We start from the raw sequence: 67,628 nt of genomic DNA on the forward strand, positions 1-67,628 counted from the left end.
ACCTTTCAGGCTTGTATATCAACAAGACATTTGCTGAACTTGGTGATGCTTTTTCTGTTGTCTTATGGATAGTCTCACTCATTTGCACTTAGCCTCGTGAATCTCGAAGGAGATATAGCTGATTGATTTGGAACATCAAGAATTTTAGGTTCTTGATCTATCTGACAACTCACTCTCTGGCTCTCTTCCTTCATCTCTAGCAAAGCTTGCACAGCTGGAGTATATAAATCTTGCTAACAACCAGCTGAGTGGTGTTATATCTGAAGCACACTTTACTCAACTTGAGAAAATACAGACACTTGATGTGTCTAGTAATTCACTGATTTTCAGTGTGAGTTCCAACTGGGTTCCACCTTTCCTTCTCAAAGAATTGAGAATCAGCTCTTGTTCAATTGGTCCGGATTCCCAGCATGGCTTCAAACACAGCACACTGGTCACCTTTAGACACCATGCCTGACTGGTTATGGAATTTGACTTCTCGCAACCTTGTTTATTTAGACCTCTCCAATAACCAGATTCAGGGATTATCGAAATCCTTAAATTTCATGAACGTCGAGGTTTAACCTCTCTTCAAACCAGTTTTCTGGTTCTTTACCACCAATCCATGGCTCAAGGATCAGGTCTATAAATCTTTCCAATAACTCACTTTCAGGATCCATCGATCGCAACATCTTAGATGATTTACTTGAACTTGAAGTGCTCTTTCCATGAACAAATTAAACGGCACCGTTCCTGGCTCATTTTGTCGAATAATAAATCTCAAGATGCTGGATGTCTCTAAAACGATTTGTCCGGTGAGCTCCCAGATTGCTGGTTAAATTTATCTAGACTAACTGATATGAATTTAGCAGGCAACTATATATCTGGAAGTATACCAAATTCAATATGTTATATTCCTCATCTACAGACACTCAATTGAGCCACAATAAACTGTTTGGTGAGTTGCCTGTTTCACTCAAGAATTGCAGTAACTTGCATGTTCTTGATCTCAGCTATAACAATTTCAATGGAAGAATTCCAAACTGGGTTGGAGAAAACTTATCGAGTTTAAGTTTTCTCATCTTAAAATCAAACTCTTTACTCAGTCACGTTCCACAAGAAAGATCTCAACTCCGAAAATCTACAAATCTTGGATTTGTCGAAACAACAATCTCTTCGCGGGTCCATTCGAAAAGTCTGGGTAACTTCACCACCATGCAAATGACTCCAAAGAACACATTTCGGTTGCCAGTTTGGCCCGAAGGTGGACAAAGCATGTTATTGAACCTCTATCAAAGAGAAGACGAGTACAGTAGTACCACTCTTCTATATGTAAAATACATTGATCTCTCCATAAATAGCTTGTCAGGGAACATCACTGAAGAGCTGGCAAGTTTGTATGGTTTACAAAGTTTAAACCTCTCTGTAAATATTTTTAGAAGGTGAAACCCAGACAAATTGGGTAGAATGCAGGAACTGAATCACTAGACTTGTCAAGAAACAAACTATCAGGGAACATACCTGCAACTTTATCAAACTCTGACCTTTTTGAGTCTCTTTAATGTGTCTCTATAACAACTTGTCAGGGAGGATACCATCAGGTAACTAGTTCAACACATTCAGAGACCCTTCCATTTATATTGGAAATCATCTTTGTGGATTCTCTGAGTGGCAATTGCACTAAAGATGGTGGAACAAGCCAAAATGAGGCCAAATGATAATGGAGCTGAATTGGATAAAGATGATGATATTTTTGATGTTCATACATTGGATCATTTTCTCAGGATTTGCAGTTGGGTCCTCCATTGTTTGGATTGTCTTGGCATTGAAGAAGAGATGGAGACACGCCTGCTTCCACTAGTGCAGATGATACTTATGACCAAAAATCTTTTGTTTTTGTTGTTGTGCGGTTCAGAAGGATAAAGATGCTCATGCCTACCAACTAGGGCCTCAGCTATAATGAAAAACATAGTTTATACATTTTATTTATATATATTAAAAATAGATGTCACAATGCATGTAACAAATTCTACTATTTCTCTCTCCTCCGGGTTTGGTAGCCTTTATTTGGATTATTACCGTCTCCTCCGTTTCTGGTTTTGGGTCTATGTTGTTTGTTTGTGTTGTTTTGTGACACTTCACCCCTAGTGATCTCGTATTTTTCTTTCTTTCTTTGTGTTCTCCTCTATATCTTTCTTTTGTTACGATAAGTGTGATTTATCCACTTTTTTATAAAGTGCATATCATGTAAGAGTTCAATAGAAGAAACATAAACAAAGATTTTCAATAGTACTCAAGTGACACAACATAAGAAACATAACAAGGAAAAAGCAAAGATAGAAACCCTGAATATGGTTAGAGAAACAAATAATATACAAAGACCGAATAAAATTAAGTAGAGCATCCATAGATAAAGTACATATGAGGCATCCAACTATGACCATTCTGAATGAGGGTTTTTCCCGTGCCATCTCAATGAGTTGTCATTGGCTATGACAAAAAAAGAGGAGCCGAGGTAAACAAGGCTGTTTTACATGGTTGATGCTACATCCTATACTTTGATTTATTTTTTTTTTTCATCTTAGTTGTAAAATGTTTAATTTCAATGGCACCCCAACTAGCTATGTTTGTTACCAACGTGGTCTACAGCAAGGTGACCATCTCTCACCTCACCTATTCATTTTGGTGACAGATGCACTTAGTGCCATGTTTAATCATGCCCTAGCTTCAGGAGTTTTAGTGGGAGCCCCGCTTGGAATGCATGGGAGAATGTGCCATATGCAATACGCTGATGATTTGCTTCTCATTATGGCAGGAAGTATTGAAAGATCTAAAAGATTTTTAAACTCATCATCTACCTTTTTGAAGTAATCTACGGCTTTGGCCATTAACTTTCTTAATCAAGCACGCACCTCTTCCGAGATCCAACAGGAATGAGTTTGTTGAATTGTTCTACAACACAACTCCAAATAATTAGGCATTCTGATATATGGTTGTAGCCCTCGAAGCCAAGATTGGATGGCTCTCACACAGATGATCAAAAATCGACTTGCCTCCTGGAAGCTCCGATACATGTCTACTGGTGGAAGACTGACATTAATTAACTCAGTGTTCTTGGTTATACCCACTTACTAGATGATGGTTTTTCAATTGCCAATATGGGTCACTCAAGAAATTGATAAAACTTGAATGGACTTCCTATGGAATGGTAAAGAACTTTCTCACTCAAATTGTCGTCTTGTCTCCTGGTCGCGTATCTGAAAATCCATGGATCAGGGTGCTTGGGGTGTGCTTAATTTGCAAGACTTCAACCAAGCCCTTCTTGGTAAGTGGTGGCAGAAAATATGCTCTAGAAGAACTTGGATTTTGGTTACCGATGGTCTCCTTTAACTATGGCAGGTCCCAAAGGCCGGAACTGCTTCTTCACACCTTACCAATTAGGAAATCTTTCTTCAATAAAAGCATTCTAAGCTATCAGTCTGCTTTCCTTCAAGGAGAGGACTCAATGTTAAAGGATGGCAACACCACATTGTTTTGGTTGGATCGATGGTTTGAAGGGAAAAGCTCCCAGTGACATATGGCCATACCTTTTTTATGCAAAGTAGAAATCTTTCAATATAATTAATGACTTTCAGTTAATTCCATCGATCTATCTCAACAACATCCTTCTTGAACTCCAGGATAGAGTTAACACACCATTTTCTGAAGGTGCTGACTCCAGAGCTTGGAGATAGAGCTCTAACAATACCTTCTTTATTAAATCCTTTTACACTTTCCTGAATGATGGTAGCTTGAGATGTCCCATGAGTAACCCCTTGTGGAAACCTCCGGCCTCAAAATTAAAATTTTCAACTGGAGGGATAAAAGGATCATGACTATGGACAACCTGGCGAAGCGTGGCTATAATGGAATCTTACCATCTACCTGTTTAATTTGTCATGAGGCTGAGGAAATAGTGGACCACCTGTAAGTTTCCTGTCAGTTTGCCGTTAGGACTTGGTCGCATTTCGCTTGCATTCTTAATATCCAAAGCACTCCCCTTTCTCTGTAAGAGGCTTGGTTCTCTTGGGTAACCAGTAACACCTCAAATTTACTAGGTCTTAGGGGCCTTCTCATTAGGGCAATTTGTTTGTCTATTTGGTTGGAAAGAAATAATCGCATTTTCAATTACACAGCTCATTCTCATCTTTCTATCATTTGCAATATTGATTTTATGCTTATTGCTTAGGTGAATGCAGCTCCAGTTGCATAAAAGGTCAAGCTTGAGGAATCTCCCAGCTATCGAAAAAAGCCTCAGCATCACAGAGAACTCACTAGTGACCTAGGAAACCTAGACCAGACTGATGGATCCTAATAACAGAAGAAAGATCATCACTTGTTTGTCCTCTGTGTTGTTTTAATCCTTAGGTGTATTGCCTCTCGCTTTTTTAGTATTAATGTTTTGTTCTCCACTTCTTGTGGATTTGTTTCTATTGTTGAGAGTGTGCTTTTTTTCTCTTCTCTTTTCTTTGTGGGCCTTTGTAACTCGTTTATCATTAGTTTTTAATATGTGTGGTTTATTTACTTTTCTAAAAAAAAATATTATAATTGAAATAGTTGATAAGAGGTGTTCTTTAAATTTGCGGTTATTGCCAAGGTAGTAGGGAAGATGGGGTATTCTCAACCTGGAGGAATACAACTGTGCACTTCTAGGTAAATGGTGGTGGAAGATCTCCAAGGATGACTCTTGATGTGGCCATCTTCCCCTTAAGTTCAACTACTTTCATCATATACCCAATTGGAGACTTTACTGTAGAAAACAAAGGAGATGCTCATTCTTCTAGAAAGGCATTCTTCCATCCCTTGAGCCATTCCGTTGTTGTTCAAAATCGTACATTGTTGATGGAGCATCTACCTTGTTCTAGTTTGATAATTAGTACGTTGGTTTGGCTTTCAAACATGTCTGACTTGAAGTCTTTGTGCTTAGCTTCTCTCCCTAGTTGTCTGTTAAGGATGGCATTACGAGTTTCATGCTAACCATACCCGTGCCAGATTCTATCCGAGAAGATATTCGGGATCAGATAAATTCTGCGATGTCGTCCAGTTCTGACCACTGTGTTTGGAAGTTAGCATCGAATGGAATTTTCTCGGTCAAATCTTTTTATAAGTTCCTAATCGATCGAGGGAAACAATGTCGGATTACTCCAAACATATTCAAAAGCTTCTATCCATGGAAAATCAACACGTTCCTCTGGCTTATATGGGATAACAAAATCCTTACGTTAGATAATCTTTTCGCCAGGCTGTGAAATATGCTCCCCATGGCCACTTGCTATCTTGCCACAACGAGATTGAAACGGTGGATCACTTGCTTTTAGATGCAATGTTGCCATGTCCACTTGGCGTCACTTCATGCAGGTGGTAGGTTTTAGTAGAGCTCCGACCTCTAGGTCCAATCTCTGGGAGGGCTGGGTCAAAGGCCTGGGTTCCCAGCACCGTTTCTCTTGCACACTTTTAGCAAGAGCTATCATTTGGCAAATTTGGTTGGAAAGAACTGCATGCATTTTTCAGTGTGCTTCTTTGTCTGTTTCTTCTATTTTCCTGAAAATTTGCTTCATGTTTCTTTCTTGGGTCGATGCAGCTCCAATTGCCAAAAGACAGAAGTTGGAGGAGACTTCTTCAGCTATGTATTTAGTTCTCAGGGTCTTCCCCTCGCTCAGAGCGCAACTCTGATGATTATTTAGAGGACTTCACCAACTAGTCTGTGTTTCTTGCCCTGTTCATGGATCCACTAGTTGGCTTTCATCTTCTGGAGGATTTTTCTGTTTTCGTTCGCCGGCCCTCACCACTTCCCATGGTTCTGTTTGTTTTTTGGTGTGGTTTCATCATTATGTGCCACTTCTTATGGATCTTGTTTTGTTGTCTTTGTTGTTTTTTTCTTAGTTGTTGTTTTGTTTTTTGTGCCTCGCCTTTGTTTTATACACTCTCTTTTTAATATAATTATGGTTTATCCATTTTATCATTGAGGGTTATTTTTCTAGCTAAGAGTTAAAAAATATTGTTTCCATGAGCAATAATTTTTGTTATACATGAAAATATATTTTTATGTATATTCTAGCCATGTTATTTTTTTATATTATTGTGCTTGCACCATGAGTTTGTCAATTTTATATTTATTTTAATAAATTCTAGTTGATTTGTTTTTAAAAAGGATAATCCACATAGAACTCTAGTTGATTTGTCCACTAATTTTTTTTTAATTGAATACAATTTTTTTTAATAAAATGGATAAACTACTGATTTATTAGAAAGAAAAACAGCACAAGCACACAAAAAAACAAAAATGATAAAAAAACAAGAAGAGGCAAGCACAAACTACAAAACAGGTAAAAGAAGCAAATGCAATCACAAGGGTGATGCACCCACCTAAACAAAACAACCAAGAGATAAAGGAAAAGGGTAGCTTAGAAGGTAAAGTCGATCTATTCTGGTATTTGAGGCCTTCCTAAAAATGAAATATAAGTGCATCCTCCTCGAATGGATGATGTCGTCAGCCAATGTGGTCATCCTGTGCGGCACTCAAGAAATCGATGGAGCACCTAAGAGTCCGAGAAGAATCGCCTGAGAGTACTTGGGTCGGGTCCTGCCACGTAAATCTAATCAAGTGTCATGAATTATCTTGAAGATAACTGAATGCGAAGAATTAGCATGCACGTTGAAAATGCAGTTGTTTCTTTATAGCCAAAAAACTCCATAAAATGGCTCGTATGAGGAGGTTCTACAAAGGTTGAATTTGGGATTGCAAAGAGGAAATCTAGGTAGTTCAGATTTCAAAGATGGAGAGGGGATGAGAGAGTAGTCCCATGGTATGTTTGAAGAAATGCCGATAGATGAGTAAAAAAATCACATTTTAGCAAGAGATGATCCACCGATCGAGAAATGAATACAATTAAGTATACAACAATGAAGGTTGCTTTCTGTGGATCATCCGGATGGAAGAAACAAGGTTGGCTTAGGTGGAAGAAACTATGGTCCATCCGGACGGCCCCTAGAGTTAAACATTTCCTTTGGTTGCTTTTTAAAGGTTGTCTCTCGACTTATGAATTCTTGTACTCCATTAACCTGGGTCCTAGGAATCCTTGCCCACTCTATGGGATCCATCTTGAAAGTATCGAGCATCTCTTTCTGAATTGTTCTTTTGCTCAAGGTGTTTGGTCCCATATTGAGCTGCTTATTGGTCATTGCATTAATTTTTCTAATGGCTTCTCTGCGGGTTTTTGGTTTACACATATTGGGTGTAATGCTTTTGTTAAATCAGAATTGTCCTTTGTCGACTGAGCATATTTGGAAGGCTCGTTGTCACATGGTTTTTCGGAACACTCACTCTAATGTTGTGAGGCTTGCTCACAAAGCTTTCTGTTTCGCTAAAGAGTTCTTTCATTCTCATACCAAGTTTTCAGGTCAAAGGTTGCTTTTGAATAATTTCACAGCTGCAGAAGGATTATTTCTCTTCACAGCAACTTCACTTTGTTCCAGGTATATAATGCAGGATTTTTTTGTGTTACTGGTCTTTATAATGTGGTTTTTGCAGGAACTTGTCCAACTTCCTCTTCCAATTGCTTGGAAGCGGAGCTCATTGCTTTGTCACACGCTCTCCAATTTGCAACATCCAGAATGATCAATGTCCAATACATCTTTGTCTCCAACCTCGGATATTCATAAAAGCTCCTGACTCCATCGATCTCACTTGCTCTTGGCGGTTGTACAGCAGATTAATTCGTCACTTGCTCTTCTCTGTACGGCTGGCTCTCCTCAAATTATCAACGTTCCTCGATTTTGGTTGGGTCCAGCAATTCGTTTGGCCTCTCATGCAGCTAATCTTCACCTTATTACCCTCTTCCTGGTTGGGAGAGACCTTCCTAAATGGATCATGAAGTCTTTTTCCTTTAATGGCTTTCCTTTTTAGTTCCTTCTTCTTTGCTGTTTTCATTGACTTATTTTCTTGTCTTCTTATATTTTGTTCTTTCTCAGTTCTTCGTTTTTGTTCTGGTCTGTTTCTTTTTCAACTCTTGTAAATTTCTTTTTATTTAATATATTTAGCTCTGTGAGCTCTTTTAAAAAAAAAAAAACAATGAAGGAAAATAACAAAAGGAACTCAAATGTTGATCAAGCAGCAACATCCGATGGACACGCATCTCGATGCACATCTTCAAGATCCGACGGCCCAAATGCCATAGCCATCACCATTTTCCCTCCAACCGTCCTTCCCCTAAACCCTAAACCCTAAACCTCCGAAGCAGTCGTCCATGGCGTCCTCCGCCGCACTCCGAGAACGCCAGCGAATCCTGGTGAAACTCCTCTGTAATCTCTCCCATTCCCGAGCGATGGGCGGCGGCCCCCGCACTTTCCCTGGCGGGCTCAACAAGTGGCAGTACAAGCGCATGCATGAGAAGATGGCTCGCGAGAAGGAGCGCCACCTCCTCCATCAGGAGAAGCAGTTATACTTTGCCCGCCTCCGCTCAGAGATTCGCGCCAAGATTGGTGGAAAACAACCTCCGCCTTCCGACGATGCCTCCGGCACCGGCCCTATGTCATCCAAGGACCACATCAAAGCTCTTGCCGATCGATTCATGAAGGCTGGAGCGGAGGACCTATGGAACAAGGACGATGGGCCGCTTTTCTCCTCTTCTCAGCGCCCGCCCACTCGGCAGTCCGATCGGGACGGGCCCGCTCGATTTGAGGCAGATCGTTTCTGACGGTCGCCGGAGATCCGGGGCTTCGCTTCCATCCTTCCAACAGAAGCGGGAATATTCCGTGATGGCCGGACGGAGTCCCAGTCCGAATGGGAAATCGAAGTGGAGACGGAATCCATCTAGTGATGAGGGTTCTGACTCGGATTATGATCTGGAGATTTTTCCAAAAAGCAAAAGCGGATGGTAAAAAAGGGTTTTAGGTTTCCAAGGATTAGTACTGAAACTGGGGTGGAAATGGAGGAAGAGACTGATCAGGGTGATGCTAGGATAAGGAGGAAGAAGATGATGAGTAGTGCTGCATTGAGGAATATTGATATTAAGAAAGAGAGATGGAGGCTTAGGTCTTTTGAAGAGGAAGACAAGATATCCGACCAGATTCAAGCAATTCGTGATGAATTGAAGAAAAAAAGGAGGCATTTGGGAGTGATTTTGAGGCGGCCTGAAGTGAAGGAAGAATCACTACTCACTCAAAAAGAGGTTACAGATTTGCAATTCTGATCCTTATCATTTCAATGTTTCATTGCCTTTGAATTTTTATGAGATATCACAATATCATTACTGAAAAAGCATTGAACTTTTCTGTCAGCAATTGGGTATGGCTAACTTAGGATTTCAATAATCGCAGATTTGATGAGTGCAACATCTCTCCGCTGACGGTCAAAGCACTTGCTGCTGCTGGTTATTCACAATTGACTGTAGTTCAAGAGGCTGCCATTCCTGTCTGCCTTGAGGGTTTGCTTCTTGTTTGTTTTATTTTGTCATGCTCATTGTTTTACACCTTGAACTAGTTGTAGCCTTTTTTATGTGGAGAAGTTCATGTTCTAATACGTAATTGAGAAGCATAAACTTTTGAAGAAAACTTGGTAAAAATCCTGAACCTTTCTTTTCAATCCAACTTAGCAGAGTAGCCTTTTTTATATGGAAAATTTCATGTTCTAATATATAATTGAGAAGCATAAACTTTTGAAAAAAAAACTAGGTAAAACTCCTGGACCTCCTTTTTGAATCTGAGTTATATAGCAGAATTGTCTAGATCTGCTTGTATGTCAATGCTGCATGTCCATAAGGAATTTTTGCTCATATCATGTGTTTGGACCTTAATACTGACAAATTTATAATATTGTTTATAAATATATATCTACTTTCTTGAAAAGGAAAGTTCTAGATAGCATCCATTAAGCATATCATTTCAAGATGTTTGTTTAAATATTACTGAATAGTCTGAATTCCTTTTTCCTTGGAACAGGCAAGGATGTTCTTGTCAAGGCTAGGACAGGGACTGGCAAGACTGCTGCCTTTCTGGTACATCTACTATATATGCACATATCTTTATTGTTTCAATTTTTGCCTTCTCTATTGCAAATGCATCATTAAACAGAAACAGCTTCCTGCTATTGAAACAGTTCTCAAGGCAACTAGCAGCAATATCAATCAGCGAGTGCCGCCAATAGTTGTTCTGATTCTTTGTCCAACAAGGGAGCTTGCTATTCAGATTGCTGCTGAAACAAATGTTCTCCTAAAATACCATGATGGCATCGGTGTCCAAACATTGATCGGGGGCACACGCTTTAAGCTTGACCAGAAGCGATTGGAGTCAAGTCCTTGCCAGGTCCAACTTATTTGTATGAGATATTATATACCTGCTTTAGCTCAGAATATGAGGTTCTTAATGTATAGATATGTGTAAGCCTAGACAAATGCAACTGTTTTAAGAGATTATGGTTTGGTTGTGATTTTACTCAAGTTTACTTGATCTTTGCAGATTATAGTTGCCACTCCTGGCAGGCTATTAGATCACATAGAGAACAAGTCTGGATTCTCAATGCGTTTAATGGGGTTGAGTTAATAATACTTGATGAGGCTGATTACTTGCTGGACCTGGGATTTGGAAGGATATAGAGAAAGATTGTTGATTGTATTCCACGCCAGAGGCAATCTTTGTTGTTCTCAGCTACAATGCCTAAAGAGGTAATATCCTTTCACTTGTCAGGGTCTTGTGCTGCTGGTGAACTTCTATCAAGCATCACTGCTCACATTCAAGAAAACTTACAATAGTTCTTGTAACAAATAAATACTTCAGGTTCGTCGGATTTCACAGCTCGTTTTGAACCGGGATCATGAATTTGTTGATACACTGGGTTTGGGAGGCTTGGAAACTCATGCCAAGGTTTGAAATCCCTACAAATAGATTATATTTTTTATGAGATCAATGAATAGCAATCACTACGTGTAAACATTCTGTTGTTATTCTGTCTAAATATTCCTCAGCCAGGTGTTTCCTTGAGAATAAGCCCATTCCTTAACCCAAACACCAAAAAATGCCAGAACAGCTACTTACACAAATTAATTGTTAATATTAAGAAACATCTATTATTAATTAGGAAAATTTAATTTTTAGTTTTAAAATATTTAATATTGATTAGTATTAGCTAAATAAAATTTTAGGTCAATATTTGAAAGATTCTCGTAACCCCTTACCAAAAACACTTCTCGTGGTCTCCATTCGTCACTCTTCCTCTTTCTTTTGATTTCTACCAATTACACTGCAACATTTTTTGTAGTTTTGCATTCAATCTTGTGTTATATAGGCGGCAGTTCTGAAAAAGTTGAGAAGAAGATGGCTTTCTCAATGCAAGTTACAACCATGCTCAATCTTTTGGACTAATTGCAGGTTTCCCAATCATATCTTGTTGCAGCACATGGATTGCACTTTTTTATAGTTTATCACCTTCTGAAGGAGCACATTATGCAAGTTGTTGATTATAAGGTGAATTACATTTTGATTTTTGTACTGTTCATGAAATCCACTATTTTGAATTTTCATGCCCTTATACACTTCCCTACTTCAGGTAATTGTCTTCTGCACAACTGCTATGGTGACAGAATTTATGTTCATGCTTCTCCATGATTTAAAGATGAATGTGAGGGAAATCCATTCCCGGAAACCTCAACTTTACAGAACCCGTTTATCAGATGAGTTCCGGGAGTCCAAGCAGTTGATTCTAGTAACATCTGATGTTTCATCACGTGGGTTGAATTATCCTGATGTAACTCTGGTGATTCAGGTAAGAGTATAGCTTGCTTTACTTCATAAACCTGGTTCATGCTTTCTGTTTCTTTTTTGTATCATTACTGTTTTACATTGTTGCAGTTCATTTCTTTTGGATGTGGGCTTAGAAATAACTGTAGAACTGAATGTCTGACTACTAGTGGAGGATATTTTTTTTTTCCCTCTGAATCTCTACTATTGTTATCAGGTGGGAATTCCTCCAGATCGTGAACAATATATCCATCGGCTTGGAAGGACAGGGCGTGAAGGCAAAGATGGAAAAGGCATACTCTTGCTTGCTCCATGGGAAGAGTACTTCATAGATGAAATAAAAGATCTTCCAACAGAGAAGACTAAATTACCAGAACTAAATTCAGATATAAAGCAGAAGGTTTGTTTCATAAACCATTTCTTGAATTCTACCTAGTTTTATGAGAACTAATAATTTTGGCTGTGCTTTCTTTGCAATTCTACTTGTCTGATCAATTAACTTCTATTCATGAATTGCAACTTGCAATTCTACTTGTTTTGTATTATTAACTAGTGTGACACTTGAATCTCTTATTATTTTTGTCCAACACAATGCATATATGAAAATTTCAATGACATGTAGAAGCATAAAGGATCTCAAATATTAACAAAGTATTTATGATGAAACTCATCATTTGTGTTCCATTCCATTGCCCGATTTGATATTTTGCTTTTCAAACAGGTTGAAGAATCAATTGGAAAGATCGATCCAAGCATCAAGGAAGCAGCCTACCATGCATGGCTTGGATACTACAACTCGATCAGTGAGATAGGAAGGGATAAAACAACTCTTGCAGAGCTAGCAAACCAGTTCGGCCGATCAATCGGCTTAGACACCCCTCCTGCACTCTTTAGGAAAACAGCACTGAAGATGGGACTAAAGGGCATTCCTGGCATTCGAATCAGGAAGTGAAAAACCTTTTCACTTCTATACTGAATGATCACAAGAAAGATGTGCAAAAGCTAAATTAGAACTCAAACTTGTTATTGATTCAATTCATGTCCAGTGTCTGAAATTGTAAGGTGCAGTATATGCTGTTGCATGTACTTTTGATTATAGTCAGTGGTCAGGACTACCGACTACAGAATCTGTGTGGGACTGGCAGTGAAGCTATTTCCGTTGTAAATTTATTTCTAGTCTTTTATTTATTTACACCTCTGTTTGTATCAAATGGTTTTAATTTATTATTTTTTTTTTACAAAGTGGATAAATTAAGGAATCAGGGTGTGCACAAGATCGGGAAGTGAACGTCTGATCCTACACCGTCACTTGGGGACACTGGTATCCTGTGGCTATTTTTATAATTTTACGGTGGCTATTTTTTGTTTTTAAATATTGAAGGAAATCTTTATTTGGGCTAATTAAATTTGATATATCTTAAATTTTACTAAAAATAATATATATTAATGATTTTTATATTTACCCATAGGTTTTTTAACAAAATAAATATGAGTAAAAATATAATCAATTAAAAATTTTAATTTAATTTTAAATATTTAATAAATAAAAGGTTCCCGTTCATGATCCTATTATCCCATTGCAAGGGAAATATGTCTCTCGTTGCCTCATCAAAAGATCATTTTGGAAGATATTTATCTAAGATCTCATTTAATTAATTTAAAGTTAATAAATATCTTTAACTTATAATTATATTTTTATAGTTAACAAAAAAAAATATCTATTAACATTAACAAAATTTTCAAAAATAACACTTAATTTAAATTTTTTATTAAAACTTACAAAATGAGCATAAAACTCAATATACAACTACTTAATAGTCCCATTTATTTGGAGTCGACACTGAAAAATTCAATATCACTTAACTAAAAAATTTTGTTTTGTAACTGTCTCTATATATTATTGGAGACTATCGAAAACCACTAATAATCTCCAAAAACTCAAGATAACACACATTCAAACAAGATCATCAAATATCACTGAGAACTTCCTAAGAACCCAAAAAATCACGCATGCAAATGAGATCATCGAATATCACTGACAGCTTCCAACAAAGTAGGATATCACACGTGAAAACAAAAGCACATATTTTAAAAAAAAATTATTTTAATAAAAACTGGATAAACTATAATTTATTGAAAGAAATAGAGTTTTAAATATTTTCTTCCACAATTTATCCATTTTTTATATATTTTTATTTTTCAAAATACAGATCATCACCTGATTTAATATATTTATTTTATTTTGATACTTTTTATTCAATATTTTTTAAAAATTTTATTTTAATATTTTTATTACTCAACCATTACCACATATCATCATTAACATGCAAAAAGCGTGGGCCAGAGAATACATCCAAACACTTTGGGCCCACATCACTACAATCAGACGAAGTAGCACTCTAATAAGCACACCGAATCCAAAGCGGTGATGACCTCATCAAAGTACACGTGTCTCAATACACAGCCCGTAACTACACGCTAGTGCCAGCTCTCTCTTAATCCTGACCGTCTATCTTGCCACGACCTTGGCTTATATCTTGACCCTGGCCTCGTTCGTCTGCCAGAAAACTGGGATTTTTCTCTAGATTTGCGCTTCGTTTCACTGCCTTCAACTCCAATCCAAGTTCTCTTGTGAATCAGCGCAAAGTCTCAGTCATTTCTTCAGAATCGAAGCTGATTGAGGTACTGATCTATCCTTTAGTGGTGATTTGCTCTGCTTGTTTGTTTGCAAGTAATGTGTTTGATGAAATGCTTCAATGAATCTGTTCTTATTGGCATTGTGGTTGTTTGGGTACAGAGATCTTTGTTATCAATGGCTGGGAGAAAGCCGGGGCTTATTGCTTTGTTTGATGTGGATGGGACGCTTACTGCGCCGAGAAAGGTTTGGTCTTGTGCTTATATTCTCTGGCGATTTTGATTTAAAATCTTGTGTTCAAAGATCTCTTTTTTTTTTTGTAGGATGTGACACCAGAGATGCTTGAGTTCATGAAGAAGCTTCGAGAGGTTCTCTTACCCTTGAATTTTCTATTATTTTAATCTTTTTTTTTTCTCAGCCCTCTGATCTAGTGGCAGACATCTTGGATAAAATATTTGAGTATTTTTTGTTTGTTTGCATTAATTTTAAGAAAACGAGTTGATTGCAGGTTGTAACAGTTGGTGTTGTCGGAGGATCTGATCTTGTTAAAATATCAGAGCAGTTGGGAAAATCAGGTCAGGTTCTGTTCTTTAGAACACAAGAAAAATGGGAAATTTGGATCATAAATATCGATAATTTCGTTTAATATGACGAGAAGGCACAAGAAAAATGGGACATATGGATTATAAATATCGATAATTTTGTATTATATGATGAGAAGGCATAAGAAAAATGGGACATTTGGATCATAAATATTGAGAATTTCGTTATATGATGAGAAAGCACAGTAAAAATGGAAATTTTGGATCATAAATATCGATAATTTCGTATTTTATGATGAGAGGCACAAGAAAAATGGGACATTTGGATCATAAATATCAAGAATTTCGTATTGTATGAACAGAAGTAAAATGAGACATTTGGACCATAAATATCAAGAATTTCGTATCATATGATGATTCCGATTTGCTGTTTTCATGAGGAATTTGGATTATAAATTATTTTTGTACTATATGGTGATTCTGATCTGCTCAGAATTTGGATCATAAATTATTCTCACATTATACGGCGGTTCTCTCTCTCTCTCTCTCTTATTTGTATAACACAAGAAGTATTCTTTCTATGCAGTTATTAATGACTATGATTATGTATTTTCCGAAAAATGGTCTTGTTGCTTTACAAAAATGGGGAGCCTCATTGGTTGCTAGGTAACATCCTTTTTGCATGGTGTTTTTTTAATTGTGAATGGTTTCAGGTCTAATCCTTTGAATTCAGTGAATCATGTTTTTACCAAGGCATGCTATATGTAGTTGTTGTCTTTCCATATTTTTGAATGCCAGCTAATTGATTAGATCATCGTCCAGACTAGCTTTTGACATTATTGTTTTCAGTGGGCCAAGTAGGTAATATTTTTTTATTGCATCAGTTTGTTCATGTCTATGATATTGTGGTTTATCACAAGTGAACTTGATAAGCAGCCACCACAGCACCAGATCCCTTTCCATTCTCTACTAGTTCTTCTGACTGATATAGATACCATTTTGTTTTGCAGAGTTTGAAGTCCTTTCTTGGAGAAGAAAAACTGAAGGTGTGATACTTTCCTGTGATCACAATTCCTATGAAACATCTACATGATAGATGACCTCAAACTTTCTCTTTTATGCAGGAATTCATTAATTTTACCCTTCATTATATTGCTGACTTGGATATTCCTATTAAACGGTTAGTGGGCATATTTTATTCAGAAATCAGACTTCCGTTTGCTTATGGGTTTGTGTTATTGCTTATCCTAGGGGCACATTCATTGAGTTCCGCAGTGGCATGTTAAATGTTTCACCAATTGGGCGGAATTGCAGCCAAGAAGAGCGAGACGATTTTGAGAAGTATGATAAGGTATATACAAGAATTTTCAAAAGTTGAAAATATGGTTTCATTCTTTTTACTAATATATTACTTTCGGAGAAATTTATTGATGCCAAGAACATGATATATTAGGTTCACAATGTACGCCAAAAAATGGTTTCTGTGCTCCGGGAGAAGTTTGCACACTTAAACCTGACATTTTCCATCGGAGGGCAGATCAGCTTTGATGTAAGCATTCTTGTATTACCTGGTTCTTTGGAGGAAATTTAATATTTAATCTCCTAATGGTGGTGCCAGGTATTTCCCCAAGGGTGGGACAAGACCTACTGTTTGAGATACCTCAATGACTTCCAAGAAATCCACTTCTTTGGGGATAAAACCTACAAGGTATGCTACTCTCCATGCATCGTACTCTGTTGCACTAAGGTTGAATCTTATTGAATTCTTGACATGATAAACTTATTTAAAAGATTTAAGGCACTAACTGGATGTACTGCCCATTCAACATCTTTCTCTTTAAAGTATTACTATTGCCATAAAATACATGATCCAGCAGCCAAAAAATTGCATGTTCATCTACTGTTTGGTGTGTCCATAGACAAACCTTGATATTTACCTAAATGCAATTAGCTATAAACGAGGATTTTTTTTTTTTCATATTTAGAAATTCAATTATCTTGCCCGTTTTAAGCACTAGCGTAGGTATGACAATCTTTATTTTCACTGGTATTGTTATTTCCACTTTTCACTATCCATCAAATCGAAAATCCTTAAAATGTTGTTTTTCAAGTCTGAAAGTCAAAATATATCCCAGCTTTCTTCTGCTTCAGATTCGAATGATTTCTATGCCCATGAGATCTGATATTGGCTCCTCCCATGCTTTCCACAGGGAGGTAATGACTTTGAGATTTATGAATCTGAACGAACAGTGGGGCATACAGGTATACCATTCTTATTTTGCATGAAACTCAAATTCTGTTATGCTTTTTTTTTTCAATGGAATTGAATTTTAATATTGTTTGTTTTTCATCTTTTGTGTGCGCTGCTACTCACTGATCAAATCATTTGCTTTCTTTGGACAGTGACCAGCCCTAAAGATACCGCAGAGCAGTGTTCATCTCTTTTCCTCAAAAAGTAGACTGGAGACCCAGAGCATTATATATCTCATGATGCAAATAATCGATTTTCTCTCAGAATCCTATCTTTGTATTTCTGTAACATGAGTACCTATGTTTTTATTGAAATCTAATTCAAATAATAAAGAGGAAACGTTCCTTGTTTTTATTCAATAGTTTTCATTTCCGTTGGAGGATGTTGGTGCCAGATGAATAATGCATTCTGAATGATATTCGTTGCATCACCCCTTCAAGATTTCAGATTTATGCTATTATTCTATATTACTCAATTTTGTTTTGTTGCAAATGAAAAAAAAAAAGATATCATTCCAAGCAACCTGCTCACTCAGGATAAGCAACATTGAAAGCACAAGAGACATCAGGCACAATCCTTTACACCTGTACAATGTATATGTTGCGAAATTGGTTGAGCATGTAGCCAAAAACTAGTATATGTGGATCCAGGTTTTCAGTTTCGCACAATATTAGAATTCAGAGTACAGCATAAGATCTAAACTGCCCACTTGCACTGCAGTGCATTGGCAAAATATCAGAAGAACCAAGAAACCTATTTCAATGGATATAACAATAACCCCACTTGGTAGCTTTCTTCATCTATGCGAATCCAAAGCTTCAATCTCTTCATTGATGATTTCACTTGCCACACAAGTTGTCGAAGGTCCAGTTTCTTCTTCACTATATGCTTCATCAGCTGATTTCTGCAATTAAAATGGTTGGCATCTGGAAGGAGGTGTTCATTGTTTGTTCATGAGGCTGTGATGGATACAGCAAGTCTATGAAGAAGACAAGCTGCTAGAAGGCGCTGGCTCGAAAAAGGGATCTGGAAAATCAAAGCTCTTTTGATAGCCTGGAAACTGAGCTAGTTCATCAGGTGATGCAATGCCACTGGAAAAAAAAGTAGGCAAGACTTTTGTTGTGTAACCAAAAGATGGGGGAGGTTGTGTACCAAAAGGATTGATGTGCGACAAAGAAACGGTGGCGGGATAAGCTTCTGGCAGCACAGATCCAGGTGGGCCAGGCCAAAGCTTTTGGTTAGGGTTCAAGTGAACAACTGCTGGAGGACCTGGGTAGGTAGGCAGATAATTAAATCTTGGACCTCTACTCAGAACCATGTGCAAGCTGCCGGTAAGAATAGGGGGTGGGCAGCCTGCAACGCGAACAGACAGTGTCTTCCCTTCGAGCTTGCAGCCATTCATCTGTGCAATAGCATTTGAAGCGGATGCAATATCAATATACTTAACAAACCCATATCCTTTGCTCAAGCCTGTTTGTTTGTCCTTGATCACACGTGCTGTGCCGATAGGCCCAAATGACGAAAACAATTCTATCAGCCTATTATCATCCACAGTGTGAGGAAGAGAAGCAACATAGATATTAGCCTGATCAATCACTTTATTATTCTTGCCATTTTCCTCCAATAAAGAAACTGATGCTGTACTGACTCGCCAGGGCATCTTTGGAGTAGGAGCAGATGGACTGCTGAATGGAGACACGCCTTCATCTCCAATCTCTGCGAGAGAGTTAGCCTGCTCACAATTTTTACTAGTTTCGTTCGATGCTATCAGTGGGCAAGCAGAGGTCAAATGAGAGTCACCACAAATATCACACAAGGAATTGGCCTGGCCACTCTTTGCATGGACTGCTTTCTGTCTCAGCTTAGCTAGCTCCAATAGCTGAGAACGCTTGTGCTCATTGGCTTCATCTTCAACAGGGACAAGGAGGTTCTCAACCATCTTTACAGCTGCATCCAAGGAATCCTGTGTCTCTGCCTCTACACAGACATGCAAATCCTCATATTCTCCCCATGGATCAGGATTTCCCTCCTTTCTCAGTCTTCCATCTTTTGCAGAACCTTTACCTCGTATAAAGATCTTAGCTCCAGTTTTCTTCTCCATTCTCTTTTGAGTGTTCCCACGGGGACCAATAATAAGACCGACAAAATTATATTCTGGGTACTCTTTTACAGGAATGTACAGCTTCTTATACAACTTTGGTGGCCTATAATCTGAAGGTGGTTTAAAAGTAGGATATCTTTTAACCAAATCAGAAATGATCTTCTGTTTAAGCTCAATGAGTTTCAAACGATATCGGGCATTCCTTGTATTTAACTGAATGCCTAACTCATTGTAAATTGGTGGTGGAGATGGAGATCTTTCAGCCACTGGTCGGTCATCAATAAGCTCCCGTGCATGTAATTTCATGCTGATCTCAAGAAGTTCAGAATTCAACTTCTTAATTTCTGGATCACTATCAGCATCAGCGACAAAACCCTTCACAAAATCAGGAAGTTTCAAAGGACCCAACATCTTAAGAACGGCAGCATCATTTTCCCATCTAGTCTTCCTTTTTTTCTTTGCCACATCACCTGCTTCATCATCAGCTCCCGGGCCTGCATCCCATCTACTACGCCTTCTCTTACCTGAACTCCCTGAATTTTCATTTTCCTTCACGGCAATTTCATCAGTGGCCTTAGACTCGTACTCAACATCAGTAAGAGCAGAATTAATTTCCATCTTCTGCTTCTTCTGTGAATGATCTCCCAGTGCATCAGCTGACCTTCTCTTGTCCCCTGAATTATTCTCCTCGACAGGACTTTTCGGTAAATGTTCTTTCAATGCATCAGCAGAACTTATCTGCTCCTCTAAATAAACTGGCATGAAGTTTGAATGCTGGTCTTCATCTTTGTCACCTTCAAGCAATGATTGAGATGCAGATGTTTCTGAAAGGTCTTCCTCATTTTCTTCTTCACATATTTCTTCCTCAATAAATTCTTCTTCATAGATTGCTTCTTCAGCAGGTTCCCCTTTATGATTTCCTTCTTCATTAGGATCCTCTTCATAGCTCTCTTTTTCATTTGATTCATCTTCAGAAATTTCCTCTTCAATTGGTTCCACTTCAGAAATTTCCTCTTCAATTGGTTCCTCTTCACATACTTCCTCTTTGATTAGTTCTTCCTCATATAGTTCCTCTTCAATTGGTTCCTCTTCATATACTTCCTCTTCAATTGGATCGTCTTCACTAAAAACTTGACAAAATTCTTCCTCATTTTGTTCATTTTCATCAAACCCCTCTTCATTTGGTTCTTCCATAGGTTCTTCACTCTCAATATCAGTATCCTCATCGCAGCCACTACTATCAGTCAGGCTCAAAGCAACTGAACCATTCTTCCTCTCCATGATTAAAGAACAATTACAAACCTTCACACCGGACAGGACAGAAGCAATCACCGATGCATTTCAAACCTAAATGCAACACATCAAGAACAATCAGAAAGAGAATCTCATTGAGAAACCACACACACACACACACACACAAGTTAGAAAGTGCATGATTAAACTATAGTAAAATTTTACAAGGGACACATAGCAAAAGATGATTTACAGCACCTATAACCCTAGATGTTCTAATTCTTAACCAATCTCAAGAACTTTCATCACTAGCAGCAGCTCTAACCCCAGGATCTCCAATGCACCAATGCACTAACATTGAAACATCCAAAAATCCCAAACAGCCATGAACACATAATCCCCTTTTTGAATCAATCACATTAAATGTGAAAAGATGCAATCTTTTCCAATTCAAAGTACTCCATCCCAAAACCAAGAACTGAATTGAAACTGAGCTCCTTAAACAACAAATCCTAAACATTCATACTAATTACCCCAAAATCCAGGTAGTAAAGAAAACAAAATCTCAAGCCATTTCCACATAGTTCGATTATAAATTCAACAACAACATCTCGGACGAACTTCATATCAAAATCAACATTTAAACAACTAAATCCTCAAAAAATTCACGAAATGAATCAACAAAACACTCAATCATCAATATGAATACCAGAAATCCATGAGAACACGCATAGAAAGTGAAGGAATCGAACCACTAAGACACACGAGCGGAACCGGAGATCGGAACCCTAAGAACTCGTCGATCATTCGTGGCTAAAGATCGAAGAGAAGAACGGAAAGATGCTTTCTTTTCTTGACGGAAAATAACCGTTTCCCGTTTCCCGTTCAACCCAATCCCAATCTCGAGGTTTCCATCTCACCGTTGATGGAATTTACAACCCAATAAACGTTTATTTATTTATTTGTTTTTCTTTTAGCACTGAATCAATTTTTTTCTTTATTATTAAGAAATTTGATAATTTTATTATTAAAAATAAATGTATTAAGTCCATTAAACCAACATCAATCAGAAACAAGTCTGGTTTAAATAACATATATTTCAAAAAAAATCCAAAATTAAAAATATATTCAAACATATTTTTTCATAATGTTTTCCTTTACTAGTTTTCAATTGATTTAAAAAAAAAAAAAATTGGATAAACCACTTCAATTAAAAAGAGAAATTTCTTTTAAATTACATGACTTATAGAGCTCCATTCTCCAAAAATATATCATCAATAAATCATCCAATAAATCATCCAATGCTATGATTGAGAACTCTGTGTGACTGCACTATGTTTATATCTGCTTCTTCTGCTACTTCAAGTGAATGTGTCTTCTGATGATGTTGTTTTACACCGGCAATATCAATGCTGATGTGTGAATTTCTCGGTGAAAGCATGATCTTGTCTATGAAACTTTGAAGGTGTTTTGATGAATGTGACAGCGAGAAACTTGCTCCCCATGTATTTGACCAAGTTGAAGACACTGATCTGTGGTTTTTAGCCACTCGATTCCTTGCTTGTTCATGCCATTTTCTCAAGGCTGCTTCTACTCTTTCAGAAAAAATCGTCGGCTTGATATTAGAACCCATCTGGTTTTCAGTAATCAATTTGATCAGAGATTGAAATTAATTTTAGGAATTTATTTGTGTTTTCTGATGGTTTGATGTGTTTGTTACCTGTGTTACTAATGCATAGAGTGGAAGGTGACACTAACTACATAGAACTTGAACAAAGAATTTCTGATGATTACAAAAACAAAATGAGATTGATTTTGTGTTTATTCATTGTATGACAGCTTAGATTAAGGAAGCTAATTACCCCAATGAGATTCTGATTAATATGTCTTCGAATTGTCTGTGGAAGCATGAAGGGTATCCAAATTCATACTGTGAAAAGAAAAATGAGAAACAACTTCAATGCATTCGGTATCGTATTGATGTTCTTGAAACATTAATGAGTTATTGTATTCCTCACCCATGTCCAAGTGAAGAAGGCAAGCTGAAAAGCATTCTGCAAGATAAATAGTCATCGAGAATACAGCAGAGATAAGTATGTGTGATAATTTTATGTATTATATCTGCGACATTAAATCAAGGATTCATGAAACAATGGAGTACCTGAAAGAGGACAAAGTGGATGAGATGGAGCAAGAGATGAGGATGTTTGAACCAGAAGAGTTCATCGGTTGGTTGAACAACGGGGTCGCCCTTAATTACATCTCCATCTCCAACAATTTGCATTGCCATCTTTGTAATGATCACTTGTAGTTTTGTTCCTACTAATAGAATGACCTGAATAATATTCATGTAACATTTAGAAATATCGTGGCTCGAGGCTCTACTCAAAATTGAAAAACGACTTACAATTAAAAGGGATAAATGGTAGCCATAGATAAGAATACCATCCTGTTGACAAACATTAATGCAATTAGATTAAATAAATGATAAATTGGAGGAATAATTGGGAGTTAGTTATATACATACCATCAATATTGAACAACAGGAAGAACACTGCAAGCAACCACAAAGCTGGACTGCAAGTAGTTAAAAAGATAAAAGCTCATCTTTTTGCTGCAAATAAAATATGAAAATCATAAGCATATATACCTTATTCCAACAACAACTTTGAAGTCCTCTTCAAGTGACCTCTTTATATACTTCTGAAAATCAAATTTAGCAGAGCTTTGTGGAGCTAAATGAGCCTGAGATTAAGAGTTAAAACAGCTTTAACCAAGGATGAACAAAAGGAAATTTTTGCGAGATTTTTAAATCATTGTCTTACCATGATAAACCCATGTCTTAGTGTCATCTGAGATTTTGCGAGACTGAACTCACAAACTGTCTAAAGAAAGCTAAACCTGTCAAGAAAGAATAGATTTTCCAATTTCTTTGAGACAATACATCAGTAACAACATGTGCAATCCAAGAGTTTCAACAATAACAACATGATACATGAGATTTTAGCATCACAGAGTATCATAAACATTTACTGAAAAACTATATGAATAATGTGTTTGACGATTACACTTACAAGCCCAGCCAGAAATTGCTGATTCACTCCAAAATCCCAAGTGCCTTCTAGTGAAAGGCCTAGTATTTCTAGCAGAGCCTAAACTACGTTTGGATCCTGCAAATTCAATTTCTATAAATAAAGTAAAATCACATCAAACATCAGTAAGATATCACCGATTCACTGAACTTTGTGGAGACATACCACATGAGAGAACTTCAGTATTCTGCTGTTTTAACTGCATTTCCATGACTTCCAGATTTTGCATCCTGCAACATAATGCCACATACTTAACTGTTTCCATAATTAAAACAAACTGATAATATTATAATTATAGTACCTTCACTTTACCTCAAAAGCATAGTGATTAGCAATGAGAACATGAAACACAGCCAAAGTAAAATGAATATATGGAGCTGGTGAAGGCATCATATGATAGGGTCCATATTCTGCAAATTCACAAACAAAATGAGGCAATTTAACATACGTCATCAAGAGAATGCATAAATTAAGAGAAAATTAATAAAACAAACTCATGCACCTTGCTCTTGCACTTGCTTACAGCACTTTACTGTCGAAAGTTCGACTCTTCTCACTGCTACTCTTCTCTTTGCATGGATGCTAATGAATTACTTAAACTTTTGGCACACATCCTATCGAGTAATGTCACTTGTCCCACAGTCAATAGCAATGGCACAGAACCCCATTAACATCAGCTCTGCCACCATAAACAGAGACTACAAACAGACTTCTACTCAAAGAATTCATTTTGCATGAGAAAGATTAAAGAGCACATATCCATATACCAGACACAGATTTTTCCAAAAGCTTTGTGGAGGCTTGTTTTGTGATGGCTGATTAGCAACCTAGAACAAGAACAAGAACAAGAACAAGATTAGAGGGGAAGAGATGCACGCACACTACAAAGTGGTAGTGACTATCATAGCTAGCTGCCTTTTGAAAGGTGGTCAATGATGTGCTCAATGACTAGAGAGATGGCGAATGAGTGAAAGCTTGCACTGATGCTAATGCACCCATGTTGGTGAGTTCACTTCAAGGCTGCGAGACTTCCTGTTTCCTCCCATGGAGTTCCAACCAACTCAAAACTCAAGTGAAACAGGCACACACACATATATACATATATATGTATGAAGATGAATAATCTAATGACGTCCACAGCAGCCGTCAGATGGTAAGCTGATGATTATAATCATCATGAACAATTCAAAACGTGTTCTACCAATGGCACGCCAGGAGTATGTAAACGGCGGTAAAGAAATTGTGCCATGGTGTTTGTAACTAAGCTAAACCATAGTTGAATGATGATCACTGGCGGCTGTGATTAAAGTCCCTGAAGAACCCGGTAATCTATGAGCCATAGCGAGATTACTCTTTCCTCATATCTGGCTATCTTAAAATATTATAAAATAATAATAAAAGGGTGATTAGTAACATTAACAGCACTGGATTAACAAACCTTATTTTAGAAAGAAATATAGATAAACAATAATGAGATTAAATAAAAATTAACTGTAGTTTTAAAGGGTGTGTGTTAATTAAAAGAAATGCATATGTGATCATTAATGATTGACAAGAAGATACATGTTACTAATTTTTAGTATCAGTGGAGATGTTCTAATGTTGCAAGTAGCACCACGCTACAACAAGTGGAGGTTGTAAGAGTAATAAAAAGAACTGTTTTCATACATTTGGATTGAAGGAAAAGAAGCAGGAAAGTTTCAGAAATTTAAAATATTAATTATTCTGAAACCTTCAACAAATATATATATATATATATATATATAGAAAAAGAAAAATTAAACACTAAGCATATGAAAGAGAGAGATCATAGAATTAATGTGCAAATTTTAAGGATGTGGCGGCCAAGATTCTATTTAATGGAAACTGGGGAACTAATACTAACAAATGATAAAAGCTAAGATAGTGATTGACACTAATCAATCTTTATATAGGGAATACGGCAATTAGTCTCTGGGACAACCTAAAAAACATTCACATAATACAGTTTTTAATAATCAAAATAAATTAAAATTATTCCAGCTTCTCAAATATCAAACAGATCATAAGAAAAAAGCTGATTAGCAACTAGTTAATCAAAGAGCAACTCATTTTATATATAATTTATTTTTTGTTTTTAAAATGGACACGGAAATGAATCTGTGAGGACTCACGCGTTGCACCCGCCTCCCAAATTTGGCCATGATCAACATCATGGCCCGAACAAAACTACATTAGAGAACTCGATTCGGAACCCAAACAGTTCGATAACTTGCCCCTGGGTATCTAAAGTTATTACGGCAGCACATGCCTCTCTCCCCAACTATGGAGAACCAATATACGATAAACAGAAAATATACTGCAAAGAAAAAGCATAGACAAACCTCTATAATATCTAAAATAGTTTACTAACCTCACGATTCCTGCATCCCCAAAATATACAGGCAGATCAAGCGCACCCCCAGGAAACCAGCTCACTGACAAGTAAAAACATATCCCTAATGCTACCACAACGAAATTACAATGATTAGATTTACATGAATGAGCATTCAGCCCTAGATTGCTTTTTTCACTGGCAGTTCTGATATAAATCCTTAACAAAGCTGCTGGGTAAATATATGGCAGGCAAATAATAACTTAACTGACAAAATAAATGACCAGCTGAATGAAACACCTTTCAGTATCTAAGGAAAGCCTATTCAAATAAGCCATAATTCTCTTCAGGAAGGAGGCCTTTATTCAAATAAAGCCTTTGTTCCTGATTTAACATGTTCTACATCATTAACAAAAAAGATTAATAACCACACTGTGATGACATGATTTAGTTGCCCTCTTCTTGAGCCTAATTCTCCCAAATGACCACAAGATGGCTTGAATAGAATAGGGCCTATATTGCACAGCTCAATTAAAAAAACAGACTAGGATTAAAAGCTAGACAACAAAACCATAAAAATTTCTCCTAATTACCACAGAATGATTCAGTTTTCTTGAGAATACAATCAGGAAAGAGTTATACATGTGGTTAATGTAAACTTAATGAAAAGAAATTTCAGAGTTAAACACAGTTTTTTTTTTTTTAATGAAAAGCGCTACACTGCAGCTACTTATTAAGAAAAGCAAAGAACAACCAGACAGAGAAACAAACAAGAAAAACAAAGTATGTTGATTAACAAGACAAGTTTCTCTACGTTACTCGAATTTGCTAGTTTGCTTGAAAAGGAAACAAAGTCATAAATGTTGAATATAAAACTAGTATCAACCACTATCGCTAAAGAGAGCCACAGCAAATAATGAACCAACTTAATAGAAATGAGTCCATGAATCATAAAGTATAGTCAAAGAAACAGCAATCAAAATGAACCAGCTAAGTTGGCAGCAGATGCTTTTCAAGTCCACTAAGACTGGTCGGAGGTGCATAAAATTTGCTCTAAGGAACCCAAGTTAAAAAGGGAGTTCATAAGTACTGCAAAGGATAGGTGCAACTCCTTGGCTTAATTTAAAGGGAAGAAACAACAATGGTCATTAATAACAAGATAACCATTTTGAAGATCAGCACAACACTTTATGAAGAATATAAGCACATGTGTTAGATCAGATAAGAGAGAGTCATACCAGTCCACATCTAGAGCAACAAAAGGAATCCAACCTTTCAGAAAGAAGCTGTGCGATGATCTTAAACAATATGGAAAATACAGTTGGTATAGATAAAGTGGACAGAAGCTTGGAAACATTTGAAAAGACAGTACATACCTGCTCAAACACGACCAAAACCACATAGGATGATATGGTCTTGCAAGTCATCAGTCCTGGGAGACAACGACAAAATCTCCTCGAGAGAACTAGAAAAAGACAACCAAACTCTAATACATGTCTCTTAAATAACTGAACATCTGATTCCAGGAAAAGCTCTGAAATGCAAAATCAGTTAGTCAAATGGCGAATATATAATCAGGAAGCTCTTGAACAACACACCATTGTACAGGATAATTGGACATGAGATCACAATGTTTTACAAATATATAGCGCAATTAAAGGCTACTGGACTGAAATTTGTGTATTCTAACAAGAAGCTTAACTAGATGCACAGAAATCGCCTTTTGCTATTGTTTGCAGTAATGATGCATGAGCTGAGTTTGATGAGGAAGGTAGTAATAACTGTGTGAGATAAATGGAACAAATACTTGTACATAACACACAACTTTATTTCCTACTTGACCGTGTGTCAAAGTAGAAAGTAAAAACTATCACTAACAAATCATGCCATAAGAGCCAAATGTAACCTGAAACAAAGGAAGGTAGTAATAACTGTAAAAGTCAAAAAAGATTGACATATACAATTAAGTGGCCTAAGAGCTTTACCTCACTTTCCACTGGCATGAAACTCCGAACATCCTGCTGATCAAAGCGAGAGGCAATCATCTGACCTCCAGCAGCAGCCATGGTGCTAAGAGCCATGAGATATGCCAGCCACCAAGAACAACAAAGGCAGAGAGTTGAGGAGACATAATACCCTACAAAAGCAGTGGCCAGACAGAGAAGGTGCTTCCTGTTTCTGCATGCATGCAACAATTCAGGAAATACTTCTAACAAACTACTGCGCCAGTTTTTCTAAAGCAGGGCATTCTTATCATTATGTACACGAGAATTTTATCAAAGGAACACAAAATGTGCACACATTGCTCATGCACCAAATTGCACACGTGCTATTAAGGTCAAAATTTTTGTTGCACCTATTTCATCCATTGCCACACACAGAATCTCCCCTCTCTGAATAATGGGACAATCACTAGGGATACCCAAGATCATTGTCATGCACAAGATTGCACTCATGCTTAGCGAGGTCATGTTTTTGTGCACGAATTTCATTGTGACCTTCAAAATCTCCTCTATGAATAATAGGAGGAGGGCAATCACTAGGGGTCACTGAGATCATTACATGACAAAATGCAGAAAATATATATTTCTTGCCCACCAAACATATACCTGATTCACTGCCTCCCCAAAAGCCACAAAAGCAAATTCTCCACCAGGCGCGAGGGAGGAGACCAGTTCTTGTGCGGCTGTGCTGGCAGAAAGGCTAAAAATCCTACCTAACCAGCCAGGAGAACCAGGAAGGGTCTACGCCACCAATCCAGAAGACTTAAAGTCCCAACAATGACAGGAAGAAGTTTAAGAAAGAACGACTTTGGATCTATAGACATTCCAACCCTGAGGCACGCCCAAATAGAATATCAATAATGTTTAAATACAGCACAAGTGAGAGATTAACACCATTTTCACGCCTTTAAACTTGCATTGGATGTTGATCTTGACTTTACAGCACGTCCACCAGAAAGAAAAGAAAAGGAACAGTCCAGAGAAGAAGCTGGCTTGACAAACTTAATTGGCACATACGAGGAAAATACTAAATTAAACCAATAAATTAACATGTTTATCAATATGAGTACCGCTTCATTCAATATAAAGTACCCTAATATCAGGGTATTCCCCACATATCTATCTGACTTTTCGAGTTTAAAACATTCTTGCTTAGAGCATCAAACACTATTGAAGATCTGCTAGTCAGCTGTCCTGCATGCATATGCTTATCAGTTTGCCCTCTCCTTATCCTGTGTTTTGCAAATCACACACCTTTTTAAGGTTTCAACACTTAACACTAGCTATCCTAATGAGTTTATCACAGCCTGAAATTTCATCCTCATCCCATCAAGCTCTCATCGTCTCCCATCTAACCAAGATTAACACAACTAATAATCAGTGCATGAAAGAAATGAGGTAAAGGAATCAGTAACTTGCAGAGTGTATGTCGAGTAGCCATACCAGTTAGAGCCCTCTGCATGTACGTGCAGTCATGAAAAAGCCAGTAGAAGTCTCCACGATGTAATGGTGCAATATCGAGTTCAACCTGCAAGGGAAAATTCTGTTTCTGCTAGTAGGAGACCAGACCAATATGCTCCCAGTGCCATAAGCCCAGCCTATATTAAAGAAGTATCTTGCAAATCATTTTCTACCAGGGCAAGTAAATTGAGGCAGCATAAGAGGTCAATGGATGTGACCTACCCGGGCAGTAAGTAGACTAGTTCCCAGAATAACAAGAGCGTGTTTGCAGAAAATATTTCTGCATTTTGATTCTGCAATTTGCTTATAAATTGGGGCGAAGGAACTGTCAATTTTACAAGAGAGTATTATCAGAAGAGTTAAAAGTTGATCTGTACATCAAATGCCAAATTGAATACTTTCCAGTCATATGTTTTTAGAACAGGAAAACCATTACCAATCGAGCCTCACAATTATTGCAGTGATAGCAACCACAGCTTTACACCAGCAGGTCCAAGAGCTTCTGCTATTGCTTGAAAACCGATCTGAGAGTAGAAATGTCAAATGCATGGATATATGCACACATATGTTCATGCATCCATATATAAGGAGTAAATAATAAGTAATAAGAAAGTTGCCTGAAAATAAAAGACCATTGTGTGTTTGCAAGGTTCCCAAATTTTTCACATTATTGAACCTGAGGAGACAAATATCAAGAAAAGTAGTTACCCCCCTCCTTTAGAAGAGCTGGGTGAAATAAAGAGGTATTAATATCAGCAAGACAACCACTGCCAGGTCCTGAGGAAGAACAATCAACTGATGTTGTCAGAGAAAGTAAATAAATAAAAATATATTTTAAGTCTTTCAAGAAATTTAAATATTTTTAAAGCAGACTCCTTCCTAAGATGTTGCAAACCTTATGTTAGCATAACCAATTTTTCAAGAGAAGAGATTACCTCACAAAAAGCAGAGAACAAGCACAGTGGAGAAAATTGGACTACTAATTTAAACCATATCATCAACCATTATCAAATAATCAAATAAGCAACATGAACAGAAAAGATGGCCTTATGTATTAGACACATTGAACTCCAATTCTTTTATAGATCTTCAGACAGATGAATGAGATGCAAAACCAAATTTGAGCATTGTTGAGCTCTCAAAATCATTCTCATAATGTTCATCAAACATCTGAATAAAAAGAATAGGAAAAAATAAAAATAATAAAAAACTTGCCCAGCATCTGATGCTCTGCTTCTGAAAAGGGTATAAATCAAAAACCAAATCTAGTTCAGCATCCAGTTCTCTGGTTCAATAAGCACCTTTAGCGACAAATTAGAATGTTTATTCGATTGGTATAACAACTTTAGCATTTTCCCACTTAGCTAATCTTTTCTTCTTCATTTTATGGTATATAAAACATTTCCTTTTTATAGTTCCTTTTATTAGGGGATTCCAGCTTCTCTTTTCTTTTCTTTCTCATTTGCTTAATTTTCTAGAGTTACCTAGCATACAATCTCAGTTTTTCTCCTTAGGGGCCCTTTGGTTAAATCGCAGTGCAGAGTCAAATTGCAATGTAAGTGAAAATGTTGTATTTCAAATTACATAAATGTTGTTTGGTTTGTTGTAATTAAAAAAATGTTGTATTTACTTTTTCATTATTTTGGTTTTAATGTAAGTTGAGGGGATATAATCACTATATAAGTATGGTGGTGAGATTACCCCATTATCTATTATTAAGACCAAGTATTTAATAGTCTTCATAAAAATTAATTTAGGCAAAAACAAGTAATTAATTTAATAAACTGTTTATAAAGTTTAAAAATAGTAAAACTTTCTTTAATTTTATGACTTAAAAAATAAGTTTATAATTAAATTTTAAAAACACTTACTTTGTTAAAAATATATTTATAATATTATCAATTATAAACTATTTTTATCATAAAAATATTCTATTATATAAATATTTAATTATTTAAAATAAAAATGTATGTACTTATATATTTCAATAATACTTTTATAATTAAATATAAGATAGCTTTAGTGATGAGATAACCATGGTAGTGAGGAGATGTCATTTACTTTACATGATGTTTCAACCTACAACAAAATTAAATTCTGACAAATTTTGTTGTAAATTGAAAAATACTATGGAAGTGAGTGAGTTATAAGTTGCTTTACATATACTACTTAGGTGTAAGTGAAATGCTTAAGTACAAGAATTATCTAGAATACCATCAAATTTAAAAAGCTAAATACAAGAATCATGTACACGGAAAAGCAAGACCGAAAAAGGTAGCACGACCATGGCGTGAAGTGCTCTCTCCTCGCTCTTGGAGTACCTTAAAAAAATTATGTTGCCTCAATATACCAAAGATAAGCAAATTTATCATTATGCATTTGGCTAGATATAAACAAGAACCTAGCAAGAAGTGCCTCTACATAAGGGAAGAAAAAAAAAGAAAGAAAAGGTCTACTCTTGACAACAAGATAGTCACTGGTAAAGATGAGCAAGTTAAATATATCAACTTAATAAGTTGATTGAAGTAAGATTGTTTGACATAATTTGGTGTCTCATTATATCTGACTCTCAACCTTGAAAATTTCAAAGCTAAACTTAAGATCCAATAAAGTAGAGCCACAGAAGACAACACAAACAGATAAGACTTCGCATTTCATCAGTCATAAATACTTTTAACTTAAAAACTAGTTTTTTACATCAGAATAGAATGCACAGGAGGATGGGTAAGATGGTAAAGGCAAGAGCATGATAGACGCTAAACTCAAGTGCCTCATTCGAAATGGAAGTATTATGGAACCATATAACATAAATGAAAATGTTTTCAAAATCTAAAAGCTACATCAAAATCAATCTGAAACATATCCTACTGATGATTAGCATTATAGAAATAATGAAAACCCTTGCTATACTCTACAGATAAGGAAATTAGTTAGGCACCATTACCAAGGGTCCATACAAGAAAGATAACCTGCAGAAAAACTTTACCTGCAAGACAACAGCCGTAGAAGATAGAGCTAGACCATTACCAATGACAATTGCAGCAGGACCTGGCAGCCCAGAGGCAAAGTGAGCAACTAACCCAACCACAGTAGCAGTTGCCAGCACCTGCAATGTAACGTTGGCATGGTCAACAGACCCGACAATATATTCTCACTGCTACATTTAACAGTAACCAGGTTTTTCAAATTATGGAATCACCTGAGCAGTGCCTAAACCAAAAACATACTTCTTCATCGAGCTTAATCTTTCTACTGAAAGCTGCAGGCATGAATCATATATTTCATTACTTTTAAAAATGAGCAAAATGAGCGTCAATACATGGGCATTTTAGGAAGCAGCAAATTTGAAGTTAAATAAGAAACTATAACAAATTACCTCAAGCCCAATATTAAATAGCAAGAACACAACTCCAAATTCAGCAATGGCCTTTGTTCCATGAGCGTGACGGATGATAGAAAAATCCATAAGGCCCAATAAGGATACCGGCAGCAAGATATCCAAGAACAGGACTACCTAAGGCATGCTCCATTACAAATACGATAATGCAGTTATTTACGCATGATGCACACAAGCAAAAACCAACCGATTGAGTTGTCAACTACATAAGAAAAAGAAACAAGATGCCAACATTTTCACTGAACTCAAAGTTAACAGAGTAAAGAAAGTGATATCTTATCTGATGATTTGCTCCCATTGAAAGTTGAGGGAAAAGATAAAGGGAAAAGGAAACCCAATGTAGGCAATGATAAATTTTGTATTGGTCAAGCATAAATTGGCCCAAACAGTGACAGGAGCATGATCTATGGCAAGGTTCAAGTGTTCAACATCACAACATAATCACATTTGTTGTAAAGCCATATGCTGGGCGTAAGGAAAAGAAACAATTCCACAAGTTTACCAATATAAGGAGAACATCCAAAATGACCACAAATCAAAAATTGAGCATTTTGGTGAGCACTTGTTATGTAGATTAAGATGTCACTAAAGTAAATGGTTCCAAGTCACAATAGCTGTTAGACTTATTTCATTCTGTATGGCAGCAATGGCAAATTCTGTCCTGGGACAATATGCTATTTATCTGGACGAACAACAAAATATAGTGAAAAACAACAGTGCAGGAACGGTTAAGATAGATGTAAAACAGAACGGATAATGTCAGGAAATGAGTACATGGTGGCATCAATGTACTGTTGGTTGAAGAATAAGAAATGGAAACAAAAATAAGCCAGAATCAAATATGGTTGACAATAACTAAGACACCAAATTCCAATAATGAGATGAGAAGAAAAATAGAAGCTCATTGTAAAGAGGGATTTCAAGATGCTTGATGGCATTACAAATACCACCCCCAAAGAAACATTTAGAAGATGGGTTTGAGAAACCACCAAAATGATTTGGATAAGGTGCAATGGTTATTCTCACAATAGAGAATTTGCACCATTAAACAGGGTGCAAACCCTTTGGATAATGTGCTATCAAAATTGGTTCACAACTATGAAACTTGTCGTTGGTGCACTTTTACCTAGAATCCACTATTGATTCTAAGGACTGTGATAATGTATTAATGCAAGCAGGTTTTTAGCAGACATAAACTGTTAACATGATGTTGGCTCATAACATATCTGTTAAGATTTTATATTTTGGTACTAGTGGGCCCTATATGGGCTCTATATGGGCTTAGGGGTGTTACACCAAAAAATCTAAAGACTTAGTAGCCCAACCCATAAACATATATATAAACTCATTACACTTCTATCACACAACCGATGCGGGACTATGTTTCCAACACCCTCCCTTAAATTCAACTCGGTCGAACTTGCTCAGACTTGTACACGCGGAGTCCATTTACTGGGACTTGTATCATTTACTTTGTGTCTCAGAGGCCCTACACACATGGACTTGTACACTACTTGTGTCTCAGAGATCCTACTCACATGGACTTGTACACCACTTGTGTCTCAAAGGTCCATTTTTTTCCTTATACCTGTATATAAACCCATTACACTTCTATAACACAACCGATGCAGGACTATATTTCCAACAATATCTAATTATTCAAATTCATATCTGAGTAAAAGGACCTGCTTAAGGCATATGACTTCTACCATCAAATGACACTTTACTACAAAGCATCTTCAATTTATCCACAAGCATGAGCTCCTAGTCAGTGGAAATTTGCAATTGTTACAAAGTTTTATGCTTGTCCTTCGATAAATATATCTTACAAACATACTATAGAGCTGAAAATTCATCCATAAGCATAAATAGAGGAAAGTTTTAAGAGTCATATAACATTAATATCATGCCCTCTCATGAGAATCTCATCCTAAAATATTGTAATTCTAAACGGGCTTAAGAACATCTCCACTTCATGCACTAGAGCATGGGGCCGCATTGACAGTGGAATTATTATGACACTGAAAAGTCTAAATATGAAACCAGGTCCTATAAAGAACACGTAAATGAAACAGAAGTGATAAAATATTAGAGCATAAACACAGGACAATGTTAGACATGCAATATGCAAAAGTAAGTATTAAAAAACCATAATCACTAACCTCCAGGTATTTTCTGGAATAAAGGTACAAATACAACACTGGCAAGAAGTAACCATAGCATGTCAAAAAGGGAAGCTTCTTCTTCATTTATCTGCAAAGGAGTTAAAACTAAAAACTTGATGCAAGATCCATAAATCAAAAACCATGAAATGTGATATTGTTTTAGTAAGAACTTGCAATATGCAGAGTCTGTGGACTATGACTTCATGGACAACCAACAAAAATAGACATACCTCTTGCTGGGGTAAGCGCTCAATGAGTTTCTTCAATCTTCTAGGGAACCTCCTTATCTCTCGAGCATAGGCTTTGCTGTTGAGGTCACTTCTTCAATACCAGTAATTATATCTTGCTGAGGAACCAACTGAGAATATTTTTCTGCTTTATTATTAAGAAACATTGTCCTGTGAAAGGGTGTAAGAGAGGGTAAGAGAAGAGAGAGCCTTTTTCTGCAACTAGCAGCAAATATGATCAAATATTAGGTTAGTCGAAGGACAATAACAAGAACAAATCAACAACGAAACAGAGTAACTAGTTCAATATGACCTTCAAAAATAACAGGTGAAGGGAATATATACAGACCATCAACATGAACGAATGAAAGAAAGCATAACCAATAACACTACATAAGAAACATACTTTTAAGAAAGCAAGGGATGGGACAAGTTTCAATGAAGCTTTGATGGGAATCCAACCTCTGTCAACTAAAACTAGTCACTGATTGCAAACCTACCAGTGGCATATGCCTAGCAGGAACATTAAAAAAAAAAAACCGATTCTTAATCAAGGCAGAAAATCTTCTAAGAAAATGTATCCACCATAAACAGTTCCAACAAATAATAGTAAATGCTCATGAACAGTTGGTAGATAAAGTCAATCCTTTTTTCTTAACTCAAAATCAATAGCCAATGAAGAGGCTCTTGCATTGACGGTCATTAGAGTCGACATTAGTGTACATCATCGGTATGATGTTGACTAAATCAACTTCTTGTGAAATAAAGAGCGTAAAATTGTCCTAGAGCTAAACTTACCCCATCCCAAGAAGCATCATGCCAAGAACCAGCTTGGGAGCTTGCTTTCTCAAATAGGCAACAAGAGCTTGGAAGAAAGAGACATACGTGATCTCTTCCCCATCTTCACTGAAAGAAAAAAACGATGCAGAGAAAAACCGAGAGGACTTCTTTAATAGTGCTTTCGGAACGTTGGGAGGCACAGAACCATCCTTTGTCAAGTCCTTTTGTTGTGCTTCCAGCTTCTTTCCTTGAAATCCATCAACTGATTTGTCAATCTCAGCTTCTGCTTCCCCATGTAAGTCTAAATTGATATTCCCATTCTCTTGATCAAGAATGTCATGAGACGAAACATAGCCTTTGGCACTTGGCCCAAATGCATCATCTGCCAATAAATCATCACCTGCCAAAGCATCTTCATCTCTTCCAATAATAGAATCACTACCGGTACCTCTGCTAAATTCCTCCTTTGTGACAAACTCTTCACTGATTACCTGGTTTTGAGAAGGTCCCTGCTGGTCAACAATATCAGCAGAAGAGATGGCCTTCTCGGCTCGCTGTAATGCAATTTCTGCATCATTCACACGTTGTGTAGCCTCAATTTCAAAAGCCACTGCCTGCTCAGCAAGAAGCATTATGTTAGCCACTTCCTCTTCTGCCTTTAATGCATCAAACTGAGCCTTCTCAGCTACCTCACTCAACCTATCCACTTCCTTCTGCAGCTCCATTTTCTTGGCTTGTATTTTCTTCAAGTCTGCTTCACAGTATGCCAAGCAGATCTCACATTCCTTGATCTCTTCCTGCGCAAGTGCCACTGCTTCATCCTCATCATTCTGTTTGGAAGTTTCCACAGGCACTGCCTCCTTTCTTATTGAATCCAAAGCTTCTATGGCTAACTGTAACCTGGCCTCAGCCATGGAAAGTGACATGGTGGCCTTCTGAACAGCTTCTTTGGCAACAGACTCTTCATTGATGATCACTTGAACCCTAGAAACAGCAGAATTAACTTCATCCCAAGTGCTTGCTGCCTCATCCTGGAGAGAGATTGCCAATTCAGAAATCCTCTGGGCCTTTTCCTCAAACATAGTACTGTTGAGACGAGAAACATCCAATTCCTTCAGAGCTTTCTGAAGCATTTCCCTCAAATCCTCTAATCCTGGGCTATCCTTCTCCTCTTCCACTGAATCAGTGGGCCCTTTATCAGATTCCTTGTCCGCGCCATCACCAGAAGAGCTTCCAACAATTTCAACATTGTGATTGCTACCATCCACAAAAGCTAAAGAATCATTTCCCTGGCAATGTAATGACAAGGATGACCTAGAAAATCTTAAAGACCTCAATAGGTCACCACTCAAAAATTCTGTGGTCTAGAACATCGAAATAAGCCATTGAAATCTCCAGCACAAGCAACCCTAACCACAGCCCGCTGCTTCCTCCTCTTCAAAGATGATACATGGAAAACCCTAGAATCTGCAAGACTACTACAACCACGGCGTCCATTCCTAAACCCCTGAGTTAAAGGCCGACAGCATGCAGTCGATTGACCAAACCCGCAAGCTAAATCCATCTCCTATTACCAAGAAACTCAAGCAAACCTAATGAAACAAATCAAGATAGTCAAATCCATCATCAGATTCCAAAAATGGCAAAAAGAAATCAAGAACATCAAAAATCAAAAACCCCTAGATAAACCATATAAAACAGGAACAACCACTCTGAACAACGCCAAGAACACTAAAGTTCATAGGAAAAATACATCATCATCGGTCACAAAAATGAAGAAACTATGACATTAAACCCTTGACATCAAACTCGTTCAACTATCTCCCTGATTGTTTGAAGAACCTCATTAACAAAAGAATCAAACGCCGAAATCGAAAAGAGAGCTCTAAAGAACTGGAAAAAAAGGAGTGTGGAGGAGCTCACCGATCAAGAGGAAAGGCGAGATCAATGGAGCTCACAGCGGAGGAGGGATCGACGCTTCATGGCGAGAGTTCAAGTGAGCGAGGGCGGGGAATACGAGGAGGACTCTTGTCGGAAAAGAAGAAGAAGCCACGGAGACGAAACCAACGGAAGCTATGGAGAGAGAATAAGATCGTCAAATCAAATGGCAGTGAGAGGCTTCAAATATAAAGACAAGAATGGACCTGAACTTTGATTTTATTTACGGATATGCCCAACTTCAACGGATTCTTGCGGAGGGAATATTCGTGCAAATATATCTAGAGCCTGATATTATTTGGAAAGAAAATGATGGGCTACATTGAAGGTCTACTTGGCACGTTTTTCAAATCTTTTTTCATGTATTTAAATAAAAATTTAAATTTTAAACAAACCACTTTGGATACACTCAAATTGGCTTCAAAAAAATGAAGAAATTTAAACACTGATCAGGCATCAGGCTTAACAAATAAAATGAGATAGATAAAAAGAGAAGACAGTTTACACTTGTGAAAAAACATAGCTCATCCATACAAGAGACACATGTGGGCACTTATTTTGTTTTGTGAATTATAAGTGTTGATTATACTGCTGGCACACAAGAAAAATACGAGATCGATAAACACAGGGGAGTTTATCCAGCCATTCAACGCCTTCCCGATGCCACTGATTCTGCGGAAAATAGGTATCTGACTCGAGAGAGCACAGAGTCGTGCGCGGGATCGTAAGGATGATCCTTGGATGGGATCTCCAATATGGCTGGAACTGGTTTGTTGTAGCTATCAACTAAAAATCTGATCATATTTGCAACCTGAAACAAATGGAAGGAAGGATAATTGGTACATAACATGGTCAAATGTTCTGCAGAATTTTTATTTGGAAGTAAAATCTGCTCCTCAGCACAAAATACAATCACTACTTTCACAGCTCTACAAAAGTATTGTCAAATTGTTTCCAATGATAAGGTTGCTGGAATCATGGGTAAAGTGTCGTTAGTGGCCTTTGAAACGTTTCGTAAGATAACGTCGTGACATAATGCATGTCACGTTTTTACGATGTAGCAGCTAAACTGTCGTCCCTACAACCTTTCACGATGGCCGACTTTCGTGTTTGGGGGTTGTTTCAGCGAAGATCTTTCGAGGTGGGACGTCCGGACGCTGGATCACTCTATAATGGCCACTCAAGACCTCGCGGAAGCGGCCCCAAACGTAAAATTGTGGGACGCGAAATGATGACAGAGGCCTACGGCACGTCGTTGATAGAACGCATCGAAATATCATGACGTTATCTACAAACATTTGCGCCACCAAAGTAGTGCTACTCCTAGAATCATCATAACTATGAAAGAAAGTGAGCAAAAATATATGCATACAACATGTGTACACAGCTTGATGGGATGAAATTTGGCATTTTGCTATCATGAATTTCACACCTACACAAGCAAAGACAAACCGGATGTGATGGCCAGAGTTGCTGAGTTGTTTATCCATTTGCCGTGGGTATGCTATTCATACAATAGAAGTTGACAAATCAAACAGAATATTGGTAACAACCTAAATCAGACTGGAAGCACGCCATCAAAAAAGCCTCTGGAATATACGATGATTTTATTCCAAAGAAATTATTAATTTGTTACAGTCACAAAGACTCATATGCAAGAAGGGGGTAGGCTGAGAGGCTTGTCCAGATGGATTTAAAAAACCAAAGAAATGTCATCCTAGATGGACCCAAGCTCTCGTTGATGTCTTACATAGGCTGACACAATTTAAAAAACCAATAGATAAATCACTGATTTATTGAAACGGAAAAACCAGTACATAACCAAAAGAAAACTCACAATCGACAAGAGAACCAACTAGGCTGACAGATTGACTCATATACAAAGTCATTGATTATATTCTCAAAAAAAAAAAATATGGCGTATGTTTCAGGCAGAACCACTATTCCTTTAAACAATCCTCAACGATATAAATAAAATATGATACTGCCGAAAAATAAATAAATAAAAGGACAAACAAAGTTTCTGATAATAGCTATAGGTGCTAAATTGCAAAAGTAACAATGGCAAAGAGGTTGATATTTACTTACATATTGGCTTATCAGCACAATTGCAATATCTTCCTTTGATGTGAACTCTTTGAATGCATCCTCGATTGCTTTTTACCGTTGTTTCTAAAGATAATACAAGCAAATGAATAGTTTTAATAAGTAAAATGGGGATGAAAGTTACGACAAATTTCAACCAAATAAAAAATAAAAAGGAATATGACTATTTCTCACAATCATAGCAACTATATCTGATCACATGCTATTGTAAACAAGTAACAAGCAAGAGAGATGTCATAGAATCAATAGCTATACAAATCAAATAATTGCAACAGATAACGGTCACACAGATTAATGCATTTTGTTAAACATAATGATCCATTTATCCCAAAGCAACTCCTCATATGATCAAATACACATCTAATGAACCAAATATATATAACCACATTGTTCAATGAGGTCGTGCACATACTTGAGTCCACAATAAGGTAGTTTGTCTTTCTCCTCAGATCAACATTACCAACTCCAGCCAACAAAAATCCAGTCACAGTATCCTGAAATGACATTAATATCAGGCTATCAATGAATTCACAATGTTCTGATAGTAAACTACAATCACTGCACAATGGTTATGGTCATAGTTTATATTGATGTTTTATTCACAATGAAATCAAGCATAACCTGCAGTAAGATCAAACTAACCTAAATATATCAAAAACAAACAGGAAAATAACCAGAAAATAATTAAGATATGATCACCCCTACCTCATCAGCAATCATGGCAATAAGGGCTGAGTTGTTAGTGGGGATCTGAGCTCTTCCAGCCATTCTGTGTATTATTATCCCTGTCCAAGAAACTATTATCAATCAAAAACTCAAATTCAACTCATTTCTGAGGAATTTTTTTCAGAATTATAGAGAAATCAAGCTCCACGATACTTCAAGCTAGTAACTTTCAGGAAATTTACAAGCCACATTACCAAACAACAAAGATCAATCAAATAAATTGCTAACACCAAACTAAAAGTTATGAGAGAAACCAAATAAGGAGATGATGAACTGAGGTTCAGCAATGGTCCTTATAATTTTCAGTAAATAGAAGCGTTATCCAAAACAGAAGTTGTTAAATTGGATGGATCAACACCGACAAATGTGATAGGATCTATCATCAATGTTTATTTGTCACCAGGTCCGGTTTTTACTAGAATTATCTTCATTAACATGCGCTTAAAAGTGGTATCACCCTGCTTCATAATGTAAGGGCGCGTGCATAGGCTTATGCAGTGGGGCAACCAACCCAAACCAGCATATCCAATTCAATTGAATTCCAATCAACAAGCTGGAGGTATGACTGAGTGGATATGCTACTATCTCATCCTAATTCTAACTTTAATGACTAGTTTAAGCTAGATAATGTCAAATAAAAGACTTTTACTATTGTTCAATCTAACAAGCACAACTTTTCTACTAATAATTCGACAAGTAAGATTTCTAATTTGGTTGGTCACATAGGAGTCATATTCACTTCAGAATTTTTATAATAGTTACCACTCAATATATCAATCTCTAAATTATCAATCAGACTGAAAAAAAAAACAGATTGACAAGCACCTCCATTTAACATAGCACCAGATACATATACCAATTATCCAAAATAAAGTTATAAACAATCTAATCACAGCAGTCATACAATAGAACTCATAGTAATTCATATAAATGTAACATCTAATAAAGAAAACCTCAAGTCTAAGACACTATAACCAAAATAGATGTATTGCAACTTTGCAAGTCCTAAATCTAATGTTTAGTAAAAAAAAAATGGATGAGAGAATGGGCTTGATTCCAATGAGAAGAACCAGAACCAAGGCAACAAAGTCATAGAATTCCACTATCTCCGTCACTAATTATTCCTGGAACGATGTCAGCATGCCTTCTCAACCATGAAGGACGAGATCTTAACCATAAAATTCCCATATTGATCCTTAACAAAGAAACCATTGTCTTGATGGGAACCAAACCCATCTCTCCATCATTCTTACTATCCTTCTTCCTTTGCTTCCTTTCCCTCGAATTACCTCCATTAAAGGACCAAATCACATCTAACCCTAACTAGCATCGAATCCAAAAGGACCAAAACCACACAAAAAATCCATGAAAGCTCAACAACACAGTAATTCAAATCTATGATATCCAAAACCCACCATCAAACCCCAAAAAATCCAAAAAAAAATCATCAGAATCACAATAAAACACAGAAATCGAATTGAAAAGGCAATCAAGAGCTCAGAAATCAAGCGAACAAGCAACAATCAAGACAAGGGTTTGCTTCCAAGTACCTTCAAGAGTCGCAAACGATCTCTCTCTTCTCTTCTCTTCTCCGCCGCTCCGAGGATCGCCGGAAGTCGCCGCTCTCAGATCGCAAACGAGAGTGCTTTTCCGTTCTCCACGGTTTTGGGCCCTTTGCTTCTGGTGTCCCGCGAGAAGCTTACGCTATCGTGAAACAGTCGAAAACGATGAGTAACATCCACACCGTTCATGATTCAATAGACGGTCGAAGATTAAGAGGACCATCTTAGTTATTTAATCACGAGGATCAGCAGATCCGAATCAAAAGAGCTTCGTGGATGTGGCGCAGTAGAATACTTACCAACTTGCCATGCAGTCATTGGTTCTTATTCTGTATTTATATATATATATATATATATATATATTTGTAAACCTTTAAAATTTAACAAATTAAAAAAAATAATAATTTAAATGGGAAAACCTCGGCAGATGGCCCAATTCATATAATAAGCGTGGCCCATACTCTTTTTGGGACCTTGGGTTGGGATTGGGCCCCTATTAATCTTTATATATATATATATATATAAAAAAAAGTAAATAAACCACAATTACATTAAAAAGAGAGAAAAAAAGTACAAGGATAATAAAACAGATAACTCCACTAGAAGTAGAAACAAAAGCACACAACAGGGGTAACAAATACTATGAGACAAAGCAGCACACTGAGGCACAATAAGGAGGAGAGAGGGACTCCTCTAAGCCACAGTAGCACATCAGGAGGACAACTAGCCGGAAAACTCATCGTGCCTGTCGGGATCTAGCTCCTCATGTAGAAGGCTCGAAAACTGGATACAGCGCCGAACCGCAGCAATAGACTCCTCAAGCTTGTGCATCTCCCTAGCATGAACCACTGGAATTCAAGAGAGGTACATATAACAAATTTTCATAAATAAAGTAGGCAAAAAAAATAAACACAGAACTGAAAACACAATTATTTCTAGCAAGCCAAATTTGCCACAAAACCACTCTCGCAACCAAAGAGCAGGACAGTTTGAGACGAGGGCTAAGCTCTCGATACCACGATCCCCATAAGTCCAAGCAGGACAAGGGGCCACATGGGAAAGAAAAAAAAGAGAGCAAGGCGGTCCCAGATGTCTCTAGCCATAGGGCACCTGAAAAACAGGTGATCAATCGACTCAATATCGGAGCAACACCGAAAGCAGGTTGTCGTAGGGAGTTTGTTGCATCTACGAGCGAAAAAGAGTGTCAAGCGTGATAATCTTCCTGTCCCGGACAAGTCACGTGAAAGCAGCTATTTTCCGTGGAACGAAACGCTTGAAGATCACCGGGGTGATACTACATCTCAACCCCTTATCGAGAAGGAATTTATAGAAAGACTTCACCGAGAAAGATCCATCAGAAGTTAGCTTCCAAGTTTTAAGATCCGGAATATCCCCAATCACAGAGGTGATTCGAGAGCTAAGTTCATTCAAGAGAGGATCTCCCCTCATAGCAGCAAAGGGGATGCCCTTATTAATCTTTAACATAATTATGTTTTATCCATTTAATGAATTATTATATAATGAATATCTATAATTTGTGTTGACTATTCCATTTTTTTTTAAAAAAAAGTGTGGTTTATTCACTTTTTTTTTTTTAAAAAAAAACTAATTACTATCATAGGTTACATGGCAAAGAGATTTATTAGCTCGATTTGGTTCCTAAAAACCTTCTTGTTGTGCATAATAAGACTCCAATTATTTTATCATCTGACTGAGTTAATAAATTTCTAATGAATTGATAAACTACTATAATTGATGCAATACTATACTTGTATGTTTTTTGACAACTCTTTTATTACACGGCGCTTGTCATTTTTATCAAAATAAATAAATAAAATTATTACTGTAAATTTAAAAATAACTTGTCATTTGAGCCCCTGCATATCAGTGAAGCTATGAGTTCGACTCCCTTTTGTCACATGGGGTGAGAGCTCGTTAAATATAACATAAATAAATTTATTGATCGAATCATATGCTCATAATCGTGCAGATTTGGCTTGCCTTTTTCATTTCAAAATTATTAAATAATTCCAAGCATCCAATAAAAGTAGCAACATTCTGCATTGAATAGAATCACAACGAGAACTGAGTTGGAAGATGTAATGCATGAGAGTAATTATAAATGGTACAAGTGACCGACATGAATGACAGAATGAGTCATGTGGTCATGAAAACATTGTATGAAAACAGGGATAAGACTGTCAATTGTGAGAGGTTTGAGTCTGACCACGTTAGTGCAACACATGGTGCCATATTTTTGACCTCAAATGGCTTCTCATTTGGCCCACTCAACCTCCCTCAGTGCCCAACCCTCTCTTTGTTCCTCCACCGCTACTCTTGTCTTCCATTCCCTTTCTTCTCAACAATCATACCCACCAAACACTTTAATACATAAAAGTTATTCACAAAATTTTGTTTTTTATAAAAATAAATTATGTACATATATAACCGCTCCTCTGATGCTCTGAACAGAAAAAAAAAAAAAAAAATCAAAATATGAAGTTTTCAACTTCTTTAATTCCGTCATCACTTATTTTTGTTGAATCAATTTCTGACATTAGATTAATTCTCGTTTATTTCTTAATATCAGATGGGACAGATGATTCATTCAATAATTATTTTTTAAACGTCACTATTATCTTTTGTTTGTCTATTTTTTCTATTAAACCCTACTTTTTTAAAGTGGATTATGTGACATATTCTTGCATTGTTTATATGGTATGTTTTATTTTGCTTATAATTGTTTTTTTTTATATAACAAAATTACAATTTATTGATTTTTGTTCTCACATGTGTCCCTTATCATATGGATTCCATAATAATACACACGTGTAAATCGCTAAAACCCTTTTAAAGCTAGAAATCGCTAAAAACATCCCCTGTTTCAGTAATCCCTCAAAACCCTCCACATTCAAGAGACTCATGAAAAGAGGAGAATAACATCGCTCGTTTCCACCGCCTACCGACGATTTTACGAAACAATAGCAACACTATCTGCTGGCCGATGTCAGCATCGAGTCTCGTCAGTTGATGACATGGACATGACTTGCGAGGACATCGAGATGATGCTGGCTGCTCACGGCTGAGAAGGTCGCCGACTTCTTCGAGCAAAATCGCCGACCCGCTGGAACCGGCCGCGAGATCATGCGCATCAAAGATGGACACAATCCTCAAGACGAAGAACAAGTTAAGGGTGTGTCTCCCAATGATGTTGTTGTCATGGCCACCGGCTGAGAAGATCGTCGAATCCGTGCTGTGCCGCGGCCAGGTGCCGACAAGATCGCAGCCCAGCGTGACACAATCCCACCACAACAAGAACCATGTAAGGAAGTGTCTCGCGGTTGATGTCAGCCGCCGCCGTCCTCAAGATCGAAGCCGCACACAATCCCACAATAAGAACAACCATGTAAGGATGTGGTTCGCAGCTGATGTCGCCGCCATCGTCCCCCGCGATCGAGCAACAGAGAGATGATCAAGGCCAATCAAAAATCGACCGTATGCTCGAAAGCTTTTTATTCAAGAAGAAGAAACTGGGTTGGCCCCGAGTCGTCTTAACAACATCGAAGAGGTGAGTCGATGAGGATCTTCCTCAACCGCTTTCTATGGGACGCGTAAGTGTAACGCTTTTTATGATATTGCTTTAAAGGGTTTCTTATAGTGTTTAACTATTTCCTAATAGTGTTTAATACCTTTATGTTATCATTTAAGTTTTCTACTTATCGCTTAATTATATATAATATCATGTAACAATTGATAATATCATTTAAATATTTACAATACGGTCTTATTATATTCAAGTATCGCTTAATCCCTCAAAGACCGCTGCAGGTGGAAGAACGACACTGCCGCAGACCACACGCCGATGCATTATACACGCTGAGGGGAAGGAGACGGTCATCGATGATGTGACTGGACGCCAGACGCATAATACAAAAAGTCGCCGAAAGCAAAGAGCCATATCTCTTACAAGAGGCGCGCCTCCATCACCGTATCGTCTACTGCTTACGTCAAAGCAGGACGACGCATCACGACACAATCATGGCTATGATCGGGATGCCGCAAGCAACCCGCATGTAAGTTCAAATTGTCATCCTCCCGATAATCATGAATGGTCACTTCCACGTCGTCGTCTCCGGACAATGATAAACAAGAATACATGCATTATTCTTCGCGTCCCGGGTACGATAAGGACGCGACTGACATGGTAAGTTCTTTAATTACGTCCGACATATCTCGCTTTGCGTATGTAAATCAAGATTCTAATCTCGACTTGCATATCTCGACACTGAATCTATTCGACCTTTTGCGTCGACATGGAGTTAGGGCGAGTCGGCGACTGCAAGTAGCCCCGCCGCGACGCCCATACGTAAACCCACGCCAAAATAAGGAAGCCGCCGATCGCTGCCGCCCACGCCACGCGGTTTATCGAGCACTCACCGTGGGCGAGAAGTTACGGCCACCGCAGTATGCACGCTCCTTACCTCGGGGACACGGTATGTTACCCGCATACTTAAGGAGTGGAGGCACCAGCTGCCCACGATAAAGGGGGTCGCACAAGCTGGTTAAATTTTGTTTTTGAATAACATGTCCCGAGATATCCGACCGCAATTTTGTTTTCAAACGTAACTCGACAAATTCAATTCATTGTTTTCGTGTTCAAGAACACGACTTGTATATCTTAATGTAAATTTTGTTTGTTTTGAATCAGTAAAAGTGTGTTAAATTCCATTCGGTTTTATTTCATTGTTTAATTTACGTTGTAATCGTGTATATTTCACTTTCATTGTTTAAATATACTATATATCGCTTAAACATCGCTTTTAAATATTTCAAATTACGGTAAAGCATCTCGCTAAAAATAACACTGCTCTGCTTAAATAAACGCACTCATTGTTTAAACATCACTGAAATATTTTCAAATTACAGCAGTATCCGCTTAAAATAACAACGTCTCTCGTAAATACATTCAATTCGCTTTAAAGAGTAAGAGTTTAACGTGGAAAGGTTCCCATCAATACACAATGTTTCCCCGTCATCGCTTGCTTATTAACAATGCCCTAGTCGGCGATGCGCTTATCAGCAAGATCGCCGATCGCGACCGATCTCGCGCAATGGCCGCAATGTAACTCGCGGACATCAAACGCCATGACTCGATCCTTTTTCGCCTCAGGCCGCCTGAGTCGCTTTCTAGTCACAAAGCGTCGTCGAAACGGGAGCTCACGATTTCCGCCCCAGGGCCCCGCTATCGCTCGGCATGGGGAATATAGCTTCCTGTACGCCAGTTTGTAATTGTCGACGCTGGCACCCGCTAATAAATCGACGTACGCTCGCGTCTCTGTCAGCATTGGTCGCCGCGCAAGCATGTTCGCAAGGGATACCATAAACTCGCCACCTTCGACTACGAACAAGTTCTCGATGGCGAGATCCACGTAGTCGCCGCGATCGTCGATCACTCGTAACGATCATCGACACAACGATCAACACGAAGATTTCGGGCCGTCCCCTCAACAATGATCTCTAACTTCGAATGTACGTTCGGGCATAAGTAGGTCTCCCATTCGTCGCCGCTTCACCGCCGTTACATAACACGCACGATCAACTCTGAACCCGCAAATAAGGTTAAACAAAGACAAACGATGGTTAAACTACTCGTCAACATGTTTAAAACATTATTGTAATTATTTAAACGAAATGATTAATATTTAAAGTCGACAAGTGTAATTAAACAAAGATTGAGAATGTTTAAAGGGTAATACTAAATGTTAGGTGTAAACCAACATTCGCGATCTTACTGAGTCGCACCATTTTTCGCCACCCAGAAACGACGAGCTTCCTTGATCCAAGCATCGAATCGATCTCCGCGACGCTCGAATACATCTCACCCCAACGATCATCTCCGAACAGAGCACTCCGACCAATGCGCTATATCCGATTTATTAATCAACCAACCGATGAGCTCGGGGTGATACGGGTCTCGCAGCTCATTCACTCTGATCATCGAAATCTTTAGCCGTGGACGCTCACGCAATGGGAAGCATATGCATCAAAGCACTCCTCCCTCAACGCCTTCCCAAGTCCGACATCGCTTTCATAAAATCGGGCCTCCAAATGTCGAAGACAAGACGCATGTGGCGAAGAAGGAAGACTCGCAATCGCGCCACAAGGCCCTCGACTCGTCTCGACACGAAGGTAATTATCTCATGATAATATCCACCCTCGTATAAGGCATCGCCCTAACTTAGATATCGAACCAAGTCCAATTGGCATCGGGTCTCGCTGTCGACTATACCGGCGCGACGTGGAAAAACCATCGTTACCATCTTTCCCTGCACCCAAGAGTATACCCCGATATTTTCCAAGGAGGCGGGTACCATCGAGAAACGAAAGAGCCTCCCCGAAGCCCTCTCAATCCCACAATACACGCCACCAAAGAAAAGAATGCACGCTTAAAACGATCACCGCCTCTCCACGATCGCACGCCGCGGATTTGTCTCGACCCATCTTTATCCACATACCAAAGCAAACAACATAGTCGGAGATGTCACCGCCGACGAGGACCACCCGGCACGCTCTTTTCCCCAACCAAGCCTCGCTATGCATGGTATGTGGACACCATGTTCCCGCAACATGTCCTTCCGAATGTCGACGGCCTCGCATGAGGGACTCGCCCCTCGAGCTCTCAATCACTCGCGCTAACCCATTTTTTGGACGCCGTATGTCGACGCCGAACCCTACGCCACCACCGCAAGTGGCGACGGGTCGATTGTCTTGATTCCGAAAGTATTTTTGTTATACTCTTTGATGCATGAAGGCGCTTCAACGACAACCACTCCAAGCAGCATTCCACAGTCACCCGATGTTTTTCGCTCTTACGAATTTGAAGTCAAAAATTCTTTTCGATCGCATGATTTCGAAGTACATCCTCGAAATGTTTCGACATCGCCAAAACGTCATGTCAATATCCAACGACAACACTTCGAACGATCTCGACGAGGAAGGAAGACATCCCACACCGCCGTGGTCACCATGGGGACGAATGGAGCACTGCAGTAATCTCAATTCCTCGCCAACACTTCACCAAATGAAAAGATCAATATGTTAAGCTTTGAGAGTATAATGCGTTTTAAGCGATAATGACAATAGTTAAACGTTAAATTAAATACTTAAGCAATTAACTAATAACGTAAAGGACTAGTAAAATACGTTAACCAAACTGACTTTTGACTATATTTAAACAATAACGACCCCAGACAACCTGAATAATTAAAAGAAAAGGAACTTACAAATCTAGTAAACCTCGCTTTTCATTAGATTCTGCAATGGCACATTTTCTCGCCTCGACGACAAGATCAACTACAAAGACATTTCAAGATGGAGTAGACGCGATACATCCGCCGGAAGTCAACATCGCTTTTCGATTAGGGCAAACCGCTTTTATATCCATCCGGTGTGATGAACTTAACCTCGACAAGAGAAACTTCGAGACCCCATCGCCACATATCTCGCCTAACACCAACTCCCAAGAAGTCTCGAGCCGCAACATTAGCACTCTTCCCTCCCCGTCAATCTAGCAATACCACAAAAACTCTCCATAATATATCGGTCGAAAACCAAATCGCATAAACCAAATGAAATGAAGAACAAAAAGAAGACGAAGAAGAAGAAGTAGAAGATGTAAAGAACAAACAACAAATGGAAAAGGGCAAAACAAAAAGTGCATGCCAGTATGTATGCAGAGGTTAGACTCAGACGTGATGTGATTGGGCGTATTTTTTTCCCTCCATCCCAAAGGCAAAAAGGGAAATATATGTCACCGTCATGCTAGGAAGACATATCGTCATCGCTCGAATGAAAAGTTCTCAACTCAACATGAGTCTCTCGTAAACGCCAGCTTTTTTTATGTTTAAACGTATACATATAGTGTTTAAAAAAACGGTTAATTGTTTAACTAAAGTCTATATCATTTAAATAATATGTTATTGTTTTAAATCGAATGCTTTCAACGACATCGCTGAAGATGAGTACCTCCCGGGTCACCGCTTTAAAACATCTTTACGTATTTTCTTAAACAATCGCATGTCATTGTTTAAAAGAGTAACTCGAGTAGTGTTTAACTTTTTCTATCGTTTTACACCGCTGTCATTGTTTAAAGAGTAACTTTTTCTTAAACACCGTTGTCACTGCTTAAACATATTTACGTATTTTCTATCGTTTACAACGACGCTCTTTTGTTTCCCACATTGTTTGTTTTTACTAGGTCTATGTTTAAATTTCGTAAGTTCACATCAAATAAGCTTGTTTCGCTTTTTATTTATAAAAGATTTACAACATTTACAACATTTACAACGTCTCGCCGACTTTGGACACTCACGACTCGACCCGTGAGTAACGAAACAAGTGTCTCGACATTCGAATGCTCACGCGGTCGCATAACATGCGCATCAACTTGAACCCCGCATAACGCATGAAACATTAAAAAGGTTAAACAACACACATTCATGAAAACGACTATTAATCAATGTGTCACTGGTCGGACTTAAACGAAGATCCCGATAGTTAAAACACGTAACGTAATAGTCAGTACACTCGACGTAATGTTCTTAAATGGTAACTGTAAAAGTCTCAGTGATAAATATCAACCCCGCCTTAAATGACGTTTTCCCGATCTCCTCCTCTAGAGAATCCTCCGCAATCACGAAATCACGTGAAAAATTTCTTTTCTACCCAAGTCGAACGCTCGCTTAATCGCTCGCCCGTCATCCACCCAACAAGAATCCTCTCAGATTCGTGCAATTATGAGAGCATTTGATCAAGCTGAAAAAGATAGTTTAACTTGTATGCGTGATCAGGGCTAAACGATTCTCAAGATAAGGGCAAGGTCTCACTGAAACATCCTTTTTAGATAGAGTGGTCGGGTCTCACTGGGAAAGAGTGAGGACGAGGAGGAGGAGGATGACTGAGGACGCACGAGTGAGTGGTTGTCCACGGGAGTGGTTCTTTTCCGGTTATTTATGGTGTGAATTCCACGAGCAGGTCGACTCTTCATATCCGAGAAAAAGTTAAACGATATGGCCGACATCGATCGATCGAGAACGAATCTAGTGTTCTGAGAATTATGTTACCGCGATAAATTTTTAATGCGTCATTAATTTTTATGCACGGGATACCATAACCTTGCCACCGCCAAATGAATTCGTATCAAACGAAAAAGATCACCGCTTTTTACGCAGAGACTTTCTGAGAATTTACTATCGCTAATACGAATAGCTATACATGTAAAAGATAACGTTAAACCGAGATGTGAAGTATTACACTGGATACGATAATTATTAAACATATTAGTAAAAATATTTAAACGTTAAACCAAGCGAAAGTCCCTTCAAAAAGTTGAACACGATGTGATTTTGGCTTTTCCTTTCCCACCATTTTCGTACAAAATCGGGATTTCACAACACTGATCCCATTTCAGTGAACTGGTAGGGTAAAAGTAAGTTAAACACTAACCAGGCATCGTCCGGGTGCAAAGTAGGAGGGGTATTTGTAAGCTAAAAATTACGAGGGATGAACAGTAATTTTCCCTAATAACAATAAAGGAAACGAAAAGGTATATTGCATGAGGGAGCATCTCAAGTTAGACTGGTAGTGTTTGTGAATAGTTATAAAGACGTGTGGGTCTACCCTGAACCATGAGATCTAAATCCTTTTTCTTTAAATTGGTGGAGCATTCATAGCCATGAACTAATTTGATATATGAACGTATCTCATAGCCAACAACTTGGTATTGCTTGATTTATTGTCGGAATACATTATAGCCTTAAATTTCAATTAATTAATATATCTATCCATATACATGACTCTTTGTGCCATCTGATTTTTTCCATATCCACAACCTTCTTTAATATGAGTGAATAGGCAGCTCTCCTTTACAACCTCTACTTAGAGCACCACTTATAACTACTTTTTTTAAGATGATTTATTAAGTGCTAGTAGCAAAATAATAAAAATAAAAACACAAATAATATATGAGTTTAGTTGCAGATATACACCTCTTACAAATTATATAAATATATCTATTATAATTTAATATATTAAAATCCACATATATATACACAGATATACAGTCAATATTTCAACACATATATTTACCAACAAAAAAGTTGATGTTCGAATTTTTATATCTAAACAACTAAAGACTCTATTTAAGACGTAAAGTCGAAAACAAACGATGATATTGGAAAGACTCAAGTAGTTCTCAACAGATATATTTTTACTCTCGTTTTGTGTAAGTTTCGATATCGGAACACTACCAAAATAAGAACTTTAGGTTTTTAAATTTACTCAAAACGTACCGTGCCAATAAATGTAATAAGGCTTGGATGAAAAAAATAAGAATGATAACAAAAAAATAAAAAAATAAATAAATCCAAAAGAAGAAGCCAATGAGGATCCACATCCTCCAATCTCCTCCTCAATTCTCATTGGCTCCAAACTCACAAACAACCCAAGAACCAAATCCATTCAAAGACCACCACTACCATTCTTCACAAAAATGAATAATACATAGGCCATGACCAGCCCTTCCAAGCTCTCCCTTCCTTCCTCCACTAAACCAAAACAAAACATCAACCTTCAACACCAACACCAACAACAACCTCAACCTCAACTTCAACCTCACCACCCTCAATGGCAATTCCACCTCTCCACCGTCGTCTCCCCTCCATCCACCTCCCACGCCATCTCCGACGTCCTCGGCTCCATCAACTTCCACCCATCCCACCACCTCCTCGCCACCGCCGGCATCTCTCGCAAAATCCGCATCTTTAACGTCCCAACTCTCATCAGCAACCACAACCCCACCACACGTTATCTCGATCACAAATCATGCTGCGAGTTCTACATATGCGCACCGGCAAAGCTAAGCACCGTGCGGTTCCGCGCAGGACTCATTGGCGCCGGTGACTACGACGGAGTCGTGACCGAGTACGACTTAGAGAAGCGCGTGGCCGTGTTCGAGCGAGACGAACACGGCGGAAGACGAGTGTGGAGCGTGGCTTACTCGAGTGATCACACGTCGACGCTGTGCGCGTCCGGGTCGGATGATGGCACGGCGCACATATGGGATGTGCGCGCGCGGGCGCGCGCGGAGATTGTTAGGCCGGGTGCGCGCGGTGAAGCGGTGTGTAGCGTTGAGTTCGAGCCGGATGGAGTTGGGTTCGGTGTTGGGTGCGCTGATAGGAGTGCGTATGTGTATGATGCTCGAGCGCTTGGTGCCGGGCCGGTTTGCGTTATGCGTGGACATGGACGTGCTGTTACTTATGTTAAGTTTGTGGGTGAAGGGAGAGTGGTGACTTCAGGGGCTGATGGAAGTCATAGGTTGTGGAGAAGAAGGGATGGAGAAGAAGGTGGGAAGGAGGAGAGGGTTTATAGAGGACATGAGAATGAGAGGAGTTTTTGTGGGGATGGAGGTTTGGAGAAGTGGTGGGTTGATTGGGTGTGGGTCTGAGAGTGATGAGGTTTATGTTTATGATTTGAGGTGGGGAGAACCTGTTTGGGTTGAGAAGTTTGGGTCTGAAGGGTTTGTTAGTTGTGTGAGTTGGAGAGAAGGTGGAGATGGTGAGGATGGAGTGTTTGTTGCTGGTGGAAGTGATGGGACTTTCAAGGTGTTTTTGGTGAGGAGAAACACTGATTAGATTGATTCAAGATGATGATGATGATGATGATGATGATGATGATGATGATAATGATTTTTTTTTGGTTTGATATAATATAGAAAAGAAAGAATAAGCGGAGGAGGAGGATGATGATGGTTTTGATTGTTTGTTTTGATTTTGTTTTTGAGTACTAACAAGAAGACAGTTTGGCATTGCTTGATGTTTTTGCGTTTGGGCTTCTTGAGTTGTGTGTCGGACGGAGGTTGTTGGGATCCCAAATATTATACATTTTTTTTATGGGATTCTTTTAAAATACATAAATTAATAGGTACTGATCTATATACATGTTTTTAGTTTTTTAAGTCACGTTATAGATTCCATGTTTGATTGTTGACACAATAAAATGTTTGATTTTTTTAATTAACTTGAGTTATTATTGAATCATCAAAATGAGCATATTGTTCATGAACAAAAATAAGCATATTATTTTATGGACTTATGTTTTTTAGTTTTTTTAAGTAAATGTATCGGTTTTCTAAACAAAATAAAAATAAAAATATTTAGCCTAATTAGAATAATAAATTAAACATATTCATAGAGCTCAAATATTAATAAAATCTTTTATAATTACATATGATATAAGGGCTTAGACAGGATGATCTTCTCTCTTTTATTTACCCTTCTAACAAATTTTTTCATTAACATGTTTACCTACACCCTTAACTCCAGAATTCTTTCGAAGTCCCTCTTAGGCATTGTGGGAATGTATGCATATTCAAATACAAGCAATGTACTTATTTTATTAACTAATGGTATCGAAGTATCTTCTATTAAGTTGAAGGCATTTTAGGCCTTATAATCAATTTTCTAAAAAGCTACTTTTTTTAATCTAAATATAGTCACCTCCAACATGGCTTTTTAGTCTCACCTCTTAATTGCTTTAGATCATCTTTTATCTTGAAGTTTCTATCTTCAGAAGACACCCTCAATATTAAACTTAAAAGTTCTTATTCTGTTAATTTGCTATTGTCTCGTTATCTGAAATATATAAATATATGTGTGTGTTTTAGAGACAAAATTACCTTTCTATATTGGTGCATTTTTCAATCATTTCCTATTTGATGGCAATTTTCTAATTACCCAATTTGGTCATTCAAGTGCTTAGAGACTTTTTTATGGGTAGACTTAGCTAAATTTAGCCCTTGTCAAATAGAAACGGCTTTGTAAATTTCAAGATCAGTGTTGGGGTTGGGCCAACCCAACTTGGGTCCCTTCTCATGTGTGGGTCACATGGGTAAGTAACTTAACTTACTTACCTCTCACATAAAAGAATGAAGAAAAAAATAAATTAGTTTAAAAAAACATTAAAAAAAGGTGAAGAAAGAAAGAAAGGGAGAGAGGGTTTTTGAGAGGGTGGTGAGTCTTTTCTCAATCCTCTTGCTCAAGAGAAGGTGTGACCCTAGTGGTTTTGGCTTCCATCGTGCTCCTTCTGGTAATTCTTTGCTTTATTTCCCTCGTATTCCATCTTTCATGATGATGTAATGCTGCAAGACTAAGAGTGTGTTACTCTTAATGGTGTATGTGATCCTACAGTGTATTAGAGAAGCTTGTAATCCCAGTTATTGTTGATATAGTGGAAGATTGTGGGGACATATGTCCAGAGTGGTTTTCCCTTCGTCTTGAGGGGTTTTTCACAATTTTTCGTTATGCCCTTCATGTGTTTGATGAATTTTTACCCTATGAGTGTAGTACCGCACATGTTTTAGGTGGAACTGTTTCTTGACAAAAAGTGATCGAGATACTGCGCGTGTGTCCCACAAACGAAGTGGTATCAGAGCTAGGTTGGCGGTGTTTTTCCCCTTTTGTGTGAAGCAAGATGGAAAACAACAATGGGAGGATGATTAGCTTGAATGGGAACAATTGGCAAATATGGAAAGCAAAGATGGAGGATCTCCTATACTCCAAGGATCTTTATGACCCAATTGATGGAAAGAAGCCGAAGATATGTCCGAAGATGATTGGAAGAAAGAGAACCCGAAAAAGCCGTGGCTTGCATTAGACAATGGCTTGATGATGTGGTTTTTCATCATGTGTCTAATGAGATTAGTGCGGAGAGCTTGTGGAAGAAACTACATGACTTGTATGAGAGGAAGGCGGAGGGGAACAAAAGCATTTCTCATAAGGAAGCTTGTGAACTTGAAGTATAAAGAGAGTGGCGCAATTGGGGGGCATTTGAATGAAATGCAAAGTATTGTGAATCAATTAGCATCAATGGAAATGGTCTTGGATGATGAGTTGCAAGCCTTATTGTTGCTAAGCTCTTTACCGGAGAGTTGGGAAACCCTTGTTGTCTCTCTTAGCAATTCTTCACCGAATGGAAAGTTGACAATGAGCCAAGTCACAAGTAGTTTGTTCAATGAAGAGGTTAGAAGAAAGTCATCATCGGAGGTTTCAACATCATCCCAAGCTTTGGTTTCCGAGGAGAAGCGAGGAAGGTCAAAGAGTAGAGGGTTCAAGAAAAATGAAAATGGTGGAGGGAGATCCAAGTCTAGGAATGGCTTGAAGTGCTTCTATTGCAACAAGGTTGGTCACATGAAGAGGGAGTGTAGAAAGTTCAAGAATGAACAAAAGAACAAAGAGCAAAGGGGCCAAGAAGCACATAATGCTAATGTAGTCGACAAAGATGATGGTTTGGTGATTGTCTTTGCCAACGGAAATGATTGCTTTAGCACTACTTGTGATGCAAGTTGGGTGATTGATTCCAGAGCTTCATTCCATGCAACTCCTTGTAAGGATTTCTTTACTACATATGAGTCAAAAGACTTAGGGGTGGTAAAAATGGGCAATAATGGCACTTCCAAAATTATCGGCAAAGGCGATGTGTGTATTGTGACTAGTGTGGGTCACAAGCTAGTTCTTAAAGATGTGAGACACATTTCGGATTTGAGATTGAATTTGATATCCACCGGTATGCTTGATGATGAAGGGTTTGAATCACATTTTTCTCAAGGTGTATGGAAGCTTACCAAGGGATCTCTTGTTGTGGCAAAAGGTGTGAAGACTTGTACTCTTTACAAGACGGAGGCTAATCTAGTTAAAGGTGAAGTAAATGCTACTCTTGAAGATTCCACTATCAATTTATGGCATCGGCGGCTTGGGCACATGAGTGAGAAGGGGTTAGAAGTCTTGAAGAAGAAGAATTTGCTTTCAAAAATCAAAGGTTCATCACTTAGTCCTTGTGATCATTGTTTGAAGTGAAAGCAACATCGGGTCTCTTTTGGGAGTACTAGTACCCGGAGAACTAATATTCTTGAACTAGTTCATTCGGATGTTTGTTGGCCAATGGAGGTGAAGTCACTTGGAGGCTCCTCGTACTTTGTCACTTTCATTGATGATGCTTCTAAGAAGGTTTGGGCTTATGGCATGAAGAATAAAAGTGATGTGTTTGAAATCTTTAAAAGATTTCACTCTATGGTTGAAAGGCAAACCGGCAAGCTTCTCAAGTGTCTTAGAAGTGACAATGGTGGAGAATATTGTTCTTGGGAGTTCAAGGATTATTGTAGTAAGCATGGTATAAGACATGAGAAGACCGTTCCTTACACTCCTCAACACAATGGAGTGGCGGAGAGGATGAACCGTACTATATCGGAGAAGATTCGGAGTATGTTGTCTTCGGCAAAGCTACCTAAATGTTATTGGGGTGAGGCTATGAGCACCGCTTGTTACTTGATTAATCGATCTCCCACTTATGCATTAGATTGTGAAACACCGGAGATGGTGTGGAGTGGTAAAGATGCTTCTTATTCACACTTGAAGGTATTTGGTTGTAAGGCCTTTGTACATGTGCCCAAGGAACAAAGGTCTAAGCTTGACATGAAATCCATAGAGTGCATCTTCTTGGGTTATGGTGATGATGAGTTTGGATACAAACTTTGGGATCCTAAAAATCGAAAGCTCATAAGGAGTAGAGATGTTGTCTTTCAAGAGGATCAAACTTTGGAAGATTTTGGGAAGGATGAAACTCCAAAGCAACCAACCTTTGAAGACTTTGAAGAGATTCAAGATGTATCATCTTCAACTCATGGTAATGAGGAGTAATCCAAGATGAAGGCCAAGAAAAATGATAAGTTTCCTCAAATGTTGATGAAGATGCAAATGAAGTACTCATGAGAATATGGATCATAACAATGATGATGAACTTGACGATGAAGTTATTGAACATGATGATGCTCAAGATGGGGAGCCTTCACATGAGGGGGAGCCAACAACCTTGAGGAGATCGGATCGGCCTAGGAAACCATCTACAAAGTATTACCATCACCGAGAATTATGAACCGGAGAACTTTCAAGAAGCACAAACTCATATGCAAAAGGAGAAGTGGATAAAAGCTATGCAAGAAGAAATGAAATCTTTGCATGAAAATCACACGTATGAGTTGGTGGAACTTCCCTAAAGGGAAGAAAAGCATTGATGAACAAATGGGTCTACCGGATAAAAACTTGAAGAACATTCCTCTCAACCAAGGTACAAAAGCAAGGGTTGGTTGTGAAAGGCTTTGGGCAAAAGAAAGGCATAGATTTTGATGAAATTTTTTCTCCGGTGGTGAAGATGACTTCAATTCGAGTTGTGTTGGGATTAGCCGCAAGCATGGACTTGGAGGTTGAGCAACTGTGATGTGAACCGCCTTTCTACATGGTGACTTGGAAGAAATAATTTACATGAAGCAACCGGAAGGGTTTAAAGTCAAAGGAAAAGAGCACATGGTTTTCAAGTTAAAGAAAAAGTTTATATGACCTCAAACAAGCCCAGCAAGGCAATGGTACAAGAAATTCGACTCATTCATGGAGAGTCATGGGTACAAGCGAACATCTTCGGACCATTGTGTATTCATCAAGAGGTATGATGATGGTGACTTTATTATTCTATTGCTCTATGTGGATGACATGTTGATTGTTGGACATGATACTAACAAGATTGTTAAATTGAAGAATTCGTTGAGTAAGTCTTTTTGCTATGAAGGACTTAGGACCGGCAAAAAGCAAATCTTGGGTATGTCCATAAGACGTGATAGAAGAGCTAAGAAACTATGGCTATCACAAGAGAAGTACATTGAGAAAGTACTTGACCGTTTCAACATGAAGGGTGCAAAGCCGGTGAATACTCCACTTGAGTCATTTCAAATTAAAACAAAAGCAACCCAAGTGAGAATGAGAAGAAAAAGTAAAGATTATCCGGTATGCATCGGTGGTGGGGAGCTTGATGTATGCTATGGTTTTGCACAAGACCCGGATGATATGCATATGCCGTTGGAGTGGTTTTGTAGACACCTTGCTAATCCAAGCAAGGGAGCATTGTGAAGCGGTCAAGTGGATCTTTCGTTATTTGAGAGGCACTTCTAGGACATGTTTATGTTTTGGAAGTGGTAAGCCCGTATTGGAAGGATATACGGATCGCGGATATGGCGGAGATCTTGATACAAGAAAGTCAACATCCGGGTTTTTGTTCACTTTTTGAGGGGAGCCGTATCTTGGCAATCAAAGTTGCAAAAAGTGTGTTGCATTGTCTACAACGGCGGAGTACATTGCAATTACGAAGCATGCAAGGAGATGTTATGGATGAGTTCTTAAATGAATTGGGACTCAAACAAGGAGGTATGTTATCCATTGTGATAGTCAAAGCGCAATTCATTTGAGCAAAAATTCAAGTTTTCATTCAAAAAGCAAGCACATTGATATAAGGTATCATTGGATAAGAGATGCCTTGGAAAACAAACTCTTAGAGCTAGCAAAGATCCATACGGAGGAGAATATGTCGGATATGTTGACTAAACCCATACCGAAAGACAAGCATGAGTATTGTAGGAGTTGGGCCGGAATGGAAGGAGCTAGCTTTCTCCTAGTGCAAGGAAAGTCACATGAGTCGGTAGGGGGAGATTTGTTGGGGTTGGGCCAACCCAACTTGGGTCCCTTCTCATGTGTGGGTCACATGGGTAAGTAACTTAACTTACTTACCTCTCACATAAAAGAATGAAGAAAAATAAATTAGTTTAAAAACATTAAAAAAGGTGAAGAAAGAAAGAAAGGGAGAGAGGGTTTTTTGAGAGGGTGGTGGTCTTTCTCAATCCTCTTGCTCAAGAGAAGGTGTGACCTAGTGGTTTGGCTTCCATTGGTGCTCCTTTGGTAATTGCTTCTTTATTTCCCCTTGTATTCCATCTTTCATGATGATGTAATGTGCAAACTAAGAGTGTGTTACTCTTGAATGGTGTATGTGATCCTCTAGATAGTATTAGAGAAGCTTGTAATCCCATTATTGCTTGATATGAGTGGAAGATTGTAGGACATTGTGTCCGGGTGGTTTTTCCCCTCGTCTTGAGGGGGTTTTTCTACAATTTTTAGTTATGCACCCTTCATGTGTTTGATGAATTTTACCTATGAGTGGTCTCACTTGTTTTAGGTGAACTTTGTTTGCACAAAGGAAGTAATCGAGATACACGGTGTGTCCCGACAAGAATCAGTTGGGGCACTCTTAATCTCTATGAATTCAATACCACCTTACTAGATAAATAATGGTAGAAAGCTTGCTTTCACTAAACATGCAGGTGCTGGTAGTGAGTCATTTGATTCAATTACTACCATAAGGGTCACATCGAACTCACCATTACAACCCTATATTTGGAATGAGGCCTTAACTTCTTTCTAGGATGATTAATGGCTCAACATGAGAGCCCCTTGAGATATTTGGCTAGATCTATTCCTTTCTTTATCATAATATATAGAACCACTTTTGTTTGTGATTTGCTTCTTGTCTATCTCTCCTACCATTATTTTAATTAAGCTTATTTAGTAGGTCCTTTTTCGCTTTCCCATTAATAGAAGTTTGGAGTTTTGAAATTAAGTAATAACAACTTCTCATTAGATCTTTCTTTCCCTAACTAAAAGATGGCAATCTCAAGCACCTCTTGGGTTAGCTCTTTGGAAAGGCTTATGCTATTGCAAAATTATTCTCTTTAATAAACTTATGTAAGATGCTTGACTTGATTTGCGAATTATTTAGTACAGATTGCATGATGGAGGCTCACCGAGTGGTGAGGTTTGATTTTCAAGGTGAGAGCAGCATTCCGGGAGTTGTGAATAGTGATTGTGTCTGAGTGGTTTGTCGCGTCGCTTGGGGTCTCCAATGGGTTCGCCCGCTCATTTTCCCCAAAAGCATGTAACAATTGACTATAGTTAGTCTTCCTAAGCATGGTTGTAATAGCTATATATCTACTATAATATGATTACTCTGCTATGCTACTATTAAAAAGGTTGATGACTTCTTTTGCATTGTATTTTTGCATCATGAATATGGAGCTATTTTAGACATTTATTTTGTCTTTTTAAACTATGTCTTTCTAACAATTTAGGCTATATATCGGAAGGCTTATATTTGATTGACTCATATATCAGGAGCACTTTGAAACTCCTGGCTTGTGTTGTTTTTTTGAAGTATTTAGTGGAAACAAAATAATCATATATTTTTTTTAATAATTGCTATAATATTCTCTAATTTGCTATGCAGATGATTGATTAATGATTATACAGAAAGACCAATCCTAAGCAAAGGGTGGATTCCATGTCAACATATTCAAACATTTTATTGTACTAACTAAAAATATGCACCGTTTGAACAAATAAAATATTGAAAAAATTTTTGTTAATGTTTTAGGTGATAGCAAATCTGTTCCATGGAAGAAAAAAAGATTAATATATATTATTTTTGATCAATCCACCGATAGATTTGGAGATAATTAAATAGAGCATATATATAATTGAATAAATCACAATTGATTAAGAATATAATATATGTTTTGATATATATAGAGTAATTATTATTTATGTCAATTCTTTCTTGGTCAATATCATTACTTAATTCTTGTTTATTTATTTTTTTATTCTATATTGATTTAACAAAAATATTTAAAAACACAAAATACTAAATAACAAACAATGTTTTTACTTAAAAAATAAAAATTATGTTCTCTTGGGGGAACCATGAATCAGCCTATTGGGAAAATGTTAGTGGAAAATGTCAAGTCATGAATCAGCCTGTTGGTAAAAAATTAGATGGTATGAAAGCACGCCACTTAAGGACAGGTGGCTAGGTCTCTTTACACAATGGTAGGAACCACTTATCTATGTTGCCACCTCCTACAAAGATTTTTGGCAATTAAGAGCGAGAACCTGCTACTGATACTCCATCATCTACCCCCTTCCCTAACATCAAAACGAGACGAAAAGATTTGGCGATGGGACCATAAGGGTTTTTCAGTAAAATCCTTCTACACCTTTTTGAACGATGGAGGACTCCAATGTTTGCTAAATAGATCATTATGGACCAGACAATGCCCCCCTCAAAATCAAACTATTCTTCTGGATAGCGCTACATAATAAGATCCTTACGCTAAATAACCTCACCAAGCATAGATGCAACAGGATATCGACCCCTACTTGTGTTCTTTGCTTGTCAACATTGGAAAGGGTGGATCACCTCCTCGTTACCAGCCCGATTTCTGCACGTATATGTGCACATTATGGGGCAATTTTTAATGCTGCAATGCCTTTTCAACACCCTTCTTGCGGCTTGGTCTGACTGGGTACTCAGGGGAAATCTTAGCCCTAAGCCTTTAGGAAACCTCCTTATCCGTGCAATATGCTGGGTCAACTAGCTTGAACGCAACAATGGGGTTTTTAATTTCATGGCATTAGATTTTTCTCCTTTTAAGTTGCAAAATTAACCAGCTGCTACTTTCTTGGATTCATGCATCCCGGACTTGATCAAGATCTCTTTGGAAGAGGTTGTTCCAGAGATCAAAAGGAAACCTCACTTTGCCAGGCATCCAACCCCTTTCGGATAGCAGCCTCGATGAACCACTCATTTAATGGCGAGATGATGTGAAATTTGCTCGGGCTAAGAAATCTTACGAGCTCCGGCGAATTCAACCCTATTCTTTTCTCCAAAGTCTATCGGTGGGGCGAGTTTTACTTTTGGTGACCATCCCGTTTCTTCTCCTCCATCTTGTTCTTCATATTATAATCTTCCCAGTTTTTTATGTACCATTTTTAATAAAACATGAGTTTATCCACTTTTCTCAAAATAATAAAATAAAATAAAAATTATGAAAGTGACATCTAACGGCAAAAGATCAAGATTCACACCGTACCTTGATGGACGGCTCAGATCACTCTATATGAAACATCCCTCCTTTTCTCAACCCTTTCTTCTTCACCGTCTCTGTGCTCACTCTGGAACCTTCTCTTCCCGCTATGAAAACCCTCGTCTCTCCAAACCCTCTCCATGGAATCGAAGCTATCCGAGTCCTACGCCATGGAAGTCCCAGAGCTACAAAAGGCACCGCCATTGAAAAGGTCTAATCTCTTCATCTTTCTTTATCATTGTCCCATTCCTCCATCTCATATATATCCATCTCCTCTATATTAATATTATTTGGAAAAACATTTTCTCATATTTTCATTAATTGTTTTTTTTATTGTTTTTATTGGTATTTTAATTGATAATACTTGTTTGTTAATTAAAGTTAATAATTTTTTTTAAATAAAACGGTATAGTTTTATTTTGGGAAAATTACTGTTTACCCCTCGATAATTTCAAAACTTCCCAAACGACATTATGAGTTTTTGCATCCCTCAGAACAACCATCTTGTGTTTTCACTTCGCTTTGTACACTAACGTTATGAAATTCATCATTGCCCTTAAACATTTTTGCATACATCATTCTTTGTTGCATTCCTTTTTGCATGTACTCGTTTCTTAAGCAATGATTCGTTTTTAAACATAGAACTCATTTCTTAAGCGGAGAGTTCGTTTCTTAGCGAAACCTCATTTCTTAAGCGGAAAACTCATTTCTTAAGCATGAAACCTCATTTTTAAACATAAAACTCGTTTTTAAACAAAAACATTAATATTTAAGCGAGAAAAACAAAATATTTACATGATAAATTAATCCACGGATATAAAACCAATTAATCTTGGTCACTCGTACATATTTAAATAGAAACAGCGATATTTAAGCACTTTTTAAGCGTAGCCTTGATATATTAAGCGAGAAACAGTCGATGGTTAAGCAAAGACAAACAAGCGTATAAGCAGAGAACTCATTTCTTAAGCGAGGCTTATTTTTAAAGCGAGACCTCGTTGAGTAGGGACATTTGAGTATCTCGTCGTCGGCTGATCTCATGCGAGCAGCTTGAGTCTTGAGCTCCGAGATCGGCGGCGATCTCGAAGGTGGCATGCTCGTGTGGGGTCTTAAAGGAGAAATCTTTATTGGGCGTTGGCGATCCGGGTTGGCGGCGTTCCTCGGTGAGTCGGGTGGTGAGGTCTTGGGTGGCGGCGTCCGGATAAGGCGAAAGTGAACTTGAGCGGAACCATTCTCATTGCGGAGACCGCAGACATGGATAGCGATAGGGTTAGGGTTAGGGATCGTTCAGGGGTTTTGGATCCATGGTGCCTAAGTCGGTGGCGGGAGCGGAGGGAGGAAGCGGTGCGGAGTGAGGGTTCGATCTCGCCGTCTTCGTCTTCGTCTTCATACAGTCTTCACAGCAGTCGAGCCCTCAGTCTCTTTCATCTTCTTCGTCGAAATCGACCTCGGGGAGACCGCATGCTCCTCGATGCGTCGAGCGAAGGCATCGAAGGTTGCACTCAGTACATGTTTAAATAGAAAGCAGACGATATTTAAGCACTTTTTAAGCGTAAGCGCAATATATTAGCGAAACATCGATGGTTAAACAAAGACAAACAAGCGTATAAGCGGAGAACTCATTTCTTAAGCAGAGAACTCATTTCTTAAGCAGAGGCTTCATTTTTAAGCGGAGACCTCATTGAGTAGGGACGTTGGTATCTCATACGTCGTCGATCTCATGTGAGCGGCTTGAGTCTTGAGCTCCGAGATCTGGCGGCGATCTCGAAGGTGGCGTGCTCGTGTGGGGTCTTAAAGGAGAAATCTTTATTGGCGTTGGCGATCCGGTTGGCGCGACGTTCCTCGGTGGTCGGAGTGGTGAGGTCTTGATGGCGGCGTCGGATAAGGCAAGTGAACTAGAGCGGAACCATTCTCATTGCGGAGCCGCATGACATGGATACTGATAGGGGTTAGGGTTAGGGATCGTTCAGGGGTTTTGGATCCATGGTGCCTAAGTCGGTGAGCGAGGAGCGGAGGGAGGAAGCGGTGCAGATGAGGGGTTCGATCTCATGCCGTCTTAGTCTTCATCTTCGTCTTACGTCTTCTACATGCGTCGACCTCGTCTCTTTCGTCTTCTTACGTCGATGGAGCCTCGGGGAGACCGCATGCTCCTCGTCGTCGGCGAAGGCGTCGAAAGGTTGCGCTCGTGCAGTATTTAAATAGAAACAGCGATATTTAAGCACTTTTTTTAAGCGTAAGCGCTGATATATTAAGCGAAACATCGATAGTTAAAGCAAAGACGAAACAAAGCGTATAAGCGGAGAACTCGTTTCTTAAGCGGAGAACTCATTTCTTAAGCAGAGAGCTTATTTTTAAGCGAGACCTCGTTGAGTAGGGACGTTGAGTATCTCGTACGTCGTCGATCTCATGTGAGCAGCTTGAGTCTTGAGCTCCGGATCGGCGGCGATCTCGAAGGTGGCGTGCTGGTGTGGGGTCTTAAAGGGAGAAAATCTTTATTGGCGTTGGCGATCCGGTTGGCGGCGTTCCTCGGTGGTCGGAGTGGTGAGGTCTTGATGGCGGCGTCGGATAAAGGCAGAGTTTGAACTTGAGCGGAACCATTCTCATTGCGGAGGCCATGACATGGATATGCAATAGGGTTAGGGTTAGGGATCATTCAGGGGTTTGGATCCATGGTGCCTAAGTCGGTGGCGAGGGAGCGGAGGGAGGAAGGCGGTCCTGGGATGAGGGGTTCGATCTCGCCCGTCTTACGTCTTCGTCTTCATGACGTGCTTCCACATCAGTCGACCTCGTCTCTTTCGTCTTCTTACGTACGTCGACCTCGGGAGACCCGCATCTCCTACGTCGTCAGGCGAAGGCGTGAAAGGTTACGCTCAAATGCGTATTTAAATAGAAACAGCGATATTTAAGCACTTTTTTTAAGCGTAAAGCGCATGATATATTAAGCGAAACATCGATGGTTAAACGAAAGACAAACAAGCGTATAAGCGGAGAACTCGTTTCTTAAGCAGGAGAACTCATTTCTTAAGCGAGAGCTTATTTTTAAGCGAGAGACCTCGTTGAGTAGGGGACGTTTGAGTATCTCGTCGTCGTCGATCTCCTGTGAGCGGCGAGTCTTTGAGCTCGAGATGCTGGCGGCGATCTCGAAGGTGGCGTGCTCGTGTGGGGTCTTAAAGGAAAAATCTTTATTGGCGTTGGCGGTCCAGGTTGGCGGCGTTCCTCGGTGGTCGGAGTGGTGAGGGTCTTGGTGGCGGCGTCCGGATAAGGCAAATTTGAACTTGAGCGGAACCGATTCTCATTGCGGAGGCCATGACATGGATATGATAGGGTTAGGGTTAGGGGATCGTTCAGGGGTTTGGATCCATGGTGCCTAAGTCGGTGGCGAGGGAGCGGAGGGAGGAAGCGGGCGCGGAGTAAGGGTTCGATCTACGCCGTCTTAGATCTTACGTCTTCATACGTCTTCCCACATCGTCGACCTCGTCTCTTTCGAAATGCTTCTTCGTCGTTGACCTCGGGGAGAGGCCGCGTCTCTCACTCGTCGTCGGCGAATGCGTCGAAAGGTTGCAGCCTTTTTCTCTGAACATGAAATCCCATTTTTAAATGCAGCGTGGTATGATTGTGGTAGCGTGTTTTGTCTCATTTTGGCCGGTCCATGCTACGATAAAGAGATTTTTGGGGGTGATAAATCTGCTAGCTTCGTTCTTAATCAGAGGGCCTCATTTTAAACAAAACCTCGTTCTTAAAGCGACTCGTTTTCTTAAGCGAGGCCTCGTTTTTTTAAGCGAGAAAGCATCTTTCTTAAGCAGAAAAGCTTCGTTTCTTAAGCAGAAAAACTTCGATTTTTTTAAACAAAAACTCAGTTTTTAAAATAGAAAAGCTCGTTTTTTTAAGCGAAAGCTCGTTTTTAAAGCGAGCACTCATCTGCTCGTATTTTTAAATAGAAGCTACGTTTTGAATAGAAACTCGATTTTATGCAAGGGGCGTTATAGTGAACCATCATCGCCTTGCATAACTCCACGCGAGGACACGATTTAGATCAAAAAATTCCAAATTAACTCTATCGATCATCTATTAGATGTTTGGGGGTTTAAAAATCGTTGTATTGAAGGGAAGGGGTTTTGAGGGTGCAAAAACTAGCAGGGGTGTTTTTAGCGATATTCTGAGCTTACAGGTGTTTTTGACAATTTCCACTTTTATTTTTAATGAAAAAAACTTATTTAAATAATTAAGTTTTATAATTGAAGAAATTTTAGATGGAATTAGACGTTATGAACCAATTCCTTTTTAAAAAATAAATATAATAATATATTTTTATAATAATTTATCGGATCTTTCGGCCAGGTGGTTATTCCACATCGTGAAATAAATGTGGATAAATTACAGATTTTATTAAATAGGCAGACTACAAGATAAAAATCTCTATCCAAAAGTGAGGAGAGGAAATTCCCATCATTTTAAATTCT

At 38.3% G+C, this 67,628-nt stretch overlaps 6 protein-coding genes and 1 pseudogene across 7 annotated transcripts; 3 read left to right on the forward strand and 4 right to left on the reverse strand.

Moving 5' to 3' along the window:
• The first annotated feature begins 8,240 nt into the window (after nt 1–8,240).
• LOC120271752 (DEAD-box ATP-dependent RNA helicase 48-like) lies at nt 8,241–12,985 on the forward strand. Its single transcript, XM_039278430.1, is given in 12 exon segments — nt 8,241–8,708; nt 8,883–9,188; nt 9,320–9,443; nt 9,958–10,013; nt 10,096–10,320; nt 10,474–10,549; nt 10,552–10,679; nt 10,792–10,878; nt 11,383–11,478; nt 11,561–11,776; nt 11,969–12,151; nt 12,473–12,985. Coding segments are annotated over 12 exon segments (2,172 nt in total). The 5' UTR covers nt 8,241–8,264; the 3' UTR covers nt 12,704–12,985.
• Nucleotides 12,986–14,292: 1,307 nt separating this feature from the next.
• LOC120271867 (phosphomannomutase) lies at nt 14,293–17,538 on the forward strand. The gene is given in 12 exon segments (XM_039278540.1): nt 14,293–14,433; nt 14,549–14,632; nt 14,710–14,754; nt 14,895–14,961; nt 15,515–15,594; nt 15,939–15,974; nt 16,053–16,108; nt 16,180–16,279; nt 16,382–16,477; nt 16,547–16,636; nt 17,139–17,190; nt 17,332–17,538. Coding segments are annotated over 11 exon segments (747 nt in total). The 5' UTR covers nt 14,293–14,433; nt 14,549–14,563; the 3' UTR covers nt 17,388–17,538.
• Nucleotides 17,539–17,791: 253 nt separating this feature from the next.
• Nucleotides 17,792–21,326, reverse strand: LOC120272317 (splicing factor-like protein 1). 2 transcript variants are annotated; one of them, XM_039279126.1, is made up of 2 exons: nt 21,266–21,326; nt 17,792–20,627 (listed from the first exon to the last, which is right to left on the reverse strand). In XM_039279126.1, the coding sequence occupies exon 2, from the start codon at nt 20,559–20,561 to the stop codon at nt 18,159–18,161; it is 2,403 nt and encodes an 800-aa protein (XP_039135060.1). In that variant the 5' UTR covers nt 20,562–20,627; nt 21,266–21,326; the 3' UTR covers nt 17,792–18,158. The 2 variants fall into 2 exon arrangements, with proteins under 2 accessions (XP_039135060.1, XP_039135061.1); XM_039279127.1 differs by having other exon boundaries at nt 21,223–21,319.
• Nucleotides 21,327–22,352: 1,026 nt separating this feature from the next.
• On the reverse strand, nt 22,353–25,800 carry LOC120271753 (MLO-like protein 6). The gene is made up of 13 exons (XM_039278431.1): nt 25,759–25,800; nt 24,373–24,432; nt 24,237–24,303; nt 23,913–24,015; nt 23,771–23,835; nt 23,588–23,683; nt 23,339–23,394; nt 23,164–23,258; nt 23,041–23,090; nt 22,929–22,962; nt 22,675–22,855; nt 22,532–22,567; nt 22,353–22,443 (listed from the first exon to the last, which is right to left on the reverse strand). The coding sequence occupies exons 1-13, from the start codon at nt 25,798–25,800 to the stop codon at nt 22,372–22,374; spliced, it is 957 nt and encodes a 318-aa protein (XP_039134365.1). The 3' UTR covers nt 22,353–22,371.
• A 79-nt stretch (nt 25,801–25,879) lies between these two features.
• On the reverse strand, nt 25,880–37,555 carry LOC120271754 (annotated as a pseudogene).
• An 836-nt stretch (nt 37,556–38,391) lies between these two features.
• LOC120271901 (V-type proton ATPase subunit F-like) lies at nt 38,392–42,464 on the reverse strand. The gene is given in 6 exon segments (XM_039278588.1): nt 38,392–38,740; nt 40,018–40,083; nt 40,085–40,101; nt 40,448–40,529; nt 40,741–40,820; nt 42,312–42,464. Coding segments are annotated over 5 exon segments (393 nt in total). The 5' UTR covers nt 40,804–40,820; nt 42,312–42,464; the 3' UTR covers nt 38,392–38,575.
• A 10,174-nt stretch (nt 42,465–52,638) lies between these two features.
• Nucleotides 52,639–54,194, forward strand: LOC120271882 (WD repeat-containing protein RUP2-like). The gene is given in 2 exon segments (XM_039278561.1): nt 52,639–53,772; nt 53,774–54,194. Coding segments are annotated over 2 exon segments (1,122 nt in total). The 5' UTR covers nt 52,639–52,890; the 3' UTR covers nt 54,014–54,194.
• Nucleotides 54,195–67,628: the final 13,434 nt, after the last annotated feature.

This window comes from Dioscorea cayenensis, chromosome 11 (genome assembly GCF_009730915.1).
Source record: "Dioscorea cayenensis subsp. rotundata cultivar TDr96_F1 chromosome 11, TDr96_F1_v2_PseudoChromosome.rev07_lg8_w22 25.fasta, whole genome shotgun sequence".
In the NCBI taxonomy this organism is placed as follows: Eukaryota; Viridiplantae; Streptophyta; class Magnoliopsida; order Dioscoreales; family Dioscoreaceae; genus Dioscorea; species Dioscorea cayenensis.

Bases quoted from the DNA above. Each gene is read 5' to 3' on its own strand.
- LOC120272317 (XM_039279126.1), bottom strand. From the start codon at position 20,561: ATGGAGAGGAAGAATGGTTCAGTTGCTTTGAGCCTGACTGATAGTAGT.
- LOC120271753 (XM_039278431.1), bottom strand. From the start codon at position 25,800: ATGATGTTGATCATGGCCAAATTTGGGAGGCGGGTGCAACGC. The intron at 22,963-23,040 runs GTATGTATATAA...GTTTGTCAACAG, and splicing joins CCTGTTGTTCAATATTGATG to GATGGTATTCTTATCTATGG. The intron at 22,444-22,531 runs GTGAGGAATACA...TTCTTTTCACAG, and splicing joins CCTTCTTCACTTGGACATGG to TATGAATTTGGATACCCTTC.